This window comes from Cygnus olor, chromosome 7 (assembly GCF_009769625.2).
Source record: "Cygnus olor isolate bCygOlo1 chromosome 7, bCygOlo1.pri.v2, whole genome shotgun sequence".
NCBI classification, from domain to species: domain Eukaryota; kingdom Metazoa; phylum Chordata; class Aves; order Anseriformes; family Anatidae; genus Cygnus; species Cygnus olor.
In genome coordinates this window covers 19,549,001-19,609,948 of record NC_049175.1, presented here as the reverse complement: position 1 = coordinate 19,609,948, position 60,948 = coordinate 19,549,001, and the positions used below count along the sequence as shown (strand labels likewise).

At 37.8% G+C, this 60,948-nt stretch overlaps 2 protein-coding genes and 1 pseudogene across 2 annotated transcripts in view; 2 read left to right on the top strand and 1 right to left on the bottom strand.

The window, feature by feature from the left end:
- Positions 1 to 1,118: 1,118 nt before the first annotated feature.
- Positions 1,119 to 48,702, top strand: ERCC6 (ERCC excision repair 6, chromatin remodeling factor). The gene is given in 22 exon segments (XM_040563269.1): positions 1,119 to 1,430; positions 2,469 to 2,902; positions 5,297 to 5,417; positions 7,707 to 7,815; positions 9,726 to 10,452; positions 20,354 to 20,479; positions 24,887 to 25,045; positions 28,745 to 28,880; positions 35,617 to 35,787; positions 36,257 to 36,433; positions 37,772 to 37,888; positions 38,677 to 38,772; positions 40,545 to 40,763; positions 41,539 to 41,649; positions 42,149 to 42,268; positions 43,341 to 43,435; positions 45,296 to 45,378; positions 45,381 to 45,440; positions 45,524 to 46,252; positions 46,857 to 47,058; positions 47,401 to 47,479; positions 47,852 to 48,702. Coding segments are annotated over 22 exon segments (4,758 nt in total). The 5' UTR covers positions 1,119 to 1,178; the 3' UTR covers positions 48,287 to 48,702.
- Positions 4,754 to 4,904, bottom strand: LOC121073605 (annotated as a pseudogene).
- Positions 48,703 to 55,895: 7,193 nt separating the features above from the next.
- LOC121072945 (bone morphogenetic protein 2-like) overlaps positions 55,896 to 60,948 on the top strand; it is a 5,991-nt gene continuing 938 nt past the window's right edge. Inside the window, exons 1-4 of the mRNA XM_040563268.1 lie at positions 55,896 to 56,399; positions 57,173 to 57,289; positions 58,495 to 58,696; positions 60,362 to 60,948. The exon at positions 60,362 to 60,948 is cut by the window's right edge and continues 938 nt beyond it. Coding sequence (XP_040419202.1) covers positions 55,911 to 56,399; positions 57,173 to 57,289; positions 58,495 to 58,696; positions 60,362 to 60,807 — 1,254 coding nt within the window. The 5' untranslated portion in view covers positions 55,896 to 55,910 and the 3' untranslated portion in view covers positions 60,808 to 60,948. The remainder of the gene's footprint in view (positions 56,400 to 57,172; positions 57,290 to 58,494; positions 58,697 to 60,361) is intronic.

Genomic DNA, 60,948 nt, shown 5'->3' with positions numbered 1-60,948 from the left:
CACGTGGAAAACTCAGTAGGATGTAATATTTTTTTATGCAGCTGTCAGTGCTGGTGATTTATGAGAAAAAGTAACAGAACTCCTACTCTTGGAGCTAATGTGTAGGGACTCTGTGGGTGTGTTAGATATGCGACAAATTTGTCAAAAATGTTTCAAGGACATTTGAAATGCTTGAATCACTCGGCACTTCATTTATCAACAGTGTTTTACCACAGTAATGGTAAAACGCAGCTCCATCAACACGCTGTAGAAACATGGTTGAGAAAATGTCAGACAACAATTGCCTATAGAGACTAGGACTTTCCCAGTACAAGAGACATCATGGAGCCACTAGAGAGTGTCCAGCGAAGGGCCATGAAGGAGATGGCTGAAGGACTGGAGTATCTCCTGTGAGGAAAGGCTGAGAGCTGGGACTGCTTAGCCGCGAGTAGAGAAGGCTCAAGGGTGACCTTATCAATGTGTACACCCTAAAGAAAGGGTGTAATGAAGACAAAACCCAAAGTCTAATGAATGTCTTCTCTCCCTGTACATCCTATGTCCATAAGCATTCATGATTAAACATTATGTCATCATGCACAAACATGACTTTTGCTACTCCTCTAAACTACTGTAACATTTCTACAACACAATCTTGACAATCTTCTACACACAGGGTGACCAATTGGTAAAAACCAGGATTTGTTTGGATCAAAGGTGCACTATAAATGCATTTCCAGTAGCACACAAGCTTTCTTTCCCTGTTGGTGTGTAGCATTTTGTTGAAGTTAAGTGTGGGAAGGATAAGGCATTGTGACTTACTTTTACCCACACCTGAAAAATTTACAAAAGAATATTTCTTTAAACATCTGCATCATTTCAAGTCACTGCAAAGAGACGACAGTAAGTACACACAGAGCAGGGCAACTAACGGGCAGCCGAAGAAAGAAATTCTGTGGTTGATCTGAATGGCAAATTGTTCCCTGAAGCTGAGTTCAGCTCTTAACTGCTTCAGTATGTATTTACCAAAAAAAATAAATATCCAAATCTACTACGTATTTGTCCTTTCTCAGTTGGCCCAAGGCTGAGAAGAAAATAAGTATATAAATAAATGAGTAAATCAGTCCTGCTGGCCAAAAGAGGAGGAGCTGGGTGCAGGTCCCTCATGGCACTGCGGTGGGGAGTCTGAAGGAAGGGGAAGAATGGACAGAAAGCCCAATGAGCCCCCCAAAAGGTTTTTATTTTCTGCTTTTGTCACTGTCAGAGGATCAGGGAGAAAACGGAAGGGCACGAGGAAGATAACGGACATCTTCCCCCTACTATGGCTTTCTACACCCACAGCTCCCTGCCGGGGCAGGCCCGGCAGCGCGGCGCAGGCGCGGCCGGCTGAGGAAGTGACGGCAGAGCGGCGGCAGTGGGCGGCTGGCGGTGGCGGAGCGGCGGCAGCGGGGGAGGTGAGCGCTGCGCCCCGGGGTAGGGGGGGAGCCCGGCGGGGGTGGCGGGGCCGGGCCGTTGCGTTTCCCCGGGGCCGGCAGGAAGAAGCGGGGGGAGGCCGCGGAAGGCCGCCTGCATGGGTAAGGTCTGCGCGTGGTTGAGCGCACCCTGCGCCCACCCGGAGCTGAGCACAAACGCGTCCTGGCGCGGGCTGGAGGGCTCCGAGCGGCGGCAGCGCCGGGTGCCCCGGTCCCTGTGCCGAGGTGTGCCATCGCCTGTGGGGGCTGCTGCTGCTCCGGGCTGGGTCCTCGGGCTGCAGCCTGCGGCGGCTGTCAGCGGTGCTGGGCTGGCAAGTGCCCTGGTCGGATGTTCAGGTACTTCTGTCTTCCCTTGACTGCGTTTCCTTGCGATGCAGCACTGGAGGTTTCTCTCTTCTCCAGTTGCTCTCTTTGGCTTCTCCCTCGTAGTTTCTTATCTTGTCAAAAGGTAAGAGGCTGTGCCCCAGAGATGGACGTGGGTTTCTGGCTGTATTCTTACCATCAGCAAACAGAGAAACATAACTGCTTTTCCATTTAGGTTTGACACATCTCCACGTCTGCCTCCAAGAGTCAACTTGACTGTTTTGCCATTCCATCCCACTGAAAACTTATGTCAGGCTGTTTCACATACTCAGTAAATGTCAGTGGGGTTGTTGCTGTTTGCATCTTGGTTGGTTGGTGTTTTTTTAAACTAGACTCTTATCCTGTTTTGAACGCTTGTATTTTTGTTTTTGGGGTATGTTACGTTGCACGTGTTTTGTTGTAGTCTTCTGGAGCGTGACCGTTCAGGCAAGACTCGGTTCACTCTCTGATAATGAAGTAGTAGTTGCAGGTAATCTTCTTAATACAAGCATTTTCCAGGACTATTCCATGCTGTACTCTTCTTTAAGAAGTTTAAGAATTTCTCGTAAAGAAATATGCATATTGTTTTGCTTCTATTTGGTTGTAACCTTTATGAGAAAGTGTGCAAATATTCTTATGACAATGTGGTTCTTATCATTCTTTGTTGCCTTTGAACAGAGGATGCCAACAGAAAACAACCACCTAGCAGACAATATTCAAGAACAAGACACTGGTACTACTGTAAGCAATAATCGCCTCCATAATGCTGAAGAATCAGGAACTGAACAAGAAAATGGCATGTGCAACAGTGACCTGGGTAATAGTTCTGGAATTCACAACTCTCCCAGCCAGCCATCCACTTCTATGGCGGTTCCTTTGGAGGTGCCCAGAAGAGGACAACCCCTGTTACATATCAACAGGCAGCAGATTCAGTCCGTTTCTTATAGCGCACAGGCTGCTGAACTCAAAGGTTTAGGAGTTGATGTCTATGACCAGGATGTATTGGAGCAAGGAGTTCTTCAGCAAGTAGATAATGCAATTAATGAAGCTAACAAAGCAACAAAAATAGCTGATGCTGAGAAGGAGTATCAGTCGGTGCTGGATGATTTAAGGTAAGTTTTGTGTCCTTAATGTTCTTTTCTGTTACTGGCAATCAAATGAGGCCCAGTGTCTCATGTTTTAAAAAATTGGAACATAAAAAGGTGTTTTCAAAGCACTAGACAGGGCACATGTACTTTTCTGAATCATCCACCTTTTGGAAAAAAAAAAAAACACATCAGAACAATGAAGCATAGCTCTTATTTGACTTGTTCAGTCATGCATCAGGGCAGTAGAGACATAAGACACAGAGCGCATCTCCTTTTTCTGCTTTGTTGCCTACCTTGCCAAGATACATGTCTGTTTCCTGGCCAGTGGAGAACTGCATTATACTCTGTTATTCAAAGTTATATTCAGAAAAGTACCACTTCTTCAATCCTGCATGCTTCATGTGGTTACCCGCTTCTGGTTGCTTTCTGTAACTTGTTACAGTTATTTTCCGTAGCTTGGATGAATTGGTAACATCAGTGTACTGCATCTAAGACAACTTTATCACAAATGTTTGCACAAAGTACTTAAGGACACCTTCATATAATCAAATGCTTAACTAGGAGCCACAAGTCTAATAAGATTATCCAGTTACTGAAAGAGGGATGTACAGCACTGTTACTTGGTATTGTCTTGATTTTCTTTTAAAAGTGTCATATAATTTTTTTCTTACCCCTCTATTTTCAAATTCCATGTACAGTCTTAAAATTAGATTTACATGAGGATGCAAGTGGTTTGCACAGACCTGCAGAACCACTGCTGCAGAAGAGTGCAAGTCTAAAAGTTGATTTTGAGAAAAAAAGCAGAGATACAGCTGACTTATTGAATAGAGGGACCAACAGAAGTGAAAATGTGAGTAGAGCATGATAAAGTTGATCAGAGTCCTCTAACACTGAGCGGTTTTTTTTGAGTAGTTGGTATGGAGTTCATAGTAGAAGCAAAATTTGTGTGAATGTTATCTCATAATGTAAGTAGATGAAGGAGAAGAAAAAAAGTGGTTGAAGTTAGAGTTAAATCCCACAGTTCTGTTAAATAAAGCTTTGTGGAAGAGGGTAGTAGCAGTAAGTGGTAAGAGACCTTTAGGCCAAGGAAGCAAAGGCCAATAGGTCGGACACCATCTGCAAAAGGATGCTGTACCTAAAAGCAAAAAAAAAAAAAAAGAGGACTGAGAAGGGGAATGGTATGGTTCAGTAGTGTTGAAGGGGAATGGAAGGCTGAAGGTGTGCAGACAGCATTGATAGCTGGCAGAATGCATCTCCTAGGACATCAGTGGTAGAGTCCAGATTAGAGTTGAAGAGAGGTAAGTGATCTAACAATTCAGGAAGCTATATAGTGCATTTCTTTGCATACAAGGGGAATTACGGCTGCTTTACAGGTGTTGTTAAGTTTTCTATGATGTTTTTCATAATGCTTTGAGATGCTTATTTGTATATCTTTTATTAAATATTCTGCTGTTTCAATCAACAAGCACAGGTTTATTGCTTCTGACAGTGGGGCGGTACCTCATTCTTGCAAACAAATTCAGCAGCAGTAACAGATTATACTAGATTTTAGTATGTGGTTCAACCGGAATTTCCTATTGTATGGAGAGATATGGAAAATGGTTTTGCATAAATAAAAAAAAAAAAAAAGTTTAATGTACATGTGCTGTTAATTCTTTGAGCTAGTTTGTCTTCCTGAAACTGTATAGGTAAAACAAATGGGCTTCCTATATAACAGCGTGTAACTATTAAAACAGGTTTCCAAAATGAAAACATATTATTTCTCATTTAGATTATTTTATGGTATCATAGAATCATGTAGGTTGGAAAAGACCTTCGTGGTCATCAAGTTCAATCATCCACCTGACCTACTGAGTCCCATTACTAAACCATGTCTTTCAGTGCTACATCCACAGTATCAGGACAATGCATGGAGTGGAGGGAGCAAGCTCCAGATCCAACTACTGAGTTCAAAAATTCATTTAATATTAAGTCCGCTCGTCGAGAACTTATCTAAGAGCAGATACTACACTTGATCTTAACTGATCCTGCGCCACTTCCGTCCCTGGCACTTGTCCCTGCAACCTGTGTTTTATTGCATTGTATTTTGTTTATCTTTAATGATGAAATCAACCACTGTCACTTCCTTGCGAGCATTATCATGTTGTAACTTTTGAACACTAAATATTGCAGTGGTTTGACCTTTCTTTTGAAATTCTAGTATAAGCAAAACTTTGTTTACGAATATTTAATGAAGTCTTTTAAGTGTTCAGTATTTCTAGTGATGTTTAACAATAAGATGCTTATTTAGAAACCTACCTTTAGTCTTTTTTAAATCTTCCCTTGAACATCCTGGAATTTCTGAACTGTCTGAATTGCAAATGTTCTATTTTTTCTTAGTAGAGCTGAACAGTACATTGCAATCTTTTTGTTTTTCAGATCATGCACATCATCTCTGAAACAAATAAATAAAATTATTGAGCAACTTTCACCTCAAGCTGCCAACAACAAAGATATAAACAGAAAACTAGATTCTGTGAAACGGCAAAAATATAACAAGGTGATTAGATTACATTAATTTCCTGCTGACAATACTTACCTTTGACTTAAGTTTTGGCTTATGTGATATACTTCATTTTTAATGATAGATGATCACAGTCAATCAAAAATTGCTGCTCCTTCCCTTTGTACGTGGTTTAATTTTCTACCAAAAAATGTAAATAACTAAAGATGTGAAAGAGAAAGAGTTCTTTGGGGGGGGGGCAGGGTGGGAGTGATTGTAAATTTCAGACCAAGCTGTAAAGCTGATGCTCCAGGGCTTGCTTGGATTTCTGATTTGCATTAATTTTAATTAATCCTTCCCAGTAGTATTTAGAGAAATAGCAATGCATTGTTAGGGTGTGATGTAGTTGATCTAAGTCTCTGCTCCCGTGGTCTTCGTCCCCCATCTTCCTTTCCCTAAGTCCTCTCTCACTGTCTGTATCTTTCCTGTACCAATACACATCATTCCCCTCTGTGAGCTGTTCTGACTTACTGACTTGGCAGAAGCTGCTCTAGCTTTTTCCTGCCAGAATAGTAGGTCAAAGGAGCTTGTAGAGCAACCTAGCAGGCATCAGTGTAATGTAAGCAGTAGACCTATACAGCTGTGAATAGGAAGGGGAACTTGTCCTGGTCAGGAATATAGCTCTTAGATCTGCTCACTGTCTCATGGAAATGCACCCTAATAATTTCTCTAATGACCACCTAACTGAAAAGCTTTCAGACACTTCTTCCCACTCTCAGGCCATCTGCCACTGACTCCATACAGTGTTTTTTTTATATTTTATTATTCTTTTGATCATTTCAGAAACTTCGATAATGTTGTGCTCACAACTTGTCCATTAAAGACAGTAAGAGGGGGTGGTACTGAATAGCGGTGCAGGACTAGAAATGAGTAGCTGGTAGTAGCAGAAAGAGATGCGTTAAACTGCACTTAACCTCTGAAGTGTTATCAAGTAATTGTACACTATTTTCTTGTTTTCGTATTACTTGAGTAATTTATGCAAGTGTTAGTTGCAGATGAAGTTCATATCTCATTGGAAATCCATTGTTAGCCATCTTTGGAAATCCATTGTTAGCCATCTCTAATGGCATTTGAACGGTAACTATCAATCCCTGTATGAAAACTAAAATCTGTAAAAGTGGTTCCAGTAACCTCATGAATCTGGTTAAATTACAGCCTGTTTGAAGGCAGGCACTGTATTTGAAGCTGGTCTCCGACAACTTCTTACACGTGGAAGTGACTTTTAGTACTTTTCCTTTTGTAGTATATTGTAGCATACAAGAACACAGTTACACTTTGTGGTGTGAAAAGTACTACATGAGGGCATGGGCAGGCTAGTGAATCTTTATTCACAAAAAAAAAGTACTCTTTGTGCTCTGAACTTTTTTTTTTTAACCTCAATTATGTGCCTATGTAGGTGAGGAAATATTTTGGGAGTGGAGTTACATATGTGGAAAGTTGCATTGCCTATGTCTTTGTTTTACTGTTTGGAATTTCTTGTTTATAAATGGAAGTTAGCAATACCAAGGAATTGCAACATTACTGGTAAATACCCAGTTGAGGATATTGCAGTCAGATAAAAGGTGTAGCAGAAGAGCTAGGTATGAATCATTTTCTTAGTGTTAATGAGCTATGCTTTTTAAGACATCTGTAATGTTGAATTTTTCACTTATTTTTCAAAAGTATTTAACTTTGTGGGTTTTGCTGTTAAATTAGATGTGATCATTCATGAATTAACTGTATAGAAATGTATATTGACTGATGGATTTACATTTTCCATTTCTAAGCAAACATTCTAAAACTTCTGGGATGATAAATAAATCTTACTGAATCTTACAGCTGATTTTAGTGGCTGATTACCCAGTAATCCAGTCTTGCAAATCATGAACAAATTCTTTGATATTCTCTGCATATCTTGCAAGTGCAATTAATGGGCTTCTTTTGCTAGTATCAGCATAGTTATAAAATGACTTTGAAAGATGGACATAAAAATGCATAATGAACATGTGAAATCTGTGTGTTAAATAATCTGATCATACTGCATGTGTATTTTAAGGTAAGTTACACACAAAATTGTTTGTGTTCTATGAGTCAATGCCCTACAGACACATGGTGACAATTTTTTGCACTTCTTTTTTTAAAATTGAATTTGAATAAACATTGAATTAAATTGAAATTGAATAAACATTTGAATATGACTTTCTGTTGGAAAATACTGCAAATATTCTAACTTAAGTATTGTTTAAAAAGATCGCAGGTCTATGAATCAGACTAAAAATTAAATGGTGTATCTAATTCTCATTCAAGGAGCAGCAGCTAAAGAAGATCAACGCAAAACAAAAACGTCTCCAAGCAATTCTTGGTGGAACAGAGATTCTTGATAAAATAAATGAGATTGAATTTGAGGATGATGAAGGTATGGGAGAAAGCTGGAAGTCCTCTTTTACTTTGGTGTTATGCCTTTTGTTGTTTGAAGGTAACTTGCAAGATCCTTGCCAATAAGGAAATAAATTTCAGTGGTTTGTTTTCAAAGAGAGACTTAAGAACGCTTATTCTCTGCACCTGCAGAATTGCAGATCTTGGCATGTTCATGTGGGGAGTTTTAAAAAATGGATGTTAATCCATGTTCAGCTCAGTAGGGATGGCTGATGCACATTAGAGTATTGGGCTTAATAAATTGGAAATCTTAACATTTTTTTCACAGCTAATTTGATAAAGATGACTAACATCATGATTGAATTACATTTTATATGCTGTATGCTATCAATCAGCATTAACAAAATTGTTTTTTCTTATTGTTGGGAAATAGCATTAGAAATGGAGGGAGGAAGTGTTTCATTTTTTTCAGGCTGCATTACATTTAGGAATAAAATAAAAGAAAAAACTTCTTCCAGAACAATATATTTGTTCTCTCAGTGTTTCTTATGCAAACAATTTTCACTGTTTACTTTCTCACCGCCCTCTGCAAACTGAGCTTGGATTTTGTAACTCCAGCTGGGCTGTATCTTGCCCACCACCGTTACCTGCAGTATTCTACAGGGCAAGTTTGGACCCATACAGTATTATTGCCCTGTGCATTTACCCCCCCTTCAGCTATCCTGTTGCAGAGGTGTAACACCTGTCTGCTGTGTGTCCACCGCAGGTGTGGATTCCAGATCTCACAGAGCTCTTTTTTTCTCTACTGGCTCAACAAAATTTACTGGGTGTGAAAACCTCAGTAAAGTTTTCTTAGCAGAAAATCATCTTAAGCCTTTTTTCTTGTAGCAGGCTCATGCAGTAAGACTCAGGCACCCAGTGTGATGAAATGTAGTTAGAAAGTGAATGGAGTCCGTGACAGAAGAAGTGGGGTTCAGCAGTTCCAGGGATTCAAGAAACTGAGGGGCTGGAAAGGAAGGGGTTTCATGCCTGATGCATTATTGTTACTCAATAAACATGCTTTGGTGATAAATATGGTGTTTTTAATGGGACAGTAGCATGCCATGCTGATGATTCTGGTATAGCTACTCTGAAATTTTAGACCTTTAACACATTTCAGGCTGGAATTTCCCTTCAGCTTCTTGAATTCAAGAGATTTCATTCCTCTATAACCATATGCTTCAGATACCGGTTATAACTTTAGTTAACTGTGTTAATAAGTATAGTAACTGTGTATGCAGTTTAACTGAAGCGTTCTTTTATGGCAATGCAATGTGCAGCCAATGTGACTTTTAAAGTCGTAATCCTAATGTTAGCATATTAGTATTGTAGAGTAGGAAGATAGTGTGCTGTTGGTTGGTTTGTTTGTTTGTTTTGAAGCATGTGGGAAGACAATCTTTTATGTGTACCTTAACATTTGTGTCTCTGTCCTGGTATGGTTAATGGAAATGTCAAATTTCAAGCTTATAAGTAGGACCAAAAAGTCAGTAATAAAAACAGAAATGGACAGCGTTGCTCCGTATGCAGTCTGTGGTTTCTTGCAGTGAACATGATATGTTGAATTGAAAGCATAGGGACACATTAGAGTTCATGTGGCGTTGAGGGTTATTCATTTATGGTTGGTTTTGCTGCTGCTGTGGTAGTTCCAACGGTATTAGCATTTTGATAGTGGCTGTAATGATTCCTATAAGAATTTTTAGAAGTAGTTTGAAGTTTAAAAAAAAAAAAGTCCTTTAGCTTTCTGTTTTATTGCTTTCTGGCTTTTTTGAACTTCTTACATTGTATGTTAGCTTGGAGTTGTGTATAAAAACGGAATGGATTTAAAGTTTGAAAAAAAAAAAGTTCTTCTTGTGTGTGAGTTATTCAGGACACGTGAAAGGTATGATGGATGTTCTGATTTTTTTGTTCCAGAACCTGGCCCATCGTCTCTTGGCAGTATGCTTATGCCCGTACAGGAAACAGAGTGGGAGGAACTTATTCGTACTGGCCAGATGACCCCTTTTGGAACTAAAATACCTCAGAAGCCAGAGAGGAAGGCACGACGATTAATGCTAAATGAAGCATCTGATTTCGAGAAGTATTTAGCAGACCAAGCTAAGTTGTCATCTGAGAGAAAGAAGTTATCCCTTCACAAAGGAGCAAAGAAGAAAGTTCAAGCCAAAAATGTTCAGTGCATAGCTCCCACGTCTACTACAAAGGAAAAAAAGGGTAAATCCCTGTCAAAAACAGATAAGCGGTTAAAAAAACACTTGAAGAAACTTCAGAAGCATGCCCTTCAGATTCAGTCAAAAGCAGGGATTCCAAAAGAAAAGAAATATCCTGAGGCCAAGAAGTTGAAGCGTGAACAGGAGGACGATAGTGGAGAGTCTGAGTATGTACCTGATGAGGAGCTCTTTGATCCAGAAGAAGTCGAAGAGGAGGAAGAATGGGTACCTTCTCACGCTAATAACGATTCTGATTATGAACTCAAGAATTTGTCAAGAAAGGGAAAATATTTGGTGAAGAGAGATTCTAAAGAAGCTGAAGAGGATGCTGACTACTTTCCAAGCTCTGAGGAGGAAGAGCCTACAATAGGGAAGCGCAAAGTAAAGAGATGGAGAGATGATGGAGATGAAGACTATTATAAACAGAGACTAAGGTTAGTCCCAGACGTTTTATTAGTAACGTTAACAAATGATATTGCACATGTGAAAGGCAGTCTGTAATACACAGGTAGGAATTGGAGTAAGGAAAAGGAGACGGTCAGAAGAATCATAGCCTTCCAAAAGGGAATCAGGCTTACCTCTTAATTATAACGACTTTGCTATTTAATTTTTCTGATTGTTATAGGGTCCTTCAAAAATAAGTTATTTCAGTATTCGATTTGTTATTTGCAGAGCTGTGAATGTGCCAACAACAAAGTGTATATATAAAGCAACATTTACTTGGCAGCGTTACTGTTTACTTAAGTGGTGCTTTTGTCTGCGGGTCTTTATGTCTACTTTTCAAATATACATGATTTGTTCTGTTTGATAGGCAAAATTACATGCAGACTGACCTTTCAGAGGGAGACCACTTTTACAGTGTGAGAGAAATCTTTGGCTTGGTTTGGGATGAGGTGGGTTGTTGTTTTTTTTTTTCAGCTTTAGTTAACAGCTAGTCAAGAAGAAATTCCTTGAACAAGTCATAGTTATGTACTATTTTTGTAGAATCCATTCGTTTATTAAATATGAGGCAAATATGTATAGTGTATCTGGCTAATAGGTTTTTTGAACATCAGTATAAAATGGATCTTGAACTTCTGAAAATTCATACTAGAAAGGACATCATCTGTATTATTTGATTAGCAAGTGATATTTCTTGCATAGTTTAGATAAGTAATAAAGACTGGATGTTCATATTGCTATGACTCAAATCTAAGAAGAGCTGCCCTGTTTGACAGTGATTTTTTCCTCTTTTTGCTCTTAATGAGGGTGATGTCCTTATCTAAAGAGGCAGTGGAAATAGTAGTAGTAGTTTTCTCTTGCTACAATAATCTCAGGTTGTAAACTCTGTAAGATTTATAAGGTAAGTCAGCATCTTCTATTAAATAGACTAGCATAATTAGGTGGTTAAGTGTAGCTAAAATGTCAGGAACACAAGTTACTTCTGAAAATGGCAGTTGAAACACCAGGTGCTTATCTGTAGTTTATGAAATTTATATAGCCTGGGTGTCGATGGTTTCTCTGTAGCTACAGTGTGCAGTTAAGATGTCTTCTCTATGGATAGCATAGCTGTTGAGCTCCTAACAATAAGACTGCAATGTTTCCATTTTCACTACTGCCTGGAAAACATTTTTAAGGGCCAACGAAGTGATGTGTAGTTTGTTAAGCTCTTAAAATGCTAACTAGACATGCCAGTAAAGTTAAGGAATAGTTTTTACACATTGGGAGCCGAAAGATCAAGATCAACTAAAACAAATAAAACTATTTTAGTGTTCTCTAATTGCTGGCATGTTATCTCTTCTCTGCTGTAACTGTTGAGCTTCATATAATGAATGTCAGCCTGTTGATAGCATGCTTACTTTTAATTCGTTACTTTTTGTGAATGTCCTTCAAGTAGTTTATAGCCCTTCATAATAGCATAGATTCCAAGTTGAAAACAGCTGTCCTAGAGTGAAAGGAACAATAGATATTAGGGCTGTTGGTGCAGAGTGACTGATGTAGTGAAAAGGCATAGCATAATGCCTAGTTAACGGTTGGGAGACTTAAATTTTACTTCTGTAAAACTATAAAACCCTACAGAGTTAAATGAAGCTGTATCAGAGAAGCAGAGGTGTAAAAACCTATCTTTTCATGTTGTGAGAGCCTGATCTGCTTGGAGGAAGAGGTATATTCTGATAGCAGAAGTACTTGCACGGTTTCAGAATTGTTCCTGGTAACAGAACTGTAAGTAGGAAGAGCCCAACTTGACTTTCACATCTGAGATTACTAAGGCAGATCAGGAGCTGACATGAGGCATTAGGCTGGCAGTCCCAGGATACTGCATTTCAAAGTTAAAGCGTAGTTTTATTGCTCTTGAACAGAAGATTACAACAGGAGCCTAATCTGAACAGTGTCCATAGGGTCAAAAAGAAATGTGTTTTTATTGGGTGCATTAAAAAAAATAATTGTATTTAATTGGTAAAATATTTACTATTTTATTGAATAAAACTATGTTCTTCACATTTGAATTAGACCAGTATTAAATCATTTTTAATTCAGTGTTTTCATCAAGAGTAATTTATTTTGATTGAAAGTTTTAATATGACTCTCAGTTTAAATTCATTCAAACACGTTTTTTAATAACGTTAAGATTGTGACAATTTATCCTTAGCAAAGTCATATCGTAGACTACATTTCTTTTGGTTACTAAAGTTACAATAAAAGCCTAAATGAATTTTAGAAATATCAATAACTGTAATTGCCACCAAAACACTACATCTCTTAAAAATTTCATAGCTACAGTTATTGTGGCTGTTAAGCTGCAGCTGTCCACATTGACGTTTTTATGCTGACACCCCCAGGTAATCTTCATTATGGGAAATGCCATGAGAAAATAAAGTGTAGTGAATTAAGAAACATATTAAGAATGCTATAGAAATTCTGTCATTTGCTTACATTTATGTCTTATTTCACATCAGTTTTACTTTTGAATGCAAATGAATGGGTGAGATTATGGTATATTTTACCCCTGAGATAGGCAAGGGAAAGTCCTTTAGGATTACTTTAGTCCTCCAAACATCTAGTCTTGTGCTTGGCGCTGAATAAAGTCCTACACTCCTAAAGATTGAAAATGAGTTTCCTTAACATTAAAACTTTTCAGGGATGGGACTTGAAGAGATTGGTCTGTGTCAAGGGGAAAATATGGTGATGTTGTTAAAGCATGATAATTAGCTAACTGCAGGACTGCTCAGCTTCTCCAGAAGAGACTGACTGCTTCCAGAAGAGGAGCTGGTGCATCCACAGGAAACAGGGCGGGCAGGAGAGCGCCCCGTTCTTTGCTTGCCTCCTAAAGGCAACTTGCAGCAGTCAGCCTAGTTGTTGCTCAAAGCAAGGCATGATCAATGGAAAGTGAAAAGGCTAGCTTTTCACCAGCTTTTCAGTGCACATACTTAGTAATTTCAATTCTCTTCCCTTGCATGGGTCTTGCCTTTGCTGCTCCAGTAATGGTAAGCAAACAATGGTGTGCAGAGACACAGGGAAAAATCAGAGGATCACAGAATGGTCTTTAACATCCCTTCCAACCCCAACCACCCACTTCCAACCCCCCTGCCACAGGCAGGGACACCTCCCACTAGATCAGGTTGCTCAAAGCCCCATTCAACCTCACCTTAAACACTTCCTTGCCTTAAACACATCCACAGCTTCTCTGGGCAACCTAGTCCAGTGTCTCACCACCCTCTGAGTGAAGAATTTCTTCCTTATATCTACTCTAAATCTCCTCTCTTTTAGCTTAAAGCCATTACTCCTTGCCCTATCACCACACTCCCTGACAAAGAGTCCCTCCCCAGCTTTCCTGTAGCCCCCGTTAGGCACTGGAAGGCTGCTGTAAGGTCGCCCTGGAGCCTCTCTTCTCCAGGCTGAACAACCCCAAATCCCTCAGCCTGTCCTCACAAGAGAGGTGCTCCAACCCCTTGATCATTTTTGTGGCCCTCCTCTGGACTCATTCTAATATGTCCCAGTCCTTCTTCTGCTGGGGGCCCCAGAGCTGAAGGCTCCAGGTGGGGTCTCACAAGAGCAGAGCAGAGGGGGAGAATCCCCTCCCTCGCCCTGCTGGCCATGCTGCCATGTGGCTGACTGCACCACACAGCTTGCCGTCACCAGGAGACTTGCTGAGGGTGCGCTCAATCTCATTGTCCATGTCACCAGCAAAGGTGTTAAACAGTGCTGGTCCCAATACTGACCCCTGAGGAGCACCACTTGTCACTGACCTCCACCTGACAATTGAGCTGTTGACTGCAGCTCTGAGTATGACCATCTGGCCTGTTCCTTACCCACCAAGTAGTCCATCCATCAAATCCCTGTCTCTCCAGTTTAGAGACAAGTATATCATCTGGGGGACAGTGTCAAATGTGTAGCACAAGTCCCAGTAGATGATGCCAGTTGCTCTTCCCCTATCAACCAATGCTGTACCCCCATCGTAGAAGGACACCAGATTTGTCAGATTATTCTTTGTATTATTCTCATTGTCAGATTATTCTTGTATTATTCTTTCAAGGTTTTACAGCTGTGGAAGCTGCAAACTACGCAGGTTTTTTACATATTAATCAACATTCTCCTTTGCTGTATTAAAATGGAAAGTGTAAATATAATCAAATAATTTTAGGTCCTTATATGTAGTTAACGTGTTACACTGTTAACATCGCTAATACAATAGCTGCATGAGGCAATAGTTTGGGAATAAAAAAAATAGCGATCCTAAGGTCACTGTTCCCATAGCAGCTGCCAGTCTGTATAAGCCTACTGCTTCAGGGAAGGAATTATATCTCACATTGGGGGAGATAAGTGCCATATCTATGTTTTCTTGTGTATTTTGTATAGTTTTTGGAGTACTGTTATCTGAATAGCTCTTCATTCAAGTGCTGTCAAGTGCTGCGAGGAAAGGCTAGAAAAGCTGCTTCTTTCCATGTCTCCCAAGTGACATCCAAGCAGCTGAGTTGCTGGAAGTTGTGGCTATCAGTGCACAAAATAGTTGATAAAAAGAATAAAACAAAAATAAAATTAGCTAAAAAAATAAGTTGTGTTTTTCTCAAGTCAGATCAGTTTTCGTATGGTAGTTGTCTTCGAAGTATCCGTATCACTGAATCTCTCATTGTTTCAGAGTTATAAATTTAAAAAGGATTAAATATTACCTTTTGTGGAAGACATTTTCTTAGAGCATCCTAACTGCTCTTTAAAATGACAAATCCAAGACACAAATGAAGATATATTTTGGCTCACTCACTGAGTACACCTTTCATTCTAAGCTCAAGTGTGTAATTGTCTACATCAGTCTTAATTTACTTGCAGAGACTTGTGGTACTAACTGCATTTATTTCATCTGTTAGGACGTACCAATTAAATCCACCCATACAGACCATAAAAAGTTAGATCAGAAAAGTAATGCTGAATGCTTCAATTTAGCAAATTAGAATAATCTGTAAGGGGTTCTTAGCTGTCTAAAATAGAAAACATATTGTGCTTCAAAAATGCAAACTATATTAAACACTCAGCTTGGTTCCTGACTGTATTTTAAAAAGAAAAAAAATCGAATTGTGTTCATTACTGTTTTGGATGCAGAATTTCTTTCTAGGGTATTGCAATAAGTGGGAAATGGGCTTAGTATCTGAATGCAATCTTACAGTAAGGAAGATTTAATTGTATGATATATGGCTTTGATACTGTACTTGCAGGATGAAATTGTACTTACATTAGTGACCCATGGACAGCATAAAAGTAAATTTCTCAAGGGTCATGCTTCTGTTCTCAAGAGACTTTGGTGATACAATAAAACCTGTGTTTCCTGATTGTTAGGCACGTTAATGAAATTTAACTGAGATTCATAAGGATATTTTTAATTTTGTCAATATATTACGTAGTAATTAAGTCAAATTATGAGCTACTGCTGTTTCTCCCTCTAAAGTTTGACTTAAGGGGAAGGGTACAGGAGCAGACTGGCCAACTGGTAGAGCAAATACTGTCTTCCCATTTTTTGCCCATTTAGAATATTTTCACTTTCCTAAAGAAAATAGTGAAATGTTACTGTAAAATAGCTTAATACAATATCTTGTGTCAAGTTCACAGCTTTTCAGAAACTGCATAACTTCTTCAAACTGCAGTTTATTATAGTGGTGGTAAAAAAAAAAATAATAAATGCTGCTTTCTCTTTAAACTTAGGGGAAAATATCAAAAGCCTCCAGACCTTTAAAAGAGATGCAATAGCGGTCTTTAATTCTACAGTTTGTGTTATTACACATTTCAGTAAAGTAACAAATACAATGTGTATAAAAAAGGAAAATTTGGGTCAAAATTTATTAGTTCAAATTCTAGATACACTTATTTTCTAGGTATCTAATGATTTCAAGAGATATCTCGACATTGGTCAAAATTACTGCAGAAAATGTTGGTGGAATTCCTGAACGGCTTTGAGCTTTTTTTTTAACCTGAAGAAGTTTCTTCTTGGTTGTTTGTGGATCATTTTTTCTAACATACACTAGAGGGCAATCTGCTTCTTCCCAGGGGAGACTGAAGCTCTAGCGTTGGCTGGTGGCGATTCTGACATACAGAATTAGAGGCAGGCTCTTGTACAAAATACTGCTTCGCTTGTCAGTTGTATTCGATTTGAATTTAATATGGATTCTTAACCTAGCTGTCACTTCAGAAGTTTTGTGATTTGAAATTGTTTTCGTTGTAGTGTGATAAGTAGGTGTTTTCTTTCTTGTTTTGAGTCTTATCTTAACCCAGTCAGATAAAGTAACCCAGTTCTGACACGTGTCAGTTGTTTCTGGAGCTCAGAACAATAATTGATAACAACTTCATAGTACTGGACAAAAATAAATGTGTTTTTATGCTGTGCCTCTAGAATGTATCAGCCTTTTTGGATGAGTTAGCCCGTGAGCATGAATGCTATTTTCCTAAATCAAGGACTAGCAGACTACTAGTCTAAGAGAGAGATTTTCGTTCCTATGCTAGGCTATTTATGTAAAAGTATTTGTGGTGAAAAATTATTTCTTATACTTTTAGTAAGTTTTTTTTTTACTACTTCACTGGGTACATGATTTCATGTAATGAAATAACAACCTGAGAGCTTACAAATAAATATTTGCAACTCAGTCTTTAATCAGGAAATTGTCAACAGTTCCTCATATTTTTCCCTGCATATGCTGCTTTTTCTCTCCATCACAATTTTTACTTCTGAAGGTGACTGAAAGTAAGAGATCAAAACACATTGCTGTAAAGCTGGCTCTCTGAACTTGTCCAGTATTGTGTTTTCCTAGTTAATTCCTCAGTGTAATTTTTTTTTTGCAGTTATTGTAACTTTCATGTATTTGGAGATGGTGGTGTTCATTTTCACTTCATAAAACAGCACCACGGTTCCACGTTTGGAACTGCTTCCATAAAGGCAGGCTGTAAGTATTTTCCCAAGATATTGGCATAAAGCTGATTTAGAAAGCTACCGTAACTACCTTTATCCCATGAGAAAGTATGTGATTGCTGTTTGTGTATCCAGTGTTGAATTTCTTCCCTGTTCCTAATCTGAGGTTTTTATACAAATTTGAGGGACACGGAAGCCTTTAAGTTAAGCACCTGAAAGTTTTGCCAAAGTAAGTGGTCAGAAAGAGAGAGAAACTTACTAATGCTGCCCCTAAGGAAAACACAGCTTGAGATTAAGTCTTGCTATGAGCTCACAGGTCCTGCGGGAGACAACTATGAATGACCTAACAGCAAGACGAGCCTCTTTTACGGTTTTCACCTTATTTAAAACTGGAAAATGCAGAATAATGTCCCTAGGAAGACAGGCACCACTGTTTTCCTTGCCCCCAGATCTGCTTATTTGTTAAAATAAATAAATAAAATACAAGGGGAACACTAGTCCTTCATTTTCATTTCATTTTTTCTTTCAGTCACTAATCAAATTTTATCTTAAACTGTTTTAACTGGGAGGGTTTTTCGCTCATGGAGAAAGCATTTCTCATGTCAGCTGGAGGGTGTCACAGTACTGTACATGTCATTGTGCCAATAGTGTCTGCTCTTAACGTGATAGAGATGGGTAGCATGGGTGAAGTCTTAAAGACTTAGAGGAATGGATTATTTTGCCAAGTTTGAAGTGCAAAATACCAAGAAATAGCAGCAGTTTTATGGGCAGTTGTTTGAGAAGTTCTAATGGTAACTTGTGTCTCCATCCTTTTGGGTGGCTAGGTCAGGATGTAAATCAAGATAATGACAGTGTGTTTAAATTTTTGTTTCAGCAGCTGATGATACTGCCAGCTATGGGACAGAAATTAACTGACAGCTTTAAGATTGTTTCTTTTTTCCTGCCATAGATAAAATTGGACCAACAGCTTTGAAAACGCTCACTTAACCCATAACCTTAAAGTGCGTTGCATTGTGTAGCAAGGCTGGAATTAAAATAATCTTTACATCTCCATTGATGCAGTTTATGTCCTTCAATTATTCAGCTTTGAAGATTATATACATTTTTTCTCTCCCTAAAAATATGTACTTCTTTTTTGCATATATTTTACAGAAAAATCAGGATTAATAACTTTTAAAAAAAGGGAGTGAATCTCCTCACTTTTTAAAATAGCTCATAAATCCTTCTTCCCAGAAGATGGATTTTTCTTTAAGAACTCTGATAATTCATTTACCTTGCCATCTTTCTGCTGCTACAGCTGTCCAGCCAACAGCAGGAGCCTAGGCCATTTTTGTAATGGGTAAATGGGAGAGGTAAGTTGTTACCAGGAGGGAAACAGGACTGTGCACTCAGCTGTAATGTTTGCCATCCAGAAACTGGAGGTGTACTGGAAAACTGCTGCATCCCACTAAGCCCTCCTCCATCTAAATATTGCAGGATTGTTCTGGAGTGTATTCTCCAGGGTTTCTTCAATGTGGAGTTAAGACTGGACAGATGAGCTTTCTAGCTTCTCACTCAGGAGGCAGTTTATAGCTCAATGCTTTGGATTTCAGTGCTAGGAGGCTTGTATTAGGTTTTCGGCCTAAATTTTTCACTTGCTTCTTCTTATCCCATCAGTGCTATTTATAGTTCTTTGGGACCTGAACAATTTCCATCTTTATATTTTATGTTTTGAGATGCTTTTCGACTGTCAGGGCTTCTCTTTCTTCTTCAGCCTCATTCAGGCTAGCACCTTTATGTGTGAATTAATTATAAATATGGGAAAAGTGTTCAAATAATGATGGCTTAAATTGGAGTGCACACTTGATTTGAAAGTATTTTGGCTGGTTTGGGGAGGATGAGGCTGTTCACTTGGGAGAGTAGAGGGTTTCAGTAAGAAGAAATTGTACTGGCCCATATATCTAGGGTATCTGAAAGGAGGTACACAAATCATTTCATCCTTACAGATGCAACGATCTTTTTATTAGATGAAATCTGTCTGCTTGCAGAGCAGTAGTACAAGGACATTTTCCATCTGTTCTATAACTTACACTTTCTGTAGGGATTTTGTCAGGTTATACAATGTGTTTGTTGTGTCTGCAGTGAATGCACTTTCACGGGAGAATTCCAGCAAAACCCAAGTTGTCTGTGAAGTGCTGTTGGTGGTTTGATATTTACTTGTTTTGGTACTGCAGTCATTTCCTCCCAGCTGGCAGTAAGCATGCACTTTGCTATTACAGGTAGATGGATTTTTGGGGGTCGCTAAAACAAATGCATCCTGGACATTGAAGATCCTTTGGTACCCTTTCTAAAAGGGGGCACAGGGCGGGAAGGCAATTCTGTAGCCTGCCTAGAGTCCAAATACAACCATCAGGCTGCATAGCATAAATCACTCTGTAATTTCAAAATGTTAAAATACTCAGTGACTACTTAACTGCTTTTAGAGCACATCATCCCTAAGACAGTGATGTTTCCAGCTGAGTCCTCTGTATACAATTATATGTTGCTAAACATTTCTCTAGGTGAAAGAAATTATTTTAAACATTTGTTTAAATTGAGAAAAATAACTTCAAAGTACTTCAGCTTTATTGCTTTTTTTGTTGTTCTGTTGTTGATTTTGATGTTTTTTTTAAATGGAGGTTTAGGAATTTAAGGTAGCCAGTTTCTTTTAATGGTGCTGTTGATTATATTGTATTTAGTATTTCTGTCTGTAGATAATTGTAACTAGCTATAAAACTCTGAAAGCTTTTAACTAATCAGGATTGCATGAACATTTTCATGTAAAATATTTTGAGTTGCGTAACTCTGTCCTCCAATGGATTACTATTTCAGATCATCACATCTGAGAGTGTGTGTATATATATATATTTAATTTATTGTTTTCTACTCAATGCAAAATTCTGTGTAGTATTCACATAGGTTTTTTTCTATTCCTTGTGTAACTGTAGGAGGTGGCAAAAAGAACGCCTGAAGGACAAAGAACATCAGGTCTCTGAGGAAGTTTCTGATGAAAGTGACACTGAATTTGAAGAGGGTTTCAAAGTTCCAGGATTTCTCTTCAAAAAGCTTTTTAAGTATGCATTGTATACTTTATTTTAATGTTAAGTTGCCCTATGCTGTTAGTAATGATATTAGTAACAGTGATGCTGATTTCCAGATACCCTTTGCTGCAACTTCTGGTACAATTGTTTCTATTAAAAAAGCTGCAGGAGCAAACCTCAGAGGTTATTTATTGTAAGCACAAAATGCAACTTTGTGAAAATAGAGTTAATAAGTGACTTGTGAGCATTGTGTTTATTAGCCAAACTAAGGATTGAGAAGCTCTCCTCGTCTCTTTTTGTAAACTTTTTATTAGCAAGTGCTTTCTTTTAATCTGTGTGCAGAGTGATAGGAGAATCACTTTACTTTGAAGATGCAGTGTTGGCAAATTGTGATAAATGAAAGCAAGGAATATAGGTGTTTCTGTGATTGGGTAGAGAGCGATTGAAATTTTCTGCCAGCAAAAAATATAGTCAACTTTTTCTATGAGTAGTTCTATAATCATATTATAAGATCTTTAAAACATTACTGTGGTGTCCAATGACGCTTTCAAGCAACTCATCTTGATCTCAAAAAGCTGTATACAAAAGGCAGCCCAAACAAGTTAGCAGCTGACAAGTTAACTTCATCCATAATCTTTCCCTAACTTTCAAGCACCATTGGCTTGTATTCATTTTTGTTGGCAACATTTCACACAGAAGGAAAACCATCTCCTCTTTCAAAAGCTAACTCTGAAGTCTTATAATTAGTCCAGTAGAAAGCTATGGTTTCTAACAGGCACGCATGGAGTCCCTTCCAACAGGACCACTTAGTCTTAACCTCAGAGAAATTATTACTGTTGTCCTGCAATTCTTCAGAAGGAAAGCACTAGCTCTGAAATGGAATTGAATTAATGACTTGGTTGCCAGGACCATACACAGCCAATATGTGGTTTCCAGTTGTTTATGCGAAGGTACTGCAGGAGTAATCATCCTGAGAACGGATGTGTGGTCTGAGCAACCCAAAGGGAATCGAAATAAGGCAGACAACTAGAAATTAATCTTAGAGATATCAGCCTCACTAATGAAGGGTATCCCTGTAAGCATGAGTCAGTTGGCAAAACTTCCTAAGTGGTTAGAAAGATCAATTGAGTTGAATGATTTGTCTGACTTCTAACTTAAATGCTGAAATCTCCAGCGTAGGAAGGCCCATAGTCAATAGGCATTAAACTTTTGAGTTCTGAATAAAGTTTAGTAGAAAACATGGAAGTATATTGACCCAAGCAGGAGGTATATAGCACTATTCTGTAAGTGATCTTTCTGCATATTTGAATGGAAATCCAAAGAAGTTATATCACAGTAGAAACAGTAGATCCTTAAGTTTGTTGTGGTGGTGGTTTGGTTTCGTTTTTTTCTAATGCACTTCTCTCTGCTTTGAGGAACATTCGTCAAGATGTACTTAGCTAGTATCAGTGGTGCTGCTATGGAGCAGAACTAAACACAGTGAGCAAGACTGACTTAAAAGCATTGCCTTACACTGTCTGCACTTAGCCTGAGAGGAGTCTGTGCGAACACGAAACAAGCTTTCTTCCTTACATGCTTTCAGTGCATGATTTCCCTAACATGACTGCAATGCGATTTTGTCTCAGCAGGAATGCAAATAAACACTGTTAGCTACAGTGGTAAATTTTGAGGGATGCATCAGAGGGTAATTGCTGATGTGAAATTCAGTGCAAATATAACTATCTAGAAAACTGGGCAACATTTATCTTTGACTGTATTTTTTCAGTGAAAAACAAACAAAAAAAAGTCTAATGAAAGCATAAGATTAAAGAGAATTGATTCTCTCTCCATATAACCGTAAAAAATTATTTGGGAGAAACTTTTAAAGTTTTTCTTAATCTTTTCAATTGTTGCAATTTTTGCGTGCTTAGATGTTTTTACAAAGAATTGGCATAGCAAATCACCTTTATGTGTTCCTCACAAGCTAATATTAATGTTTTTCTCTGTGTACTTTCATAGCCATTTAAATTAATGTTCTGTCCCTGGGAAAAAAAGAAAAAAAAAAAAAGAGCTTTAGAAATGTATTTACAGGACGTTATTTAAAAGTATGTTCCTGTTTTTGTTTGTTCCATGTTCTAAGATACTTATCTCTGGCCTTAGCATACAGCATTCTTGTGTAGGGAAGGTTCTGGGAGTTGAAATCATCTATGTAGCTTCATGAATGCTGTTTAGTATCATATCCAGTAAACAGAAAATAAAAATCTATGCAATTAAAGTTTCATATTTAAGTAGACACTTGAAATCTCGTGTAGGGCATTGTTCCTGTGTAGGGAATGGAAAGACACCATAGGTGGATACTGTATTTCCTTAATGATGAGTAATATTCAGAGCTATTGAAATATGAAAGGTTAGAAGAAGAAGAAAAAGAAGTCTTAAATTACTCTTCAGGCTTGTTTGGAAAGCCTATGGAAGTTTGTCTTAGTGCATGAGATTGACTTAGGAAAGGGAATCACTTTGTGACCCAGAATGACTGAGAATTTCATTTCATTGCAGAAAGTTGTGTGATTTTTTTGCTATTATCTTTCCATCCTTTAAAAAAAACAAAGCTTTTGCTTTTTTTAATCTTCAGGGTCCAAAGGTTTTCCTGGTAAATTTTAATCTATTATTGTGCCTGTTTAAACCTGTTACGGTTAGTAATAGCTATTAATTTGCTCTTTACATTTTGTTCATCTGAATCTGTTGGGTGAAAGCGCCTGTGTCTTCTCTATTTTTAGATATCCTTGGAGCAGAATTTCTCCCAAACTTTATAAACGGTATTCTCTTTCTTTTTGACAAGAAAGGGGAAGATGGAGAAAAATGCTTATAAATGCAGCTGGCTTTTAAACACTAGATGTAATCCTAAGAAATAATACAAAATAACATCAGGAAATTATTGAGTAGTTGTCCTCTGAAGATATATGCTGAAAATTAGTCTGGAATAGCTTCTGACTCAAATTAAGATTCTTTTTTCTCCAGTTTTTCAATATTTCCATCAGAAAATGTTCTGACCTTCATAAAATATTGTAACAAGTAGCATCTTCACCCGGTTACGGCCAATCCTGAAAACGATTTTGTAGTTGTTTAATTTAGATTCCTGCGTTCATTAAGGTGAATTCATCCCTAATAAAGGGGTTTTTAAGGGCTTCTTGGTATAATGCATTTGAGATATCAGCAGTTAGAATGATGTCTGAACCATTAGATGTGTTCTTTGATCATCTTTTTCTAACTACTCAGGCTGTTTGTTTGTTTCCTTTCAGCATTCATCTAAATCCATACAGATCACAACATAAATTGATTTTAATAGGGCTTTGTAGATACTGGTGTCATTAGCTGTCAGTACTCCTAAACATTCTTTGCTGAAAGAAAAACATTTGAAATATGCATACAAGAGAATGCCCCCAAAATGACCAATTCCTATTTTACAAAAAAAATGTTTTGCTCTTTGCTGTGCTTGGCACTCCAGCAATGCATGCCATCAAGAAAATAATACTGGTAACCTTGGTCTTCTAAATTACAAGACACAGAAATGCTGAAACATGGATTTTCTTTGAAATTATTTAAATATGCTGTTGCTTCACTTTTTTGTTGTTTTCAATTTAACCCCCTTCCCTTTTCCAAAAGGTTATATTCCTGCTGCTGACGCTATTTCGTATCATTGTAAAAAAGCAAGTTTTAAAATTATTCTTAGTCCAGCACCCTACCTCCACCTTTTTAGCTTGCCGTTGTAAATGTTGGTTTCTAATCTACTGCTTTTAACTAGAATGTATTTAACATTGTTGCATGTACAATTTCCAGTGGGTGACTGGGAGTAGAAACTACCCTGATATTCTCAGATGATAACAAACTGCAGCGTCCTGTTCACTGGAATAGCTTCTGTTGTTTTGCCTTCCTAAACATTTTGCCTTGTTGACTTATTTATTCATTAAAAGAGATTAAATGTTATTAAATGAATTTACGTAAAAAGAAAGCGTAGTGTGACAGATGTGATCAGTTTTCAGTGTGGAGAGTGAAGTCAAGCTGTAAGTTAAGCTTCTCCTTCAGTTTAAGGTATATGTTCCAAATAATATAATTCGTGAGACCTATGCATGTCTCCTTGTCTGAAAAGATAATTATGCTTTGTTAAGAGTAGCTTTCCAAGTTACTTTTAACACTTAAAATATACATGAAATAAAATACCCTCTAATTACCATGACTATCAGTTTAATTAGAAATGTTTTAGCATTGCATAAAGAATGAAAGTCACATATAATGTTTGAGCACATCAAAAATGTATGACCTAGTAAATACAGCACTCATGTAAAACATACATCCAGCATGTTACTGTAACTAGTATAAGAACCTTGCCAAATGATTAATTCATGAGTACTTTCTGTTACGATCTGTATTATCAAACATTTGCCATCTTCTTTTCCTTGTTTTTAGGTACCAGCAGACAGGTGTTAGGTGGCTCTGGGAATTGCACTGCCAGCAGGCAGGAGGAATTCTGGGAGATGAGATGGGATTGGGCAAGACCATCCAGATAATTGCCTTCTTGGCAGGTCTGAGCTACAGCAAGATCAGGACTCGTGGTTCAAATTACAGGCAAGTGCTCCTCTGCAGACTGTCAGTCTGTGGAGCTCAATTAATATTTCATCAGATGTATTGCTGGTGGAGGAGGGTCCTGTGAATTATTAATGACATTTCAATTACAATATTCCTTTAATTCTTTTAGTGGGGGACATCAAAGGAAAAATTTTACGAGACAATGGAGCTGTAGGGCAGGAAAAATTAAACATGTAACACTTTTAATGAATTCCAGGCATTGATGCTTCATTTTGCAGATGAGCCGCACTAGATATTTTGGGTCAATACAGTGTCTAAGGTTAGCTTCCACAAATGGATTGTTTACAAACTCAATTACATTAATATCAATAGTTTACACAATATGGAATTTTAAATTAGATGTAATACCTTTAGTTTCATTTATTAAATTTTACATTAAAATATTTGTTCTGGCAAGACACCAGGTGAATGCTTTACAGGAAGCAGCAAGCTGATTTGCGATGAAAGTTGGAGTTTCTGATCGGCAGGGAATTATCTATGCCAGAAAAATAGTAGTAGTAATAAAAACTGTAACTTACACAGAGGAATTTCCATCTTTGTTGTTTTCAAAACTATATTCAAGTGACTGGCTTACAAAAGCTATCATATTCTTTTTTTATTATTGAACAATACTATGAAATTCTTTTTTATAGGTGAAATTACCGGAAAGGATACTTGTTGGCATTCTTGGATTTACAAATGCATGCATGAATAATACTTGAATTTTCTAGTTTTGGTGGCTCTTTATCTGATGTGAATTACGACATGCAATTAAGCAAATATTGCAGTACTATACTGAACAAAAATGTTAACTATATATATAGAGGGACATTCAGATTATGTTCAGCATGTACTTGAATTGTAAAATAATGCTTTAAAGAGAAAACATTACTGTCTTTTGGAAGAATTGTATTCTCCATTTGCTTTCAATTGTAGCCTTTCTATACAAAACTGCCATGCTGTACTCCATCGCCAAGCCAGTTGATTTACTTTGATGTGACTGCCTGTTTTAAGGATGCTGCTCTACAGATGACTTTGTGCAGGTATATTACCTGCCGTAGTTGGAGGCCCACTGGGTTGATAAAATTCCTTCAGGAACACCTCTCGACATGGTTACACAGTTAGAGTCACTAGGACAGTGCAGTGAGACTACAATCAATCTTTGAAGAGGCCAAAATATAATCAAACACCTACGTTGCAATGTTCTTCCTGCACATGAAAGCATGCATTCTGTTCTTTCTGGTGCATCTAACTAGCAAGTCCACCACCAGAGTAACTCCATGGGAGAAAACAAGCTTTTTTTATTATTATTATGAAACTTTTTATTCTCATTTTGCCTGTGTGTCTAAACAATTTGGTCTTTGCATGTTCAAGTAATTTCCACAGCTGCACTCTGAACTAGGAAAGTACTAACAGTAGCTGGTTAGCTTCTGTCTGACAGTTGTGTAGTCTAGTAAGCAGAAGACCTCCTGGTCAGCGTGGTTGAGAAGCAGGCTTTGTTAAGAGTGGGCATAGTTGTGTTGTTAACATGTCCAAGGGACTTGATACCTCATTGCCTTGATGTGTAGAGGGAGCTAGTGTACTGCTGTATGGATCTGGCACTGCAGCTTTTCCTGTAGTTTCTCTCAGCCTCAGCTCTCATTCTGTAAAATGGAGACAGTCTTAGTGTCATTACTGTGCTGAAGAGCAAAGATTGTCGTATTTGGTAGCACTTGGCTATTAAGACAATAGGGCCATTTTGGAACATTCGAAATACATGGCTATATTTTTTATTCATGAAATTTTCTGCAGAAATATCCTTCAAAATAAAGGAGTAGAAATTTCTTTTTGTAAACTGATTCTGATTCTGAGATTTATAGAGGGAAATGTCTTCTACTGAACAAGTTGAGGTAGGTGCAAGAAGCAAGGGGGCTTTCACACCAATGGTCTGTTCACAAGAAGAACAAAACACCAGCAAGCTTCGCATAACCCATTTCTAGCTGTATTTAGATTGAAATCTGTTGCTGAAACCTGATGAACAGCTTATGGGTCCATGAGCTTGTGTGCTTTTTTCCAGGTACATTACTGTGTCTAATGAAGAGATCGCCCTTCACTACAGACCCTCTTTCATTTATATGAGAGATCAGATGAGAAACTCTGCCATAAAGTTTAGACATGGATTGCTTACTCATATGTGCTCTTCAAGATACTGAGATATATAAACATTAAGGCTTGATATGTACTATGAGTGACAGAGAGATTAATTTCCACAATACTGATACAAATAAAAGTCTGTTGCCCCTGATTTTTTTTATTACTATTTTTTTGCTCATGTTGCCTGTTCTTTGAGTACTTGTAAACACACTAGGTTTACAACTTTCTTTTTCTTGGTAGTAAGTTACAGGAGTAAATCTTATGTGCAACTTTAGGTAAATCCAGTTAAATAAGAGCTAATAAAGAATACTAGCTATGAATTTGGCTTTTATAAATTAGAAGCAACAGAAGAAGATTTGAGTATTTTTTGCGTTTCCAACTTTTAACCTCCCCTTGGATTGCTGGGAGTTCTTATCTTTAATTAGACTTTGGAAAGCTTTTATATAATACTTTTTTTGATGATTAGAGAGATGAACGACATCCAGGTTGTCCTGCGCATGTATAAGCTTTTAATAATCGAGATTATTTCTAAATGTCAGCAGTTTCTGAAGGTGCTAACAGTTTTGTTTTGTTTTTTAAAGCAGAGCATTGCAGGTGTTTGGGATTTTTTTCTTTATTGCTGTGTGTACGTGATCTTTAATTTAAGCTGTGATCGTTTGAAATGCTTGTTTACTACCACTTGAATAGTGCATAGTTGGCTCGTGACTATTTTGTATCATATGAAGACACAGACCAGGATGTGGTAATTGTAGCTATTGCCTTTGTTTCCAAAGTAATTTTGTTCTAGTTTTCAAGCAGCAAGTATTTTTGAAAAATAACCAAGCTCGTATTTTTGTTCCTGCTCTAGTATACTTCCTGCATGGTTGTTGGTATTTGTTCCTGATGGTAATATTTCTTGTTTGGCTGTCATGCAAGAGATTTTGTCCTCTTTTTAATCGTAAAAATGTCTCTGAAATTTATATACAGAAAGACTTTATTTCAGACATTTCCTCAGTGAATCTGAGAAACAGTCGTCTGAGTATGAGCAGGAAATGGATGAGATGGTTTTAGCCCAGCTCTGACCTCAACTTATTTGGATGTTGTATTCTGTTTCTTTATAGTCCTTGTATTATCTTGTGATCTGTAAATTGTGATGATAATAGTATAGTATATTATCACCATGAAGCAAAACACATGTGAGACCATATGTGCACTTTTTTTTTGGTGTAGAAGTAATAAAATGGTTGTTAATAATTTCTTTTTCTCTTAAAGAAACATAGTCACCAAAACATGATTTGTATTACCACGGGATGCAGTATGAAGTTCCCTTATGCCTTATTGTTTGGAGCTTTTCTGTTTCTGTGTTTATGTTGATAGATTTTATCCATTAACTGCTCACTGCATTCAATAGATAGGCTGTTCTAGCTTTTTCCTTGTTATCTACCTCTGAAAAAGATTATAGAAAAAGAGTGCCAGTTAATTTCCGTAGCTCTTGTATTCCACTTGAATAATCAAGTGTGTCAGATTATTTTAACATAGGGTATTTATTTCATGTTGAAGGTTTGGTTTTTGCTTGTGTGCTTTTAGGTACCAGGGATTGGGTCCAACAGTCATTGTTTGTCCAGCTACTGTGATGCATCAGTGGGTAAAAGAATTCCACACTTGGTGGCCTCCATTTAGGGTTGCCATTCTCCATGAAACTGGTTCTTACACCAACAAAAAGGTAATAATTGACATACATTTTGTAATTCCAGAAGCTTGTATTTTTATGTGCTAGCCAAAAAAAAAAAAAAAGAGTATCCTCTGTTCCTGAATGTTTCTGTGCAAGCTTGTGATCTCCCTCTGATTGTTTTAAAAAGTTACAAAATTCACTGCCTTGTATAGATTTGTTAGGAAACAGGACAAAACGGGAATTGTCGTTCCTGGAGTACAATTATATTATAATACAAAATAACGTTACTTGAACAAGTTAAACGTAACAGGTTTGTTGTTCAGAGCACTTTGCTTGTGCTGAAATCCAGGCTGCCATGACTAGACTGCTTGTAAACCAGATTGCAAGTAGTTCAAGCTTGCTATGGGGCCCCTGCAGGGTTAGACATAGCTCAGCTTTTTGTGGAATTGAAGTGCATAATTGTTTTAACATATTATTTTCCTTTAAAAGTCTATCCATTTATAGTAGCCAACATAGTATGATACCTAATCTACTTTTACAGTGGTGCTCATGTACTAGTAACTGCCGTACATGATTTGGTGTGAGAACGTTTTAAGTCTTTCTGCTGAAGGTAGACATATCAACAGTAGAGTTGATAACTGAGAGAGCCTCTCTGAAAGAACAGAAAAGCTTCAGAAGACTTCTTGAGTTTAATGAGAACTTTACTGCTTTATCTCAATTTCCATAAGGCTGTGCTTGCCTACTGGTTATTTAAAAGCATGTAGTTTCTGCTAGCCGCCTCTACAGTGCAGTGAAAATTTAAGCCCATTTATTCTGTAAATAAATAAATAAAATAATTGGATGCAATCTGTAGTTTAGATACTTAAACCAGAAAGATGCTATGTATCCTCAATTCTCTGAATTCATTGTGGAGAGCCCCCTATACTATTGGTTAGTTTGCAAAGCTTCCCTGTAAATTTCCATGAAGTTTCTCTTCAGTATGTCTCTCTGTCACTCAAAGGCATGATCCATCTATTCCTAATGTCCACATTATAATTATGAAGCAGTTTGCAGTATTATCAGTTGCTTTTGCTGCAGCTGATCAATGTAGGAACCTATTAGCATACATATATGCTTCTAGTATTGGTGAATTCTTTCCTTGCACATTCGTGATATTGATAAATATTTAATACTTTCTGTTTGCACAGGCAAACTAATTTCTCTTCAGTTGACCAATGTGTCAGTTCATATCACCTAGTCTCCTTTAATGATAATGTTACTCTATTGGTTTTATTTTCCTCAAGCTGTGCCTTTTCTGGCTTTTAATTCTATTGGCCAATGTCTTTATATACATGTTCTTATTCCATTTCTGAAGTTGAAGCTTCAGACAAGTCAGGATTTTCAACCCTTGGTACCTTGCTTGAAGAAAAACAAGGAAAGCTTTTTATTTTTTTCTCTTGGCCTCATATTTCAGGTACTTAACAGGATTTGCAGGATTCAGCAAAGCATTTTTTTAATTTCTCTTTAAATGTTTATTGAATTTCTTGTAATAACATTAAAATGATACGGTGCTTAATTGCACTTGATTAAACATATTGTGAGGTAATCGATGCAGTTACAGTGCATGGCAAAAAAGGAATAGCACACTCTAATGTGCTAATAGCTTCCTGATGTTCAATTAACTTGGTATGTCTTCAAGCCCTAAAAGTCTGTTGACCTCAATAACATGCTTGCACATCTTCCTAAATAAAATTAGTGTGCATGTATTTTGGGGGTATTTGTCAATTAAAGAACTTGACAAACTGAATCTAATTTTTTCCATCTGTGGGAATAGTCAGGTTTTCGTAACTTTACCTCCCCATTGTGCTCCTAAAAATACCTACTCAGTAACTTAAAGAATTTGGATACCATACGATCACCTTAGATAGGTTCAGTTCTCTTATCCTGCCCTTTTGACAACTGCAACAGGATGCTTTAAACGAGAGTCACTGCTAATGTGGTCATCACCTCATGCTCATTTATTCAGTTATTTCTTAATCAAAAGAGGCAAGGCTTATGTCTAAAGTAAATTAAAAAAATAGGATCATTAAATCATCTATGTCGGAAAAGACCTTCAAGATCAAGACCTTCAGGTTGAAGGTTGGACCTTCAAGTCCAACCATCACCCTGATCTACTGAGTCCCCTCGCTAAATCATATCTCTTACTGTCACATCCACGTGTCTCTTAAATACCTCCAGGAATAATTCCCTGGGCATCCTGTTCCAATGCTTGACCACCCTTGCCATGAAGAAATTCTTCCTAATATTCAGTCTAAACCTTCCTGGTGCAACTTGAGACCATTTCATCATGTCCTGTCACTTGTCACTGAGAAAAGAGACTGACACCCTCCTTGCTGCAAATACTTTCCCATCCTAGTAGTAGTCTTCAGAGATAGCTTGAGGCCATCTGGAAGAAATGTAACACTTGATTTTATTTTATTTTTTTCTGCTTGTGGTCACAGAAGATCGTTTGGTTCTTCTGTGATGATTAATGTGTGTAAGTTTAAAGTGGAGAGAAGAATCAAACTGAAGTAGTAGTCCTCCACCATGAAGTCAGCTTTCAGTTTGAGTATGGTACAGCAATTGTGGCTGAGTCTTTTGGTGATGTTTTATACTATTAACCTCTCGCAGTAGTTTACACTCAAACCTGACGTAGCTTAAAAGTGACTTGCAAATACCAAGTGCTCTGACGCCTCTAAGAATGTGAGAAAATAAAGAAGTAAATCCAGCTTCTTGGATTTACACGAAGACAACAGGAACTTCAGTTATCTTGGCTTAACATCTCAAATGTGGGAGGTGGCTGCATTGCTAAGATCAAGGCTGAATTTTTAATTTCTTGATCTTTAGAACAAGTATCATTGTGGTTAATTATTCTTTCTGGTGGTAATCAGATTCAATCTGTAAAGCCTTAACTACTTATTTATTCTAGCCAAATGCTGGACAAAATGCAGCCCTCAAAAGCAATTGTCTCTTCATGATGCTTGCACCTATGGAGCCATCTGTTTAAAGATGACTTTGCACACTGTAGATTTTAAGCCTTCTGCCCTCACAGTAGAGTACATAATCTACATGCAAAGAAAATAAACTCAAGAGATTACAGTTCTTGGCATGACTGGATATAGAACCTTTATTTTAGCCAAAGACTCTTTCTGTGTTACAGATCAAACTTGGATAAACTTTTTATTATGCCACAACAAATAACATTCCTCCTAAATATGTAGTAAGTGCTCTAGCTCTTTTTATTGCAACATTTACATTATTAAACATTGTAATGTGTTCTTGTGAAGCTTCTTCGTGGTGCCATTTAGATTGTTTTGTTGGGGGCGGGGAAATAGTAAAGAGGTTTTATAGGTTGAATTTATGGATCTCTGGACTTAATGGTTGGTTATGAGATAGTGAAAAGGCTGCTGAACAATGCATTTTTGATTGACAAATTATATATAGTTGTGTAAGTGACCAGGTAGGTATCATCTTGGTGAGTTCACATGTGCCTTAAAGGCATCTGAAAGTTTAGAGAATTTCATGGCTATTGTTAGTTAAGTTCTTTAAGTTCAGTCTTACGTGCATGTTTCTATTTAAGAATATTACCATTATAACGCATAACGAGTACAGGTTCCCTTAAGTATTTTTTTAAAAGGACTACTTTAGCTGCTAAGAAGATAAATATTATTTCTCTATGCATTAACAGTTGTGGGTTTGTATCTACAGCAAGGTAATCAACAGGAAGAAAAGGTTTGCTTAAAGGCTTGTCTGTAGAAAACATCACTGAAATTTTTTAGCCTTTAGAAATGGTACTTGCTGAAAATCTTTTAGCCTTTGTATGTTGCGTGTGTCCCAGTGAAGAAGGGGCAACACAATCTATGTAATGACTACAATGTTAGGTGAAAATACTGTCTGTAAATTGCAAAGGCCTAAACTATTGTGCTGAACAAAACCGTAAGATCAGCCTAATTCCATTCATTTGCTTGTTCCCGTGTTCATTAGGAACACTAGGTCTTCTTTTTAAAGACCGGAGGTCAGAATTTCAAAGCTCAACAACAGCTATGTTCTTTTGTCATTAGTAGGATTTGTCTCTAATCTGAACTTTTTTTTTTTTTAGTTTAACAGCGTATGCCCTGAAATATTTCATTGAAGTGTATTCCTAAGAGAGAAAAATAATAATAAAATAAAATTTCTGAATCTAAACAAATGGTAATTGTGAATTAAAGACTACATCATAAAATAGTGCAAATTCTGAAGTGACATGGTATTAAACAGCGTGTCCAACATTAAATCCATTATCATATTTTAAAAGATCTGTAATTATTCCAATAACTGCAACAAAAGCTGAAGCACCCTCTAACAAAGTCTCTAGTACAATAAAATGATAGTTAATAGGTGTTGTAGTGTGAGTTGTTAAAATTGTGGTGTTGTATTTCTTCATTGTCAGCACAAATCCTTGTTTATTAAAAATTTAGCTTGAAGGAAACTTTAATTAATTACAGGTTCAGTAAATCCTGACTAGGATTCTGCTGTGGTGTGTTTACAGTGAATGGCCTTCATGTGCCTGCGTTTCACTTCTGTTCTTTCTGCTACCTGACAGCGTGATTTATGGCTGTTGTTTTCTGCTAGTCCACTGCTTGCCCTCTAGGAGGGATTGGTCTCTTGAGCCTCCATAATAACAGCAGCACTTTCACAAAACATCTTTTAATGACAACAGTGTAGCATTCTGTAAGTCAGGCTAATTGCAGACATACCCTATTAATTGCAAAAACTAGGAGAGGTTACATATTTTACAAGCTTTTAATTTGAAATCGCCCGAGATGATTTGTCTTAAGTGTTTGGGTAGAGATGCCTACAATATTCTATGATAGGCCATTGCCGAGGCTCCAGGACACTGTTGCAGACTGTGGGCAATGCACCAGCTCGAATTAAGGTTTGGATGTTCACACCTGCCTAGAACTCCTGCTATGTCTGTAATACGTTTTGTTGTAAAGATTGCATATCCTCTTGAGAATCACAGCATTGACATTAGATGATGTGTTATGTTTTTACCGGGAGATGATAATCAGAAAGTAAAAGTTTTTGCACAGTTAAATGCAGAAAAACATTTTGAATCTTGGGTTATGTCTCTGAGCAAGAAGTCATAGTAAGAAATTTTACGAGATCATGTACTCTTAACACCATATGATTCTTTCAGAAATAGTTTTTTTTTAATTTAAAGCACTTCTAATGTGTTCTTAATGTTTTTGAATATGCAAATATTTTAGGAATGTGATTTTTTCATTGTTGTCTTTCTTTCCTTTAGCAAATTCTGCAGTGGTTCTACTTTAAATATATATATATATATATATTTTTTTTTTACACTCACTATGCTTGTTTAATACAGAATTGTTCCCCAGCTCATCATCTTCTGCTTTTGCCCCTGCATGCTGATACAGTGTACATTAAATCAGTGATAAAACTCCCATTCATTTTGCCACATTTTGCTCAGGTCCTATGTCATGGACTAATACGTGCAGCTCTTGGAAAACTACTGAATAACTAGTCAATGTACTCTAGCAGTGAATTCATGTGTAAAATAGGGTATGAAATTCATGAAACTGTAAATACGGAATGGGCTTGAGCTTCCACAGATTTTAAGGTAGTTTTGACATCCTCTGACTAAAAGCAGGGATTAATTCTGAGTGCAGCTTGACTATTTTGAGAGTAATCTAAAACAAAAGGTTAGAATTGGTGGTTACCAGTTTATATATCTTTCACACATATGGGATTGATGCTTTTATTTTTTATTGGCAATGCAGTAGCAGCTAACGACAGTCCTATTTTCCTGCTTGCTGTGTAAACACAATATAGCAGAAAGAAAGATTATCTTCATAGTTAGGATGCCCCTCTGGGAAAAAGGAAATTTGGTTTTGTTTTCCCTTCCCTATGTAAGCTTCAGTGACCTCATTTATGTCCTGATATGCAAAGATGCTTAAGCACCTAATTCCAGTTGATTTCTGTAGCAGTTAAGCACCTTGATCGAAATAACCAAATAACCAAATCCATCCAAATAAATAAATAAAAATTGGTCCATGCTCTTTCCCTTCCTGTATAGCAGAAGATAATATCACTTTTCTATTAGATTTATATGTTGAGGACAAATGCAGGAAAGATGCAGTTCTCGAATACTGTGGATGATGTGAAAGTATTCAAGGAAGGCGATGTAGACTGCTCCTGCCCTAGGTAATTTACAGCTAAGAAGGCTAGTTAAAGACATGGGGAAAGGCTATAGCTTACAGGAGAAGCATGCAATTTGGTGGTTAAATAAGAAATTATTGATTCTATTAATGAAAGGGGTAGGACAGAATTTAGGATTAACCAAATATTTTTTTGTGATTGTTTTTGTTTTTCACTTTATTTCTAGCGTTCTATTATATCTTGGATGCAGTACACAAAGGTAGATTTGTGATGCGAGTATAGGAAAACTTGGAGAAACTAGTTACTTTGATCAAATTTCATGTTTGAGTTTCATATGCTGCCTTTGGAAAAAAAAATACTGATTCCTTCTTACCAGGCTTCAGGTCAAATTCTGATCTGTTATACCACAATATTCAGGTGCTTCATTCTTTTATAGATAGGTTGAGAGTCCTATGATCAGTTTATTTTACAGTGATTTTCTCTACGAAACAGATTATCTGCTCTTTCAAAACTTTTTAAGCATACCTTGGACAGCAAACCTGTACTTCTGCAAGTCTGAATTTTCAGTCTTGCTCTGTTACTGACAGCATGCACTTTTTGCTTTTAGGTGAAACTAATTCGTGAAATTGCTTCATGCCATGGAATTTTAATTACCTCTTATTCATACATTCGACTGATGCAGGATAACATCCACAGCTATGACTGGCATTATGTGATTTTGGATGAGGGTCACAAAATCCGAAATCCAAATGCTGCAGTAACACTTGCGTGCAAGCAGGTACTTTATCAAAAACAGGTGAAAGTTTTTCAGTGTGGCGGGGAGGAGGGCCAAGATCTAATAGCCTTATTAAGTTATCATAAAAGCACACATTTGACCATTAAGTAAGAATAAAGCATAAATCTCAATGTTCTATATTTGACTATTTAATTTACTTAATATTTTAAATGAGTTTACTTCATTTATAGAGATTTATAGAGAAAAATATCAGAAATGTTAAATGGAGTAGGAATTTACCATTACGAACAAATGTTAAATTAATGTTAGTCTTTATTTTCTGCTAACAGTTTGTGGGCAATATATTACAGAAGGTTGTTTATTTCAGTAGCGTGGAGCCATATATTATAACATGAGAATTCATTGGTGGTAGAATTGAAAATCCTCTGAAGCAGGAATCACGTTATACCATAAGCCATGAAAATGACTTACTTCTGTCTTTGTTTTAATTTTGCTTTGTTTTAATTACTAGTTCCGCACACCCCATCGGATCATCTTGTCTGGTTCTCCTATGCAAAATAACCTAAAGGAGCTCTGGTCCCTCTTTGACTTTGTATTCCCAGGGAAACTGGGAACGCTACCTGTGTTCATGGAGCAATTTTCTGTTCCAATAACCATGGGAGGATACTCCAATGCCTCTCCTGTGCAAGTAAGTGCATCAAATATATCAGTTCAGTAGAAAAATTGTTATGTTGTTAAGAAACTGACTTTTGAATGTACCTCATGATTTACATTCTAGACACTTTTTCAGTAGAGTCACATGTATATGTTTTACTTATGCGTATGTGAAAAAAAATATTCAACTAAATGAGACCATTTCTTCTGTAGAAAGGCGTAGCATATACACAATTGTTTCTTGTCAAGAAAGTTGAAAAAAATATAAGTACTCTCTGATATAAAGTAAAGTTATGCAAGCTGGGGGAGTGGAGGACTAATCTCATATTTTGATATATTTAAATAGAACTTTCCTCCTTGATTTCAAGCTTCAGCAAATTGTTTCAGATGCTATTGAGGAATGCTTAAAACAGAAAGCTATTTTCATTTTTTAAAAAAAAAATAGGTATCAGAAGTCTGAAAGTATATAAACTAATTTGAAAACAAAAATTTTTTGGAATATCTTCTGAATAAATGTTCCTATTAATATTTGCACTTACGGTTCTGTATAACTTCATAAACACATTTCAAGCTGCCTAATAGATAAATCATATAGTAATCTGTAGACTAAAGTTGTATATAAATGCTAACAAATTTGCTTTCTATTAAATATTATTTTTAATGTTTTGCACATATGCATTTCTAAAGTTTTTTCTTTGAGCTTAAGTGCCTCCCTTGTCCGAAGCTTAGTAATTTAAAATTGGACAGCTAATTTGTTTTTTTTTACATATCAATAATTTATTGTATTCTTTGTTTTGCTTTAAGAGAAATTAAGGTATTTTTAGCCATTACGTACAGTTAATACCCATCTCACACATCCATTACCCATTATAGAACCATATGCTCCATTTGAGGCCAGAGTGACCTTTAGTTTCTGTGATCATGGGGATTTTCTTGTACCGATTTTTTTTAATAGTCTCAAGCGGACACTAATCTTCACTTATTGTCTAGTAACCACCATTGCTTCAGGCCTTTTTTTTTTTTTTTTTTTGATCTTTGGTATGTATTAGCATTTATTCATGTGGGTTTTTGGTTCTGTGCAAGTTTATACTCAGGTCGGTTTTTAAAAGAAATCTTATTTTTGGTCTCAGATTCCACTAACTCACTAAAGATAAATGAGTGGTATCTGAGAAAGAGTTATTTATTAAGTGTTGTTGTTGCTATCATGAATTTATTGCAATTCATGTTGTATTGAGTAAATAACTGTAGGTCTGCATAAATCATAAAGCATCTCATTTTATGAGGACTTTCCTATTACTAATTATTGAATTTTCTTTTTGCTAAAATTAATATCAAGAACCAAAGTAGTTTTTGCTTTTTCTTCCTTTTTCAGGTAAAAACTGCATACAAATGTGCATGTGTGTTACGGGACACCATAAACCCATACTTGCTGAGAAGAATGAAGGCTGATGTTAAAATGAGCCTTTCGCTTCCAGATAAAAATGAACAGGTTTGCTTATCATTACTATTAAATCTGAGCCCTCTTCCTCCCCCAAATCCAGTCTCTCAAGAACGTTTGTCAATAATTCGTGCTAATAACAGTTGAAATGCTATTTTAACTGTAGATAACCAAATTTTGAATTTCCATATACTTTAAAGAGTCTGGGCTACTGTTAAGAATGCAATCATAAGCAGATCAAACAAATTATGTTTTTGTTCTTGTCAGTCACAGAGCCCTATGTAAGTTTGACATAAAGCATAATATTGTGTGCCTTTCAGGATGTGAATATGTGATTTTTTTTCCATTTTAACTTATCAAACCACCTGAAAAATCATTATAAGCTCACACTCAAATGCTAGTGACAGTACAGTTTACATGTACTAACCTGTTGTTTTCACAGGAAGTTCTAAGAATTTGCAATTTGTAAGGGACAAATTTGTAAGGCACCGTGAGAAGTGTTTCCTATAAAAGTAGCTTTGAGAGAATGTCAGCACTGCACAGTTACCTCATTAAAGCTGAAAAATGGCAGCTCCTCCAAAACTAACATTTGAGAGGAAAAAACAACTGGGAAGTGGCACAGAAAATATGATGAAACCCATCTCAGTGTTTGTATTCATTCTCTAAAATTCTAACAAATGTTTATTTCCAGTGTTGTCTATACATTATCTGTTAATTCAGTATTTCAGTATGTTAGATGTTTCTGTGAGGTTTATTTGTAGCATTGTAAAACTTTAAAACTTGCTCAGTCTGGAGTTTACAGGTTGGGCTTGAGCTGTTTGTTTGTTTTGTTTTGGTAGGTCCTCTTTTGTCGTTTGACAGATGAGCAGCGTCAAGTCTATCAAAATTTCATTGACTCTAAAGAAGTCTACCAGATTCTCAATGGAGACATGCAGGTTGGTATTGATTAAGGTTGTTGACAGGTAGAGGTTGATGGATTAAGTCATGGATTGACTTCCACATTTTTTTAGCTGGATTCTGAACAGAAAGGAAAACACATCTCAGTTCTGCTTTTGTGGATGTTTGCTTTTTTTCTTTGAACTGTTTCATGGAATACATAGAGTTAGTGGTTCCTATGTAATGGCATGACCAGATAAAAGTAGGAGTGGAATGGGCTTCAGGATATGTTTGTGGTCCTGGGAACAAATTACAGCTTGTTAGATGACCTGCACTAGTTAACTGTATGCATGCTTTCATCCAATTGCAAATGCAAAGCAAAGGAAGAGTAATTTGCCCTGAAAGTACACAACAGCTATGGTAACTTCTTGATGCAACAGGTGATGATTTCAGTCTTAGTATATACCAGAGCAAATAGTAAGCATCCTTGTTATTGTCTTCATAGTCGCTTCAACATAGTTTGACTCAATCCTCACAATGTAGGTGTTGAAATTGCTGTGGCAAGGATGACAGCAGTAATAGAAATATAGTTTCAAATGCCTGCTGTTGCCTGTGTAAAAGGTCTGCTATTCCTTGTTACTCTTACATTTCACACATTTGGTCCGTTTGACATTTGTATACATGCAGTGGACACTTTTCACTCGCATTTTAGCTGTAGGGCACAGATCTATTTTTTTGTAATAGGAATATTTTGTTGTTGTTATAATGCATTATTTACTACATTTCCTTGTCTTGTGAGCTGTGAAATCTTTTCTCCCCTCATACTCAGTGGCTCCAGCTAGTTGCATGGTCATTACAGCCATGTATATTGCAGTGCCAAACAAAGCAGATATTTACCTGACCCTTTTTTTGACTTCTTTTTCTAGATCTTGCAATGGTACAGGGGACAAGTTTCATTGAGTGGATAGCAATTTCAGTTATCACAATGAAAATTATTTTAAGGAGCTTGATCTTCAAGAGGCAGCTTGTACAAGACTATCTGCAGAAATTTGCTAAGGTGTTACAAAATAGGCTCTCGTATTTTCTAGAGATTTGAAAATTTTGTACAGTGAATGTCAGTGCTTTTGTTGGATGTTCTGTGATGTCACCTGTGAATCCCAGCTGAAAAAACAAAACCCCACTGTTGTACAGGTAGACCATAGATTATGTGCTGGCTCATCCAATTTTTAGTGATGGAAGATTGATTCTTTCAACCCTTTTTTTTTTATGAGTGCCCATTATATCAGATGAATTAATAACACTTGTAATATTATTGAATAAATAACTGAATAGAACTCTTCTAACATGGCATCAAAAGTGATGGTTTTCAACATCATGTGTTTGTTTAAATGTGTTCACTCATCTGTTCTTTGTTACCATGCATTCCGGTGGGTATGCTTCCTAGTAAGAATTTTAATATGTTCCTTTAATAGAACAAACTTGATAGATTTTTTTTTTTTTTTGAATAGGAATAGTCTGACCATGAGCTGCAGCTAGGGACTGCTTCTGCTAATGTGGAAATTGTTGCAGAATACACTTAACCTTGTCATCAGAATAGGTTCACTGTTATATATTTTCATTGACCTTCTCTTGTACTGCTTTTTCCCAAGAAGTTCCATGATACAAGTGTTGGCATCCATTGGTCTCTCTAAAGAGCAAACCCCTATTAAAAACACTCTTCTTGATGATGATTAGATTAATACATTATTATTTTTCTTGTTCTTAGCCACAACTCACATAGCTACAAGTATTTGTCAAGAAATAAAAATATTCTTTCTCCTGTATTCTTTAGGTTTTCTCAGGATTAGTAGCTTTGCGGAAGATTTGCAACCACCCTGACCTCTTCTCTGGTGGTCCCAGGATTTTGAAGGGTGTACCAGATGCTGAAGTAGAGGAAGCAGATCAGTTTGGATTTTGGAAACGCTCTGGAAAAATGATAGTGGTAGAGTCTTTGCTGAAAATATGGCACAAGCAAGGTCATAGAGTGTTGTTTTTCACTCAGTCAAGACAAGTAAGAGGACCTAATTGTTTTTAGTTTAGGTGTTAGTAAAACTGAAAAAGTGTGTGTTTCTTCCAACAAGGCTTGTAATTAAAAACAGAGTTGTTCTTTTTTTTGATGTACTTCTCATAAAATTAATATTATGTTACTGAGAAAAAAAAAAGTGTAATGTCTTTGGAATAACTGGAGATCAGTTCCATAGCTCATAAGCTTCACTGGAATGACAGTGTTGTGGCAAGTGTTGCCCAAATTGAATATATTGGGCCAAAGCTTCTATCAGTTGTACCCATATAATACCAGGCTGAAGCAGTGGTGATGTATTTATTGTCCCTTCTGAACAATTTCAGGATAGAACTGGTAGTCTGTTACATCTAATCCCGAGAATTGCATCTTTTGGGCCAGTAGCATAGCCAGTGACCTTCATTCATCTTCCCTGTATATTCATGATTTTGTCTTGGTTCTGTGGATTCCCTGGAATGCTGCACCACTTACTTATTTAAATTATCTTGAGACCACAGCTTATGGTTTCCCACACCAAGTACAAACATTCCAGTCTTGTATTCAGCAATGAAATAACTATTCTTTTCTTTACCCCAATTACATATGTTGATGAATTTTCTGCTCACTTTATATTCACAAGTTGTTGGTTATTTTTCATGTTTATTTGATTGGCACTGTGATTCTTGTGACTTAATTCTCATGACAGAAATTCTCATGACTTAATCAGAGAGTTGCATAGTCTTCACATCTGGATTTCATTAACTTTTTTTTTTTCCCAACACAACAGATGTTGCAGATCCTTGAAGCCTTTGTGAGAGGCAGAAGCTATTCCTACCTCAGGATGGATGGCACCACAACAATAGCTTCCAGACAGCCCCTTATAACAAGATATAATGAGGTGAGATGTTGTATCCCATATGCTAATTAGTGGGTATAATACCTAGGCTTACCTTGAGTTCTTGGCACTCCTTTTTGGTCTGTTTTTAGAATCATAGATTTATAATATCCTGAGTTGCAAGGGACCCACTAGGATCAAAAAACATGCTACTGCAGGTTTGAGACACAAAACCGGGGAGTTTGGTCAAATGAAACCACTTTCTTAGTGTAAGGGGAAAAGTATCATCTTTTTTTTCATACAAGTTGGGTTTTCTGCTAAGAAAAAAGGAAGAAGAAAAAGGATTGAAGGAAGAAAAAAGAATTTTTGTTGGGCAACAGTAAATGAAATCTAGATCAAACTACTTTTATTTGTCAAAAGAGATATTAAATAAGTGAGGAAACTTCTTCTTCTTGGCTCCCTTTGGATTTTTGCAAATAATAATAATAAAAGAATCCAGGAAATAATGAAAATGATCTTGTGCTTTGGTAATTCTTTTAGTAAATTCTATCTTGCATTATAGGACAAATCCATATTTATTTTTCTTCTGACAACTCGTGTTGGTGGTATTGGAGTTAACTTAACTGGTGCTGACCGGGTTATTATTTATGATCCTGACTGGAATCCCAGTACAGACACACAGGTAAGTTTGGTCCATTGCATTCCATTTACTAGCTAAGTTGAAATAAAACTGAAGGTGATATGATGTCTATAGCGTTAAAGCAGTATGTTGCTCTTCCCTAAGTTGCTGTTGCCAGCAGTGGTCAATTAGGGGACAGCTCCACATTATGATTGCTCTTGTGGCAAAGCCAATTTAAGTGGTTCCCACCACATCCCCTTTATGCTGTTAGGTCTTACCACTCTTCAGTATTGTCGATTCATATAATCAGAGTTTAGCAAAACAAATAGTTGAAATGGAATGGAGGTTTTTGTATTTTTTTTTCCCAAATAAATAAACAGACTAGATGTTTCTCAAGGAAGAGTACAACTGTTCAGCTGTTGAACAGGCATGACTGTTTGTGGTGGCAATGCAGGGTAAGAAAAGGAGAACAAATAAATGTTGCTTAAATTGGATTTGTCAATAAATAATGATATGTAGCTGTGTCCTTAGGAGAAGCTGCTTTTAAGCCAACACCTTAACGGAATTGTTCTTTATTTGATGATGCTATGAGACTCTGCATTATCAAATCCCTTAACAGTATGTGGAGCTTACACATACTTTTTTGAGAGTTAAAAATGATTTCTGGTGGAAATCCTGCATAACTCTGAGATCTGCAAGTGTGCAGTCTGACCTAGAGTAGTCTGTTTTAGTGGTTGGTTCAAAATGTTCAGTAAAAGCTTTCAGTTGAGAAAAAGGAGTAAAATTCAAAGGAAATATAAGTAGATCTCTTTCGGAACAAGCTTGTATAAAGTATATATCTGGGATATATACTCAGAACTCAGACGTGAGTTCTAATTTTAAGATACTAATTTATTCTTTGAGATTCCAGATAGAATTCGTGGTACAATTGGATTCTTGACTTTCTACATAGGTAAACTTTCTAAATTGTTTTCCTCTCCTTCTGAATTAGTTGTCCTAATGCTGTAGAAATACCACAGCTATTAACTTTTTGAACTATTTGTTAAATGTCCAAACTAGGTTTGAAACAGTGGTATCCCTGTTGAGTACTTGTCTAGGAGGCTAATGTCTGGTAACCAAACCTTTTGGGTTTCAGGCTCGGGAACGTGCTTGGAGAATAGGCCAAAAGAAACAAGTGACCGTGTACAGGCTTCTCACTGCAGGTACTATTGAAGAGAAGATATACCACAGGTCAGTCAAAATGATTCCTTGAATACAGACCTGTGCTCAAGAAAATGTTTGCAGCTAATCTGAGGTTGTGTAACAGTTAAACACCTGTGTATGTGCTCACATGGAATGTAACCCCCAACGTTGGTCATGATAGTCATGGAAAACTTTACAATTTCTGCTGAGAAATAGGCTTTCAATATTACATACACTGTGATACTGCCTCTCTGGCTCCGAGACCCCACATGCTAAACACTCCTCGTAAATCTGTTCAGGCAGCTGTGTCCCACCAATTTAGAATTCACTGTAAATTAGAGTATGAGGCATAGACGAGAAAAATGAGCTGCTTATTCAGAACATGAGACTTGACGAATCTGAGGTGCAATTTGAAATCAACAATTCTTTTGTTATCCAGAGGATATGTAAGGATGTATGCAGTATGTATGTGTGTTTGCTACTCTTCAAGCCAATTTGATTTTATTCCCAAATTGTTCCAAAATGCAAGAATTAAACCTCCAGAACTGCCAGTCATGATTGTTATTTATTCCAAAATATAGCTAAAGCCTTAAAGTGCTTGCATTTCTGAATCAATTAAATCTTTTTGTTTGCTCTCCATTCAGCTTTCTTAGTAGTTAGCTTCACTCGTATGAATTCCAAATGAACAACATACATGGGAGTCCTCTGGCTAGGCATTGCTATTTAGAACAGGAGTATCCTCTTTGAAAATGCAGATGAATGGAAAGCTCTAAATAATGAAGTACCAGCACTTATTGAGTTCATTTTTTTTCTCTGCTTTACCACATTGACACAAAGCATCCGCTGTTGGTTGGCTTGCATCCCTCTGGCATACACGTGTTTGAGCAACACTGACCACATCAAGGAAGTGGGTTCTAAGGGTCAGGACAGCCGTCAGAAAAAAAATTAATTTCCAGACCAGTCAGTGGACTTCATGCTTTAAGCAAGTTGTCTTTTCCCCTTGCCTTGTTTTCCTCCTCGCAAATATGTGATCGCCCTTGCAGGAAGCTATGAAGCTCAATTAATTCTGGAAGACTAAAAAGATGGGTGCACTACAGTACCTGGTACCTATGTTTGAACTTAGTTTTTGCCAGTTGGATTTTAAAATAGCTTCCCTGTTTAAGGCCAGCAGAGCTAAAACAATAATAAACATTTTCTGAGAAGTGATTCCCATCCCTTTTTGGGGATGCGTTTTTTTGTAGAGGAAAACAATGCTTATTGTAATCAAAAGTTACATAGTATAAACATGGCATAAAAGTAGATCTACCAATACTAGCAGACTTTTTGCAGCTTAATTCCCCTCAGAATTTGTTTTGTTCAGTCCTCTATAAATGGGCTGTTTTTTCTCTTCCTTGCAACCCCAGTTCTGCTTTCTCTTTTCACTGGCTATCATCCAGTCCTCACCATCAGACTGTGAACTACACTGCTGCTCTTGATTTCTTCAACCAACTGAACTATGAAAATGTCATTTTAACAAGAAATTGTTTTTCACTGAAAGAGCTTTTGGATAGTTTCATTGTGATATATGCAAGCTTTTCAATTTTAATGGACAAAAAAAAAAATCTAGCTGTGAAGTTATTTATTGCTTAGTTAATGGATGCCTCACAGGACATTTCAAGATGGTGGTTACCTGTTGTGTTATGGGATTGTTGTGAAACAGTAAATCCCCGTGTTTAACAATTTAGTTGGTTGTTTGAAAGTTACTAACTCAAGATTGTCTTTTGGAAACTAACATCATCTTCCCACTGCTTAATCATTCTGCAGGGTAACATTAGTGCTTATACAGTTTTCTTTTTAAGTACTATATTCAGTACTTAAACATAGCTAGACATTGTTTCATGCACAAAGTACTTTTTTTCTTTTTTTTAGACAAATCTTCAAACAGTTTTTAACAAACAGAGTGCTGAAAGACCCTAAGCAGAGGCGCTTTTTCAAATCCAATGATCTTTATGAGCTTTTACTCTGAGCAGCCCAGATGTGTCTCAGGGGACAGAAACAAGTGCAATTTTTGCAGGTACACTCTTTTCTAATCTCTTTAATAGAAAAAAAATGTTTGAAGTGTTTGATAAATTGATATTAATTTTATTCATCTCTCAGGTACTGGTTCAGATGTTCAAGTCCCAAAATACCAATTGAAACGGAAACATGAAAAGCCATCTGATGGTGACACTTTGAAAGGTGGTCTCCATCTTGGAAGAAGCAGTTCACCAAAGTACAGCAAGTCATCCAATTCCTACTCAACCAGCCACATGACAAATTCTTCTAAAGCAATAGAAACAAGTGAGGAAACCAAAGGAAACTTGGAAACCTTTAATCAAAATAGCTTTGCAAAAGATAATGCACAGGCTGCTACTAATATAAATTCATCAGATAAAAACAAGGAGGAAAGCTTGGAAACAGATGACAAATGTATGTCTCAGTCATTGCCAGGTGATGCAGGGTCTTCAGAGAATGCCAGCTCTCTAAACAGCATGGTGACTGATGAAGTACATGGAACAGCTAATGTAAATATCGAGGGAGATCTTACCCTTGCATGTAGTGCAGCTGGCTCTTGGGAAAAGCAGGTTGCTAAAACTGAAGATGGGCAATTGGATAATAATCATTATAAATGTACCTCAAAAACAAAGCATAGGGTGGATGTGCTGTCATGTGAGAGCCACAAAGATAAGTCTAAGAAGAAACATCACAAAGATGCCAAGTTTGAAGGGGAGCGTATTCCTCATCTAGTGAAACAAAAGCGCTACAGAAAGGATGACAGTGAAGAGAAGGAGGAAGATCCAAAGAAAAATGATGATTATGTCTTGGAGAAACTCTTCAAAAAATCAGGTAACTGTTCAACAGTGCCGGACTATTTAAACAGAGGTATACAAAGCTTATGCAAATGAGGAAGGGAGTCATTCTGTTACTGTGGTGGTTAGAGTTACAATACAAAATGTATTGTATCTGTTCTGTTACTGTAGTGACATGTTAAAATGTTCATTGTCGAAATGCTCAGGTTATGAATGTACTAATTACCTTGGCACAAACAGCCAGCCTTCCAGAAACTCTTTTGAATGTGAAAGTAATACAGTGGTTCTTCTGGAAATAAGTGAGTAACCAACCTTCATTTAGACAAGAGTTTCACTTCTGTCTGTCCTGTCCATAACAATAGTAATGATCAATTTACCCACATAATTGCTAAGTCTTTTGTGAATAATGACCTCATCAGCACACCAGAAGTGGTTTGCTGTCAAATTGATTGCTCAACTGATAGAAGGGGGATTTCTTACTAGAAATGACTATACTAAAGTGCTGAATATGATCGATCTGAAAATGAAAAAAAAAAAAAGTGATTGTGGCTTTCACTTAAATGGTAAGTTTAATTTTACAAATTAATGTGTAAATTAGCAGGTGTCCTCCTTCACCTTTTTTTGTGTACTCTGTTTGCTAGGAGTGCACAGTGTTATGAAGCATGATGCCATTATGGAAGCTTCCAGTGCAGATTATGTGCTGGTAGAAGCAGAAGCAAACAGAGTGGCCCAGGATGCCCTGAGAGCCTTAAAAGTCTCTCGACAGCGATGTTTAGGAGCTGCTTCTGGTGTGCCAACCTGGACAGGCACAAGTGGTCTTTCAGGTGCACCAGCAGGAACAAAGTAAGTTCACTTCTCACACTGCTTACCCAAAAATCAAAGAGTTCCTTAGAATGCTGTAGATTTAAAAAAAAAAAAATTTTTGCACCTGGTATTTGTAGTAACATGCATCAATGTTGAGTTTCATTTTTTATGTTTAATAAAGACAAAATAACGTATTACTAGGTTAGGAAGTAGTCCATCCTGAAGTACAAAGAAGGCATTCCTGTTGCGTGGTAGAGGAGAGAGAGGTTGGCAGAGCACTCTGGAGAACCCTAGAATGCAAACCCAATTGGTGGCTTTGGCAAAAGAATCTTAATCATTTTGAGAGGGATGTTTATGGAGTTAATTCTTTTGCATGTTTAGGAGTCGGTTTGGTCAAAAAAGAAACCCTATGCTGCTTTCTTCGCATTCTACTTGTGCGTCACCTGGTAGGAAGAATAAGGTAAGAGACACAAGCTAGTATTTCTCTTTTAATAGCTGATCTATGTGAAGTTCTGATTCATGCAACAAATCTGATTTATACTGTAGGTGTGTGTCACATACCTATTTGTCACATGATTATGTATACTTCTAGAATTTTTAGTCTCTCAAGAATGTGATTTTTCATTTTTTGGTATAGCATCTTGATAAAGTCTAATCAGGTACAACAAACTGCAGCATGCTCTGAGATGAGAATATACTGCCTCTTTATTGTGTATTTCAGATGTATAGCTTCTGTGTGCTCACGTGTGTTGTTTAAGTCTAAATGGCAGGCAGATTTTGTTCAACAGATTCAGCGTATCTCAAAATCCATAGTCTGTATGTTTATTTGCAGGATGCGGATACAATAAAGAAAGAAAATGTAAAGAGTAGTAGTTCCAGTGCACACTTTGATGGAAAATCAGAAACGGGAGAATCGTCATCCAGTGCACTGGAGTCTTCATCCTTATTAGCTAAGATGAGGGCAAGAAACCACCTTATTTTACCACAAAGGACAGAGAGTGAGGGAGATGAGAATCTTCATCAAGCACCCGCTCCAGCCACAGGTTCAACAGAGTACGATGAATTGCTGGTGGATGTGCGGAACTTCATAGCATTCCAGGCCCGTGTGGACGGTGAGGCTAGTACTCAGGAAATACTGCAGGAATTTGACTCCAAACTGCCTGCGGCACAGTCTTGCGTCTTTAGAGAACTTCTTCGCAACCTCTGCACCTTCCATAGGAGCCCTAACGGTGAGGGTGTCTGGAGACTGAAGCCAGAATTCCGCTGACCTCTGTCGAGAGAAGGCACCTATCTGCACTTGGCCAATACTCTGCTTTCAGAGACTTGGTGTTTGTCTCTTGAAATGAGAAATTATTTCATGTTTGTGATTTAATAATTGACTTGAGCAGACAGTGAAGCAGCATTCGTTGCAGGCTTAGATCTGACTTCATTTCTGATTTAAGCTATTTATATGAAAGTGCCATCTACCTCATAGGTGAAACAATACAAAATATCAGCACCTTTTCTTTAAAAGAAATCTTAATATAAACGGGATGAAGAACACCTACTGACATTTTACTGCAATAAAAACCATGGATGTTGCCGTGGGCTATAAGACTTTTATTTGATTTCTGTGAAATACCAAGAACTACTTTCTCAATTTTCTATATGTTACTTGAGTAGTCATTAGGCACATAGTGTACCATCCAAATTAAATAAATAAATAAAGATAGTGGTCAGCATGAGAGATTCACTTGTACTGACAAAGGTATCTAAATCATTAAGAAGCTTTCATTACTAGTGAAAATTTGCTTTTAATGTTGCTGCTTTCATTGTTGCCAGCATCTAACAAATGAGTGTAACTTACATCACTAATTAACTTGGAAAATAATTTTTTTTGCCACAAAGGTTTAATCACAAAAATGGAAAGTCTGGCAGGATATTGAGACAACTGAAAGTTGCTAATTATGGAAAACTGATTAGATTATGGAAAACTCATTTACCCCATAATCATTGATTTGGTCACAGTCCTGTACACAGTTAGCAGTTGCTTGGTACCGTACTTCTTACCAGTGGGGTAACAGTAACTATTGTGTTTGTCACAGGTTGTGGACTGATAATTGAGATCCCATGAAAAGTTTGCAGGTCTCATTGTAATTGACACTGAAAATTTTCTAGTTCCCTGTTAGCACTTAGTCTTCATCAAAGTACAAGATTGTGAAATGTTATTGGTCAGAGAGGGAACGATTTCACTGTATTTTGCTGCACGTAATCACTTGTGGTTAGACAGAGTCATAATAGGAGCATACACAGAAGTCACAGGTCATACCTATTCTGTAGATAGGGAAAAATCTTGGTCTTCCTGCCAGTCAGACAAGCTCTAAGTCAATACCTGTTTTTTTCCAAGGAAGGAAACAGTGGATTATTTGTGGCAAACCCAAGTACTATGCTGGGTCTGTCTTCAGAGTGCTGGTGTGCTAGGTGAAGAAATCTTGAGGGAAAAAAAAAAAAGGTTATGAGAGCAAAATGATGGTCTTACACATTTTTGCAGCAACATTAAACTACTGTGTGATTTAAACTAGCAACAGTTAAATGTGCCTAATGTCCTTCCTGTCCCTAAACTATTGAGAAAAGGGAAACCTGAGTTACCTTTATTTTATTTTGTACAGTATGAAATTATCTTGTTTATTTCAAGTACAAATATTGAAAGGTGAACGGTGAAGCATGAGTACAAATTGGGTTCCTTTGTGCTAAAGAAAGGTGGTCTTTAAGATACTTCCAGTGGCTTTTCTTCCTTTTACTCTGTGTTAAAGGTTCTGTGAATATTTGTAAGAAAAGTGGCCCCTCACTGTTTCAAAAACTGGTTAGTTATCTTTTCACAGATTGGGATTGGAGAGGACAGACAGCAGAAGAACCTGATTTTCTTCCTGATTTGAAAGTGGGACTGTTGCACCTTTTCCTGACATCTTTTTCTGTTTCCATTTGTATTTATTTATATTCTTTCTTTCAGGGGAAAGATGAAACCAAGAATCTAGGTTGCAATCACAAAACAAAAAATGCTTAGAAAATTGTAGATCTGTTGATATGACTTAAAATGCATTAGTAAAAGAGTAAAACCAACCCAGTCTTGCTTTTCTCTCCAAAGCTACAGGGGATTTCAATTGGATTTGTGTAACATTCCTTCCCCCCACACACACACACATCCTTATCCATGTCCCAGGAACAATCCAGGAATTCCACTGACAAAGCTGCTGTTGTCACCTTAGTTGTCAGTTCTGGTGTCCTGTTTTATTTACTACTTTCAGTCTTAAAGACATAGTTTCTGTACTAAGGAAAGTTTGGAACTTCTTACTGATGATCTGTTGATGTAAATGGACTTGCATGTGCTTTTATAAACCCTTGGCTTTTATGGACTTATTAAAAAAAAGCAAAAGCAAAAATCTGTTCTAGAAGTCTTCCTGTGTTGTGGGGAGGATGGAGTGGGGGAGACATCTTTTCCTGCAGTGTGGCTCTGTGACTAAATGATTCTAATTATCTTTAAGTACAATTCCATTTTTCATACAACTTCAAATTATGCATCCTAGCAACTAGATTTTTCCAGTACTAGTGGATATTTAAAAGACTGAATGAATATTGGTATAACACTCAATTATATGTGTATTTTTAAGTGATTCATTAAAAAAAAAAAAAAAAGTGTAAGATTAAAGGTCTACAGACTGATTTTTTTGGTGAAAGTCATTCTGGAATAGCTGAGACACATTTACATTAGAAGAGTTATTTAGAATAATCCTCCTCTTATTCTAGAATAGATGTTTTATCTGTTTTGTTGTTATTTCTTTAATTTACCTGTGTAACATGAATTCCCTTCATATCTTTACAGAAGATCTGAAGCAGTTCCTGACTAATACGATGTAGTCAATGTGTTTAGCATCAAATAGTTTATAAATATGTAATATTTTCAAAGGCTTGTACTTCTACCTTTTCAGTTTTCAAGTATTCAATGCTGCAGTCAGTAGTTGTTAGTTTATTTGTGTTATAATTTTTCTTACCTCAACAAAAAGGAGATAAAGATCAAAATACAGATGTTAATTTAGGAATGAAGTTGAAATCATTAAATCTTATTAAGGAAAGACATTTCAGCATGCAACAGCCTAATCTTCAGTAACAAAAAAAAAAAAAAAAAAAGCTACACTACAAGGAACTACTGAAAATTTATTTCCTGTGAAGACACTGAAAGCCGCTATGCACCATGGTACAAAATTGTCATGCATTTGCATGCATGACAAGTCATGCCAATGTAGATAATGTGACTTACTAACTACACAGCTCAGCAGGGGAAAAATAAATAAAAGGCTAGAAAGCTAAATAGCAAAAACTTGGATTGTTCCATAAGCAGTTGTGGGGACTGTGTACACATTTTCCTGGATAAAATGTTCCATATTGGTATCTCAGCCGCAGAAGTTAAAACTTATTATTCTCCTTATTTCAAGCCATAAGTATCTGTAAGGGAGGTGAGCTCTAGTGTTTTTTATGATGTTTTGCTTACCACTCTTTCAACCAATTATTCTCATTTTTTCATTCTTTTGCTGAACAGTTGAGTAGGTTGACTGTACAAAACTTTCTTGGTGTAAGAACTAATGCCCCACCAAACAAGAAAGGTTAGCAAGATGCTGAATGCATAGGATAGAAATGGTAATTAAAAATGGAGAAGAGTATTTTTAAATACTTAACTTAGTGCTCTCTCAGCCTCTTCTCGGAGGGGTACACCACGTGGAGGACTGAGTCTGCTACAGCTAATACATGTTATCCTTGGAAGTAAAGTGAGATGCTGCATGTACATGATTGAAGTAGTCATTGTTAATTTTCTCTAATTTCTGTGTGCTCATGGATACTGCTATATGGAAAGGACAATTACAGGTGAGTCGTGTTCCTGGAAAGAGAGTCTGTTGCACAAGTTTTTTTGTTTGTTTTCAGGAAGAATAATGCTATGGGCTCCATTTTTGGCTGAACTCCAGATACAATTTGAGATGTTTAAAAAAAAAAAAACAAAAACGTGGAGATAGCTGATGGCAACACTTTTGGTAGCCATTTGAAGACACTTTCATGTCTTGGTTTCCTATTCTTGGTAATTCCAACATAAAAAGCTAAGTAGGAAGTACTCTTGGTCATACTGATGTTAGTCTGCAGTTGAAGCGGGGTAGATGTGTGTGTTATTTACCTGTTAACTCTGATGGTGAATGAATACTGCCAGGATCAGTAATTCCCCATTATTAGTATGTAAGGAAAAAAAAAAAAAACTTTAGGAGGGAGAACGTTTGGCATTTGCTAAGATTGCACAGACATAAGATCTGTTCAGTACACCATGATACCGTTGTATAACTGAAACCAAGCAAGGAAGCCTCATAACAGCATTGGTGAAGAAGTAGGGAATTTTCCAATGTATTTTAAAATACTACACACTGAGATCTTTTTGAATGAGATCTTTTTATTGATTTTTTTTTTAAAAGTCACACTTTCTCAGTGGAGGAAAAAAAAAATGCCCAGGCAGGCATCGTACAAGTAGAAAAAGCGGTGTGAAAGTTATTGTTACAGGTTGTGTCCTTCAAGGAAAGCTGTCACAGGAAGCAGCATTTATGCAATTAATTTGACAAGTCTTTGAGAAAACAGCAACTTATGTTTTTCAAAATGGTAACACTTTGTTCCAACAATTATCTAGCATGATGCAGTTTCTCATGTTGATTGTAGCTGTGCTTTCTCAGGTGATACATAAAGACGGTGAAAAGATGAGATGTTAAGAGACCCTGTAGAAACTTTATCCAAACTTGGCTCACTCCCGATGTATTGTCCAAGAAATCACTTCAACCATCAGGAAAATCTAGGAAGGAATAAAATTTGGTAGCACAGTCACTGAGATAGTTTAAAATGTGGCGTAATCTGTTTGGTTTTGTAGGAGCACGGAGATCTGGATTCTACTGCTATAAACTGCCGAGTGACTTTGGATGAGATACTTCACTGCCCGCTGCATTGGCTTCGTCTGATTGATGCAGTCTTTAGGGGAAGGCAAGAAACCTTTCACATCCTTTGGAAATGGTTCAGGCAATGATTGCAGAATACAAAGAAGTCCTAGCTGGAATAACAAAGGTAATATGGCATCTTATTGTCTGGATCATGAATTCAGCAACTGTAGTTTACATAAAACTATCATACAAAATGCTGACAGTACAGTTTTTGGAGGGCTTGAGTAGGACACATGCCTTGGAGTCAGGATGTGCTGGCAAGTCTGCACTTGGGAGTTTTTCTCCCCCTTGGGAGAGGTATTTATATATTAGATACATGGCAAAACCTCTCTGCTACTTAGGTCCATTTATAATTTCCCTGTTCCAACATTCAAGCTAAATGCTGAATGCACATTTACTGACTCAGTGGCTCTCTCCATCTATCCATTCCTCAAGGGACTGCTATTCTAGGCTCTGAGGTGACGTCAGCGCTCCTACTTCACACGGTATCGCTGATGTGGTACAGTTCCATTCCTTAGCTGACACTGAGAAGATGAAGTTTTCTTTAGTAATTCTAAACTTTGGTTGGTGGCCCTGGTTTTGCTCCTCTACTAAGATCAGAAGTAAAGGGGAGTCTAAACCCGTTCACACAAAGGTCATTCCTCTTTTCCTTTCAAAATGGGTCTAAGGCAGCTGCTATGAAGCAAGTAAAACAACTTGGTGTTCCTGCTCCCTGCCTGAAAAAGCCACAGGGAAGACTGCAGTGCATTATGCTGTGCTCAGGGCATGGAAAATTACCCTTTTTATCCAGAAAGAAGAAATTATTGTGAGTCACTGAACCAGGAACTACAGAACCTAGAGAGAGAGAAGTGTCGGGCAGCTGGCTGTGCTGAGAAAGATACAACTTCCAAGCTGCTCTATCCACTGGCTATGAAAATTAAACAAATACTGGTAACTTAAGGGAGAGAGGGGAGTATATTCAGAGCTGAGCTCTTCATTTCTGGATGGCAGGGTTGGACTTACATTTAAATCCAAATTTGCTAAGGCTCTGAAATATGCAATGAAGACTTCCAAGTAAACTTTGCTCTGCCCACCAGCAATACACAGGATAACCACACTGTTTCAGTATTGACGTCCCATACTAATTGTAATGTCATCACAGATGAAACAACAGGCCACATAATAAATCCCACTGCTCTTACCCATAAGCTACGCCTGTAAGTCAGACAATTTTGAACTCTGCAGACCCTCCAAGCTGTTTATCCAGTCGCTTGAGAGAGGGAGAAGGAAAAACAATGCCAATGCTGAAATCTTTAGAGAATCCACCTATAATTTTATGTTGTTAACTATCTATCATAGTTCCCTACAGATTCCCCACTTTTCCCGGGCTCCCAGAGCCACACTGCTCACAACATGTAAGTTGAGAGAACGTACTATTTTTATGATACAGTATAGGGAGGTTGAAGCCTTGCACTAATTGCAAACTAGTATGTAGTATCATCAGTGGAGCTATGACCAACTCCTCTATAAGGCTTACATAAGTGGTGAGTCATACAGTCTTACGAAAGAATAGGGAGCGAGGCTTTCATTATGTTGTTTGCCTAATCAGAAATGTGAAAATAAAAGAACACAGCACTCAGTGGGTTATCTTTGGCTAACAGTAGGCTGGAATTTCTGCAGTTGCACTACTATGATTGAGGCATTTCATTGTTTGTGGTCCCAGCTTATATTAAACAGAGAGGATTTTTTCATAAATCTTTGCCTCTAGGGCAGAGTTAAGGTTGTTTGGGAACCCTAGCTATGCGTTTCCAGGCATTAATGTCTAGAAGCAGCACCACGGGAGTAGAAATGGAGGTACATGCCTAGGGAGGATACTAGGAGTAAATGAAGAGGCCCAAGGGCAGGGTAGGGTTTGTGAGGATGAGCATGTAAAGAAGCAGTGGAGTGGAAGCTGAACTATTAGGATGACTGAAAAACTGTCTAGTGATGATTTCTTGCATCTTACTAGTCTTTTTTCCATGCTCTCAGGCAAGTAGTTGCAATAAATGGTATTTCAACCACCACTGCTGTTACCCATGAGCCGAGATACCTACAGACCATAGAAGACAACTGGAGAGTTCTGAGGATCAAAGTTGGCTGTAGCTTTTTGTGCAGCAACAGCGCTCTTTAAACTGGCCTGATTAACCCATTGCAGCTTCTCATTTTCCTCTGTCAGCCCTCTGCACTTTATGTGGTGAACTGGACCAGCAAATCGGTCTCCAGGTAGAAAACAAACAAACAAATAAATAAATAAAGCATAGCAACAATAACTATCCATTTTTTTCCAAACGTTTGGCTTCAGCAATCGCTGAAGACTGGAAGGAGTGACAGCAGGAAGGAGTCTGGAGCTGAAAAGCCACACCACTAACTGGCTCGGGAGCTTCAGAGCAGCAAAAGGTGAGTGTAGCAGAGCTGTTTGGATGATCCAGGTTGTACCTTTTTATTACTATTATTTTAAATGGGTAATTTGGGAGTGGGTGGGGAGCCTAATTAGTGCAGCTACAGCCTCTTTGACACCACCTCCTTCCCTCATGGGCCCATATTCTTGCTCAGTGCCAGTGCTCCCGTCCCACGTAGCCTAAGCAGGGAAGGCCAGACCTCTCCACCTGCCCCATACCTTTCCTCTCCTTTCTGCCTGGAAGGGGAGCGATGGCCCAGGCGGCACAACCACCACCGGCAGCGCAGGGCGAGCCCTCAGCAAGGTAAAATCGCCCCGGGGCGGCCGCTGGGCGGGCTCGAGCTGCCCGTGCCGAGGGCGGGGGAGAGGCAGCGCTGCGGGCGGGCGGCCCTCCGCCGCTACCGCCCCCGCGGCCGTGCCCCGCGGAGCCGTTCGGGGCCTCGACGGCCCGGGCGAGGCGTGGGGCCCGTCCGCCGGCTATGGCGGGCCCTCGGCCGTGGCTGGGCCTGGCCTGGCTGCTGGGCATGGCGGCGGCGAGCGCCCTGCCCCTGGCCGCCGGCCCGCGGGACGAGGTGCTGGCCGCGGCGCTGCAGCGGCTGCGGGAGGTCTTCGACATCGAGGAGCTGCCCCCCGACGTGCTGCCCCGCAAAAAGCCGCCGCAGTTCATGGTGGATCTCTTCAACAAGGTGGCCGACGCCAACGGCATCACCCGCGCCCCCGGCCTGCTGGAGGGCGACGTGGTGCGCAGCTTCGAGGACCGGGGCGGGCCGGGGGTGCCGGGGGGCGGCGGGGCCGTGGCCCGAGGGGTGCCTCGGGAAGGGTCTTGCGAGGTTCGGCTGCACCAGCAGCGCTTCTACTTCGACATCAGCGCCATCGAGAGGGGCGAGCAGATGCTGAAGGCCGAGTTCCGAGTTTTCAAGCTGAAGAGGAAACGTGTGGCCAGGTCCGAGGGGCAGCACTTCTGCAAAGTAAGTGGGGAGGCGACCGCCTGATTACGCGTTTACTGCGGTTTTGTCGTTAATAATACTGGGAGAAAACGAGAAAGGAAAGGCGAGCGGAACCACTTACTACATAAACCTGCTTTATTTTTATTAGATTATTGTCCTCAGTGTGGAATAATACGCTCTTTGTCTCAAGCATGCGAAGAAGTAGCAGCAGGGTTTGGCTTGGCACTGTTCTGGCCTTTTGTCCCTGTGGCAGTCAGCTATCCCTAAAGATGCCCTTGTCAGACCTATCTCAAACTGCACCATGCTTTTCTGGGGTTAGATATTTTGAAATTCAGATGGAAATTTGACTGCTCGTCTCTTAAAATACTGCTACTACTAATAGCAGCATAGGATTCGTGGAAAGATAAGGTTTTATAGAGGGCTCTTGTTAATGAGTGTATCTGTACCTTTGGCAAAGGGCATACTCAGACTTCTTGCAAACCTGAGGGCAAAGGTGCAGAGTAAGGGAAGATTTTGACAGTATCAGATGTTCCAAAGAGAAAGGCAAGGGACAGTCGGGTTCTTCTTCTATAGCGTCAAACATTCTAGTAATTGCTTTAAACAGTCCGGTGTCCTGCCTCTGTACACATCTCAAAGTAGGTGTATGGACTGATACTTGTTTTTCTGTTGAACTACCTAACAACAACTTTTTGGTATGATGTGACAAAAAAAGTGTATAATCTTGATCCTTTTTGTTTTGCTGGAAAAACAATTACTGTCACCTCTTACTGTAATATTGTATTGTTCTTTTCAAGGTGGAATTGTACGAACTCTTGGAGGGTGGAAGTAAGCCGCAAAAAAAACATCTCATTGCATCAAGATTATTGTCTCTGTACACAGAAGGCTGGGAAGTATTCAACGTCACACAGACAGTAAGCAGCGATTTCTGTCTTCAGTTTTTAGTTCTAAATCTTCTGCTACAGCAGCAGTCAGCTCGTAACTCCAGCGTTGCCCTCAGTGCTGGGTTCTGTGCTCAATTCAAACGGAAGGACAGCAGCAGTGGGAGAAGCTTTCTCTCTGTCTACCTCTGAAATACACATGGTGCTGCCTGGATTAAAGAAGTGTTTATTTGCTGCTAGCACCACAGACATGATGAGAATTGAGTAACCCAAACCTAGTCAATAGGAGAGACATCAGGCCAAGTATGTCAGTGTGATTAAAGCATGTTAGTCCGTAGGCTGTCAAAGGAGATGGCATTGATTGTGGAGTAAGAGTAGGTTTTAATTTCTCTCTTTTTATCCTTGTCAAATTATCGTAGAGCAGAAGTACAGTGTACTTTAACATTGTGTTTCTGAAATTTATCATGGTTGGAATGCTTTTTGTTTTAACTTTGTCTGAAGAATTCAGTAATTGCTAGTTTGAAGATTTGTTTTGTAGATATCCATAAACTATATCAATATTTGAATGCTTTTCCATAGCAAAAACACAAATAAGGTTTAAAATAGCTTCTGAGGTTTAAATCTGTACTCTGACCATGATTTTAGTTGCCTAAGCTTTATAATCAGATTGAACAGCATGCTCGAATGATTGGTTTAAGTTGCATCGTAGTTCATAATAGCCTTGCTTGAGAGGGGCCTGGCCTTATCTATTAGGCTGTAACTATAACAATTAGATGAAGTAAATTTGCTTGATTTCTTCAAATATGTTTATTTCTTCAAATGCCACGTTTGTGTTAAGATTTAAATGAGTTTTAATAGTGTGAAAAGTCTGGAGAGTTCATATTATTCTCTTAATAAGATTACTAGGAAAAATAAGGTTCTGGCTAAAGTCAGAGGATTTATTTCAATGTTAATTTTAACTCCTAGACTCATCTATTCAGTAGTAAATTTCCCTAAAATTAATTATCTTCATATAAATGCATCTTTAGAGAATGTATATGGTATTTTTAAATGCTGAATTATTGGTTTAAATATTTAACTCAATTCAGCCTTTACTATACAGTTACCTCGCTTATATGATAATATATGTTCTTACACTCCCATAGACTGTTCCCTTTTCTTAATACAAATGATCCTTAATCACAATGCAGTAGTAAGATTATTGAAACAATATTTTCTCATTTTGTTTTCATTACCAGGTTTCCAAGTGGGTCGGAAACAGCAACTCCAACCACGGCTTTTTGATAACTGCAACACATGCATTCAGCAATAAAATTGAGCACAACCTGGTTACATTTGCGAAGAGCCAGGGCAATTTGCAGGAGAGTAGAAATGCTCTCCTTGTCCTCTTCACCAACAGTAATAAACGAAGGTCTTCCAGCTTTGTACCCTCTTCCACAAGTAAGTTCACACAACAGCAGTTCTATTTTAGGATATGAGCTGTTATCTTCTGTTACCTTCTGTTGCCTCATGTATACCTCATCTCAGTATTTATGCTCAGGGTTGAGCCTAGTGGAAGTTCATCTTTATCACTGACCAGAGTTTGCTTTGATAGTTCTTGCTTGTAGTTCAGCTGACATAACTTCTAAGTCACCTCTACTCAAAGAAGTTGTGTTTTCAGGAAATACGCAAAGCCTAGAGGGAACTTGGTTTATTTTGTTTGTAGAGAGGTGGGAGTTCTCACTCTTTCATAATTATTATTTATTTTACCTGTGTGGTGAAGTTTGCACGAAAATTGTAGTTTTTGGTTTAGGCTGAAAAAACTCAGTGACCTGGAAAACTGTGAAAATGCTGGTAAAGCAACTGTTAGTACAGTTATTAAGTGCAGTTTTTAAGAGTAGAAGAGGTTGTTAGGTAAGCAATTTAAACCTTTCTGTCCTTGGCTTGGTTTTTAAGCACCTGTTTAACTTCATTGACTAATTAGCATTGTGACTAAAGGCTTTTTTCCATCAAAGACAACACCCTCATCCATTAAATTACAAAACACTAGTTCTACCTCTCCTGCTGGTCTTCTAGTAAAACCAGCTAAGGCTGTGTTTTAGAGTCTGAGATAAATGCGAGGAGCAAAAGCTGGAAGGAGGGGAAAAAAAAGATTCTGTTTTGGGTTTGGAGGGTCTGTTTGGTAAATCATTGCATTTGCACATTAGAAAGAAACTAGGTAGGACTTGTGTCAATATTAAGAACTAGATGGTGAAAAGGATACCAAAAAGAAATAGGCTAGACTGTTCATTTTTGTTCTCAACAGGAAACTATTGTAGTGGAATCCTAAATCCCAATTTAACCAATATCAACCTCTGTTGTATGTGATACTATGCCAGAATCAAAAAACCGATTACTGTTTCTCAATGAGAAAACTCTGTAAACCTACCTGTTGCTCGTGATCAGTGCATCTACAAAGATTTGTTCTAGCAGCCTATATGTCAGTGGTTTTCAGCCTGTGTTTATGAATCTTGAGGTCTCCGTGAATATTTATCAAGGGTTCTCAGAAGATACCTTAAGAAAGCAAACCAATTGTCATGGAGCTACATTCTCTAGCAGAGTTCTCTAAGCCTAGTTTTATTTTTTCAGAGCTGAAAATTGAAGAGAAAAAAAAAAGATTTTCAAAAATACTCCCTTACAGGAAAGCACTATTTTGGAAGTGTATGGGTAGTTACTGGGAGAACACCAGTGAGAGAAAACACCTGTGATCTCCACCCTTTGTTAGCACTTCTCAGCACGTGTGATGTAGGAGTAGCCAGACAAAGGCCATTAATTACATTCTGACCACAGATAGCCCTGAAAGGGGCCTGTGAAGTTTAGAGAATATAAACTTAAGTATATCAGTAAGCTTTTGTTTCTGTCGAATTGAGGCCTTTTAGGCCACAAAAGGAACAGAGATTTGTCAGTTTCTGAAATGGCAATTGAATACACACCTCTTCCAGTACTTTCACAATTTGTCATTTTAAAATCTGCTCTGAAGACTTTGATGTAAATTTCTGAAATAGATTTTCTTGCAGAATGCTGTACTTAAAGAATAAATGAACTTACTGTGAAAAAGATTAACACACAACTTCCTTTCTGAACCAGAGCTGAACCCTGCCGAAAATGACGCTTTGTTAGGTGTGCCTCATGAACCTCAGATCATTGAAAACAACAATGCAAGCAGGAGGAGGGAACCTCGGGCTGCAGCAGCATCTTCTACCAAAAGCCAGGTTACAGCATGTCATCGGAGGGAACTCTACGTTGACTTCCATGCTATTGGCTGGTCAGGATGGATTATTTACCCAAGTGGATACAATGCATTTTACTGCAGAGGATCTTGTCTTTTCCCCTTGGGGGAAAGTCAAAATGCAACAAACCATGCCACTGTTCAGTCCATAGTCCATACGCTTAAACTGTCTCAAGATGTCAGCACACCCTGCTGTGTTCCGGATGAACTGAAATCCCTCAATCTCCTCTACTTTGATGACAAAGAGAATGTGGTCCTTAAAAATTACAAAGACATGGTGGCAACAAGGTGCGGTTGTCATTAACAGAACATTTTTTGGTACATATTTGGCATGCACTTGGATTCAGTTTCCAATTTGCCACTGAAGATACCAAGGTAAATGGCGTTTCAGATTATGGGTCGGGAGAGCCGGAAGCTCGCCAGTGCTTCAAACCCTTCTTCTCTC